The sequence below is a fragment of the Pristis pectinata genome, chromosome 37 (genome assembly GCF_009764475.1).
Source record: "Pristis pectinata isolate sPriPec2 chromosome 37, sPriPec2.1.pri, whole genome shotgun sequence".
NCBI classification, from domain to species: domain Eukaryota; kingdom Metazoa; phylum Chordata; class Chondrichthyes; order Rhinopristiformes; family Pristidae; genus Pristis; species Pristis pectinata.
This window is the reverse complement of record NC_067440.1, coordinates 956,507-1,028,595: the sequence shown is the minus strand read 5'-3', so window position 1 is coordinate 1,028,595 and position 72,089 is coordinate 956,507.

Here is a 72,089-nt window from a genome sequence, read left to right as displayed (position 1 = left end):
CCATCTGCCATTTTCTGGACTATTTTTCCATTTGGTCCACATCCCTATGCAAACTTTGAAAGCGCTCCTCGCTGTCCACTACTCCTTCAATCTTAGTGTCATCCGCAAATTTACAAATCCATTTTACCACATTATCGTCTAGATCATTGATATATACAACAGACAACAATGGCCCCAACACAGATCCCTGAGGCACACCACTAGTCACAGGACTCCTATCTGAGAAACAACCATCCACAACCACTCTCTGTATTCTCCCACTCAGCCAATTTCGTATCCAGTTTACAACCTTACCATGGATACCATTGACTGAACATTCTAAACGAATCCTCCATGTGGGACCTTGTCGAAGGCCTTACTAAAGTCTATGTAGACAACATCCACAGCCTTACCTTCATATGCTTTCTCAGTGACCTCCTCATAGAACTCCACAAGATTCGTTAAACACGATCTACCACGTACAAAGCCATGTTGACTATCCTTAATAAACGCTTGGCTGTCCAAATGTCGTATCTCTCAGAACACCTTCCAATAATTTACCCACTATTGATGTCAGGCTCACTGGCCTGTAATTACCTGGTTTACTCTTCGAGCCTTTCTTAAACAATGGAACAACCAGAGCTATCCTCCCGTCCTCTGTCACCGCACCCGTGGCTAAAGACATTATACATATATCTGCCAAGGCCTATGAAATTTCTACACTCGTCTCTCTCAAGGTCAAAGGAAATATCTTGTCAGGCCCTGGGGATTTATCTACCTTTATTCGCTGTAAAGAATCTCCGCCTTTTTAATCTCTATATGTTCCATGACACTAGTGTTTGTTTCCCTTCCTTCCATATCCACGATGCCACGTTCCTGAGTAAATACTGATGCAAAAAAAACTGTTTAAGACCTCCCCCATCTCCTGAGGCTCCACACATATACGACCACTCTGATCTTCTAGGGGACCAATTCTGTCTCTTACTATCCTTTTGCTCTTAATATACATGTAGAATCCCTTTGGGTTTACCTCACATTATCTGCCAAAGCAGCCTCATGTCTTCTTCTTGCCTTCACGATTTCCTTTTATAGTATTTTCTTACATTTCCTATACTCTTCAAGTACCTCATTTGTTCCTAGTTGCCTATACCCGCTATACACCTCTCATTTTCGGAACCAGCTCACCAATATCCCTTGAAAACCGAAGTTCCCTATACTTGTTACCTCTGCCTTTAAGTGTGAAGTGGTTCATTTTGGAAGGTCAAATATGTTGGCGGAATATAGTATTAATGGTAAGACTCTTGTCAGTGTTGATGATCAAATGGCACTTCGGGTCCGAGTCCATAGGACGCTCAAAGCGTCTGCGCAGGTTGACTCTGTGGTAAAGAAGGCATATGCTGTATTGTCCTTCATCAATCGGAGATTTGAATTTAGGAGCCGTGAAGTATTATTGCAGCTATATCTGTCACTGGTCAGACCCCACTTGGAGTATTGTGCTCAGTTCTGGTCGCCTAACTACAGGAAAGATGTGGAATCCATAGAGAGTGTGCAGAGGAGATTTACAAGGATTCTGCCTGGAATGCGTAGCATGCCTTATGAAAGCAGGTTCAGGGAATTTCGGCCTTTTCTCCTTGGAGAGACGTAGGATGGGGGGGACCTGACAGAGGTGTAGAAGATGATGAGAGTTTTTGATAGGGTAGATAGTCGGAGACGTTTCCCCTGGGCTGATTTCGTGGTCACAAGAGGACATAGGTTTAAGGTGCTGGGGAGCAGATATAGAGGAGATGTCAAGGGTAAGTTTTTTACTCAGAGAGTGGTGAGCGTGTGGAATGGGCTGTCGGAAACGGTGGTGGAGGCTGATACGGTAGGGTCTTTCAAGAGACTGTTAGATGGGTATATGGAGCTGAGTAAAATAGACGGATATGGGTCAGCCTAGTAATTTCTAGGGTAGGGTCAAGTTCGGCACATCTTTGTGGGCCGAAGGGCCTGAATTGTGCTGTAATTATTCTATGTTCTATGTTCTCTGGACATCCCCATTGAAAAACGTGATCTGTATCTGGGCTGGTGTGAGGTTTACGGGAGGATGTTCTCCAACACCCACTGCCCATTAAAGTTCCAATGAGCAGACCCCACTCCCAATCATGCCACATGTCAAGGCTTGAGGAGATTCCAAGGAAACTAAGTTTTAAGTGTCCACCCCCGATCTTGAGACTATGTTGCCAACTTTGAGGTTCTCCCACTTTTTCAAAGAATATAAATCTAATTACCTGGAATTTCTCACAGTGAATAATAAACTGAATATCTTCTCTGCCTCCTGGAATGCTGGTTTATCCTTTCTTAAGAATGGGACCAAAACTGTACAGTGTACTTCAGGTATGTCACCACCAACCAATCTGCACAGTTGCAATAACAATTAATATTTTTAAATTTACTCCGTCATGCAACAAATGCCAGTGTGCCATTTTTCTTCTGAACCACCTTTTGCCCTATCATGCTGTCTGAACCCCATCAGCAAGTTTGAACCCCTGTGTTTCTGATCCTCCCATTCCTGTAATGAAAATTCAATAAAACTGTCTCGAACATCCTTGTCCAGTCCAGTTAACATGCAAACAGTTTACTGCTGAAACTGGCACAGTACTGACAGGACAGGGGTTATCTTGTGACTTCTCCCCTTAATACATTTCTTGTCCATTATAGTTGAGGTACAAAAAACCCAATGGACAACACCGGCTGATTGCGAACCAGGTAACAGTTTATCCTACAGCTGTTCCGCCATCCCCTCCTCTCTATTATATTCCTGGATACACAACTCAGTGACCAAGACTATCACAGTGCTGGTGTGGAGGGAGTTGTCCTGTGGATGATCCCTCGCTGTCCATTATTTTCTATATGCAGCACTCGTTCGCCCTCTCTTTCAATTATATTTTCACCTCAACATGGTGCCGATTAGGGCAATAGGTATGACTTGACTGGTTGGGAAAGGAACCGTCAGTCTTCCCATGATGTTGGTCTGAATTGTCACTTGCAATGTTGTAAATTCTGAATTTTTCTAACTACATTTTGTTGATATTCTAATGGCCTGACTCCTCTGAACAATTCTGGGCCCATTGTTGAGGACGTTTGTTGGAAGCATCTCAAACACAAAGAATAAATGAGTTCTTATATTTGGGACACAAGTAACAGACTGTAGATGTCTGTTGGACAATTTCAGTAAACACAAATATACAGTATTTGGGTGGTGAAGGATTGTGTTAAAATGCGTTCTTGAGAAAAGTGAGAGAAAAAGGAAAAATCCTTGTCACCCTGAGGGAACAGACATGAAGTTATATGTTTTTAAATTCCATCCATGCTTTCATCCCTCCCCATCTCTACCGTCCACTCTGATCCATTCAGTGTCTGATTCTCTGACCTCCTCTAATTGTTTCTGTGCAGGATCTGAATAATTCACTCTGGCTTCTCCAAACATTGCAGTTCCAAGAATCGTCCTCCATGGGTTAATGCTGCCTTGTCCGGATGCTCTGCTTGGAACAGGAATCACACAGAATGAGAACACAGGATTTGCATCACTGTGACTCACGTAACGTTTCTTGAAATTTCAAAGACGCAAATTGAGCAACAGATTGAAACAGGAGAGGTGTCTGTGGAAGGGGGTGGGGACAGAAACAGGAGAGATGTCTGTGGACTAGGGATGGGGCGGTGGTGGGGAAAGAAATAGGGGAGGTGTTTGTGGACTGGGGTGGGGACAGAAACAGGAGATATGTTTGTGGTCTGGAGGTGGGGAGGGGGTGGGGAGGGAGCGGGGACAGAAACAGGGGTGTTTGTGGACTGGGGAGGGGAGGTGATGGAAACAGAAAAGGGAGAGGTGTCTGTGGACTGGGGGCGGGTAGGTTGTGGGGTTAGAATCAGGAGAGCTCTTTGTGAACTGGGTGTGGGGAGGTGGTGGGTACAGAAGGAGGAGAGGTGTTTGTGGACTGGGGGTGGCGACAGAAACAGTAGAGGTGTTTGTGGACTGGGGTGCGAGGTGGTTGGAACGGAAACCGCGAGAGCAACCATGGCAGTTTGAGCTGTTGAGCTGATTGACCTACTTCTGTGGACTCATTTCTGAACAACTCTCTGGCCTTTAAAGAACAACCAGAGACACTCCGCTGGCCAATTCTGCCCCTTTCCAATGCCACACTTGTAACAGGACCGAACAGGGAGGACAAGATACCTTCCAACTCCAGGGGTGGACGTGAAAGTTCACGGATGAAAAGTGACTAATAGCTGATGCAAACAAGAGGGATTGGTGTAGATGGGATGGGGGGAGGTTTGGGAGAGAGAGAGAGACATTGTTACAAAGTGCTGGTACATGCACTTTGGCCTGCAGAATCCATGCCAATCAATCACCCATTTACAGTCAGAGGAAACAGGTTATATAGCACGGAAACAGACGTTCAGCCCAACTCATCCACGCTGACTAAGGTGACGAGCTCAACTCGTCGCTTCTGTATTTGTCCCACATCCCATTAATCAGATTCAATGCATGCACTGTACCCATCCAAATGCCTTTTAAATGTTGTAATTGTTCAGCCTCTCCCACCACCTCTGGCAGCTCGTTCCATCTACTCAGCTCCCTCTGTGGAAAGACTTGCCTGTTTGGCCATCTTTAAATCTTTCCTTTCTCGTCTTAAATTTATGCCCTCTAGTTTTAGACTCCTCTAACCTGTGGAAAAACGACTGTTACCATTCAATTTATCGATACCACTCATGATTTTGAATACCTAATTAAGGTCATCCGTCAGTCTCCTCCGCTCCAGGAAAAAGGGACAGCCTATCCAGTTTGCTCCTAGAACTCAAGCCCTCCAGTCCTGCTAACATCCTTGTGGATCTCCATACATCCTCTTAAGATTAGTCACAACCTTCCTGTATCACTGCTACCAGAACTGTACACAATACTCCTATTGCAGTCAGACCAATGTCTTGTACGGCTATAGCATGATGTCCCAACTCTTGTATTCTGCTGCTGTACTAATCACATGTTATTATCTCCTCATCACATCAGTTTCCCCCAGATTCTACCACCTGTCTACATACAAGGGACAATTTACAGTGGCCAGTTTAAACACTCACCTGCTAGAGGATATATATTTAGGGTAAAATGTTGGATATTTAGAGGGGATCTGAGGGGAACCAAGTGGTGAATACCTGTAATACACTGTCAGAGAGACATTCAGAGAGACAATGGTGGAAGCAGAGTCGCTGTGCGGATTTAAGAAGCATCTGGATGAGCACTTGAATCGAAGTGCTCATCCAGATGCATGTCAAGTTCTGGAAGATAGGATTGATATGGATGGGTGCACAGGGGTCGGCGTGGATGTGATGGGCTAAGTGGCCTGTTTCTATTTAATTTGACTCTGACTTATTGGGATCTGGGAGAAACCAGAGCATCTGGGAGAAATCACCCGGTCACAAGGAGAAGATGCGAACTCTGCACAGATAACAGTGGAGGACAGAATGTAACCTGGGTCGCTGGAAGTTGTGAGGCAGCAGCACTACCGCTGTCTCATTGTGGTGCCCAGTAGATACAGAGCGAGTATCTGTGACGGTTTGTTGTATCAGACATAATTCTACATATTCCAAATTGCCCCAACTCTCTTTCATCCATCACCTCTGTGCTGATCTTGGTCACAGAATTCTCAACCTGGTTTACGATCCCTTCCCTGGTCTTGCTGGTCCCTGACCATTATAGGTTCCTGAATCACAGCCTGGTGTCAAGCAGTAAAATCGGGCTGGTGAGGGAGATTTATCCTGTGTACAACTGCTGTCTCATCCTCTGCAAATGTTGCAGTTTTTTTATGCCCACCTCGTTGTCCAAACCATACGCGGTGATGATTAGGTCAGGAGAAGTGAGTGGAGAAGGGACCTATGGTCTGAGCGTGAATTTGACCTGCATTGTGTATTTCCGTGTTGAAAATTCTGAACCTTCCTTACTCTTTTACAGTGAAGTTCCAATAGACTTATTCTTCTGATCATTCCTTACCTCTGGCTGAGAACATGTTTGTTGGAGGCAGCTCACGTACACAGAACATTGGGCTTTCCTTCAGAGGCACCAATAGCAGACAGGAGAAGTGGTCTTGAGAAGCATAAAGGTAAAATAATACACAAGATTATAGGGGAGAGATGTGGGAAGAGGTGTTGTGGGAGAAAAATAGAAAAATCCATGCCAGTCAGAAAGTTTCTGCTTTTAAATTCCTTCCCCATAGCTGCAATCCTCTCAAAACCTTTGAGTGTTTGACTGTATGTGATCCTCTAATGCTGGCCTCTCCATTTTCCACAAATAAAGTGGCTTCACAACTGGCAGCTGTGCCCACAACTGCCAAGGTCCCGTGTGCTGTCTTCCCAGTTATTGTTTCAGAGCACAGTCTGGGCATAGGGAACAAATTATCCTGTGGAAGTTACTTTCTAATTGTCAATGAATTACACTTCCTTTATACGCAGCCCACTCTCACGGTGCTGGTGTGGGGAATTTATCATGTGGATGGTCCGTCTCTCACCCTCTCTGTCCATTATATTCCTGTATACACAGCCCCGTATCCGAAACTGACACAGTGCTGGTGTGGAGGGATTTATATTGTGTATGGTCACTCTCTCACCTGCTCTGTCTACCATATTCCTGCATACATAACCCACTGTCCAACATTGATGTAGTGCTGATCTGGGAGGCAGTTACACTGTGTGCATAATTTAGCATACAGAGGAAGGCTGCATTAATACACATGCCGTCTGGAAATTGTGGTGAATGTGATGGGGTCGGTTGCAAAGCAGTGGAGCAGTTGGTGTATATCTCATACACAGGCCGCGTATTGTTGCTTTAAATTGGCTGCACTTCTGCAGCTAGTTTAATTTAATTCATTATAAATCCCTTGCCGATTAAAATTGCATTTGGCACACCTCATTGCCAAAGGTGATGTCTTTCTGGTTTAGTGTGGAGTTTGTCCTGTGGATGTTCTCCAATGCCCGCTGCCAATTAAAGTTCCAATGGCCGAAGTCCCCTGCTGAATCATGCCCCTTACTGATGCTGTGCTTGTTACAGGAAGCTGGCAGACTGAGAAAGATGGACCTTCTGTGTTAGAGGCCGAGACAACATCTGTTGACAAACCACAAAGAAGCATTTACCAACAGTCGATCAAGGCTGAGGTGAGAGAAGGAGCTGGGACTGGGAGAGGGTCTGCATTTCCTCTGACCTTACTGCCCACTCAGATATCTCTGCTGTCTCACCCTTGGCCCATTTATCAACCTGAATTTAAATCCTCCAGCAATGACCACCAAGTCCCCCTGCTCTAAAATTAACTCAAAGGTCACTCCACCGCCTTGCACCAAACCGAAACAAAATAGGAGCAGGAGAAGGTACCTGGTCCCTAAAACCTGTCCCATTATTTAAAACTATCATGGCTGGTCTACCCCTAGTTATGCCACACTGAAACAGGCCTTTTAGCACTAGATCCATGCCGACCATCAAATAGAATCATAGAGTTGCCCAACACAGAAACAAGCCCTTCATCCCAACTCGAGCATGCTGACCAAGCTGCCTCAATGAGCTGGTTCCACTTCTACATGGCTTTTAAATGTTGTAATTGTCCCTACCTTTACTACTTCCTCTTTACTACTTCCTATACCCACCACAATCTTCGTGAAAATGTAGCCCCTCGGAGCCCTTTGAAATCTTTCCCCTCTCAACTTAAATCTATCCCCTCTGGTTTTAGACACACCTACCCCAGGAAAAAGACTGTGGTCATTCACCTTATTTATGCCCCTCATGATGTTATACACCTCAAGAAGGTCACTGCTCAGCTTCCATACTCCACATTAAAAAAAATCACCAAGTCCAGTCCCAGGAACATCTATGTGAATCCTTTCTTCATTCTTTGTATCTTAATTCACCCTTGCTATTGTATGGCAAGCCGAACACAATATTCAAGGTTTGGTCTCAGCAAAGTCTTGTACAGCTCTAATATGACGTCCTAACTCTTGTACTCAGTGCCATGACTGATAGAGGTGTTTCATGGCGCCGGAGCGTGGCGACTCGTTGCAAGCTGCTCTCTGCAAATCTACTCATTACCCTTAAACGAATCGTTCTACTCTTTAAATTTAAACTCTACGTCATTAACTATTACCAATAATGTTCTGTTACTGCTATTGTTTTACCAGTACTACATCAGTGCACTCTGTACTAACCCAATGCAACTGCACTGTGCAATGAATTAACCTGTACGATCAGTATGCAAGGCACGTTTTTCACTGTACCTCGGTACAAGTGACAATAATCTACTAATACCAATAGCAATATTCCTCCTTCACCACCTTGTCTACCTGTGCAACCACTTACCAGGAACTAGATACTTGCATTCCTAGGTCTCTCTGTTCTCCATTTATCCAGAGAGTCCTACCATTTGCTGTGCAAGTCCTGCTCTGGTTTATCTTACCGAATGCAACATCTCACATTTGTCTGAGTTAAATTACATCTGCCGTTTTTTGGCCCACTTCCCTTGTTGATCTAGTTCCTGTTGTAATCTTAGATAAAGGATCCACAAGAGATACAGCTGTTTGAATCTGGAGCTGCTGGAGGAACGCAGCGAGTCAGGAAGCATCTGTGGAAGGAAATGGACAGTCGACGTTTTGGGTTGAGGTACTTTATCTGGACTGACAGGTGAGGGGGAGGGGTTGGGCAAGAGCTGGAAGATGAAGGGTGGGTCCAGATGAAGAGGGGGAATATGCAGATGGAGTCGGGTGGGAGAAGAATGGGTGGAAACAACGACAGTGACTGAGACGTCGAAGGTGGAGGCAACTAAGGGCTGAAGATGATGGCATCTGATAGGAAAGGAAGGTGAAGCATGGAACCAAATCAGGGAGGTGGAGAGGACATGTGGGAACAGTGGGGGTGTCCAGTGGGAAAGAGCGTGGGGGTGGGCAGATGGAGAAGGTAGGAGAGGGCAAAGAAACTGGCTGATAGAGTGCTGGGGAAATCTTGGAAAGAATCCCAGATAACCCTCTTCACTGTCTATTACACCACCAATTCTGGTGTCATCCACAAACTTACTAATCATGCCAACCGCATTCTCATCCAAATTGCTGATATAAATGACAAACAGTGAAACCCGGCACCAATTCCTGCAGCACACCACCGGTGACAGGGCTCTAATCTGGAAACAAACCTCCACTGCCTCCTATATACATTCATCCCATTTACCCTTACTTGGTCCATACTCTTCTATCCCTTGGTGTTTCAAGTGCTGTTGCAGATACTACTTAAGTGTCAGAGATTCTACCCCCAGCAATTCTCTTTGGCTGTGCGTTCCAATCTGCAACCACACACTGGGGAAAATATTATTCATGATAATCCGCTTTGAACCTCCTGCTACGTAAATACACTGAAAAGAGACCTGGTCTCATAGACATCTTGGATAAGTCCAAAGGAAGTTTATACTTGCATTAAGAAAAAGACCATAATTGAAGAGAGCGTAAGTTCACTCAAGGATAAAGGAATGAAATTGTGCATGAAGCTGAGGTGCTAAATGAGGACTTTGCATTTACTGAGGAGAAGGATTTGGAGGATAACGAAGGCTTTAGTGAAAGCTGATGGACTGGGACATACTGAGATTAAGAAGGAGGAAGTTGTGGTTCTTGTGAAAAGCATTGAGGTGGATAAGTCCCCAAGACCTGATGGCATAAATCCCAGAATATTGTTGGAAGCATGTGAGGAGATTACCGGAGCTTTGACAAAATCTTTGTGTCCTCACTCATAACAGGTGATGTCCCAGAGGACTGGAGAGTAGCAAATGGTGTGCCTTTGTTCAAGAAGGGAAATAGCGATAGTGCAGGTAATTCTTGGCCAGTGAGACTCACGTCAGTGGAAGATAAGCTCTTGGAGCATGGCCTGCTTAAGGACAGTCAGCATGGCTATGTGCAGGGCAGGTAATACCTTACAAACTTGATTGAGTTTTATGAGGAGGTGACAAAGGTGTTTGTTGAGGATGAGACAGTGGACATTATCTGCATGAACTTCAGGAAGGCATTTGATCAGGTCCTTCATGGTCGGTTGATTCAGAAGGGAAAGATGGATGGGATGCAGTGTGGATTGCAAGTTTGTATTTGGAACTGGCTTACCCATAGCGACAGAGTAGAAGTGCAAGTCTGTTATTCTGGTCGGAGGTCTGTGACCAGTGGTGTTCTGCAAGGAACAGTGCTGGGACGTTTGTTGTTGCTGACATGTATGAATGATTTGGATGATGCAGATTGGTGGATCAGCAAGTTTGCGGATGCCAAGACAGGCGGAGTTGTGGACAGTGTGAAGGACTAGTAAAGAATACAGTGAGATATAGATCAGTTATACATGGGGCAAAGAAGTGGCAGATGGAGTTTCATCCTCGGTAAAGTGTTGCACTTCCGGATGTCAAATGAAAGAAGAAAGTGTACAGTTAATAATAAGCCCGTTAATGGCATTGAAGTACAGAAGGATCTTAGGGTCCAAGTCCATAGTTAACTGAAAGTGGCTATACAAGTGGTTAAGGTGGTAAAGAAGGCGTATGGTATGTGTGCCTTCATTGGTAGAATTGTTGTGTGTAAGAGGAAGGAAACCATGACAGAGCTATCTAAAACGTGGTTTGGAACATCGTGTGCAGTTCTGGACGGCCCATTATAGGAAGGATGTAGGCAGTGGAGAGAATGAAGAAGTTTACCAGTATGCTGCATGGATTAGAGGATATGAGCTATGAGGAAAGTTTGGACAAACGTTGGTTGTTGTCCATCGAGTGTCAGACACTGAGGGGAGATCTTATAGAGGGTTTTAAACTTGAGAGGCATGGATAGGGTGCACATTCAGAATATTTTCTGCAGGGTGGAAATATCAAACATTGGAGGACATGCAAGGTTAGAGGGGAAAGTTTAAAGGCAATGTGAGGGACAAGTTATTTTATGCATTGAGTGGTTGGTGCCTGGATGTGTAGTAGTGGAAGCAGGCAGTCTGTGGAGTTTAAGAAGCTTTTAGATAGACACATGAATATGAAGGTAATGGAAGGATATGGATGACACACAGGAAGAGGATATTTAGTGTACATTGCTCTCAAGCTCGGCACAACGTTATGGGCCAAATGGCCTGTCCAATGCTGTATTGTTCTATGTTCTATGTTTTTTGAGTCAACATGCCGTTGTTCATGGGAAATCTTCTGAGGTGACACACAAATTGGTGGTGTTCTGGACAGTGAAGGCGATTGCCTGAGTCGACAGCATGATATTGAAATCCTGTCTCATTAATTTGATCAATTTTTGTTTGCAGATGATACAAAGTATATTGATGAGTGTAAAGCAGTGCATGTTGTCCATTTGAGCTTTTGTAAAGCTTTGACAAGGTCACGCATGATAGGCTGCTCCATGAAGTTTGATAACATGGGATCAGTGACAAGCTGTCAAGGTGAAACCCAAATCGGCTTGGTGATAGGAGGAAGAGTGTTGTGATGCAGAGTTTTTTTTTCTGATTGGAAGTGGTGCACCATAAGGATAAGTGCTGGGACCCATTGATGTGTGTGTGTAGATAAACATGTTGGATGTTACGGTAGGAGGTACAGTAGGAAGCCTTCAGATGACAGGGGCATTGATGGTGGTGTCGATAGTGATGGGGATTGAGGGATATGAGAGAGTAGTTGGCATTGTTCATCGGTTTGCTGATGACACCAACATTGTTGGTGTAAACGACAGTGAAGACGTTTGTCTAAGGTTACAACAGAATCTGGATCAACTGGGAAAGATGGTCAAGGAATGGCAGATAGAATTTAACTTGGACCAGTGCAGTGCTGCATTTTTGGTAACTTAAACCAGGACAGAACACACAGTAAATGGTAGTGCCCTGGAGAGCGTAACTGAACAGAAAGCCTTGGGTAGATTGGTAAATTGATTAGTGAATTGGTTTATTATTGTCACACATACTGAACAACAGGGGGACACGTTGTTTTTCATGCCGTCCATACAGATAATGTCATCACATCGGTGCATTGAGGTATTATAAGGGAAACCAACAAGAGAATGCAGAATAAAGTGTTACAGTTACAGAGAAAGTGCAGTGCAGGCAGACAATAAAATGCAAGACGGTCACAAGGTAGATTGTGAAGTCAAGTGTCTATTTTATCGGATTAGGGGACTGTTCAATAGTCTTATAATTGTCGAATTGAAGCTGCCCTTGAGGGCGGTGGTACATGCTTTCAGGATTTGGTATTTCTGTCCGATGTGAGTAGGGAGAACAGAGAATGTTTGCGGTGTGTGGGGTCTTTTATTATGTTGGCTGCTTTATCAAGGCAGAGAGAAGTGTGGCCAGAATCCACGGAGGGAGTCTGATTTCCGTGATGTGCTGAATCACGTCAACAGCTCTCTGGAGTTTTGTGGGGACTTGGGGTACAAGTACAGTGTTCCCTGAAAGTGTTGACACAGCTAAACGGGGGAGTGAAAAATGTGTTTGACACAGTTGCCTTCATCATTCAGGGCATTGAGTACAAGAGTTGCGGCATCGAACTACAGCTACAAGATGTTGGAGAGACCACACTTAGAAAACTCTGTGCAGTTCTGGTCACCTCATAAAGGAAGGATGTCATTAAGCTGGAAAGGATGTTACACGTGACTGGATGGCTTCAGTTTTAAGGAGTGTGTGAATCAGCTAGGCCTGTATTACCTCACGTAGGACTCTCAGGGTGAATTATAGATGTTTATAAAATCAAGAGTGGCCTAGATATGATGTACGGTCACATTTTTCCCAGGATATGGGAGTCTTCAGTTATCGGGCATAAATTTAAACTGAGGGAAAAGACTGAAACTAGACCTGTGGGGCAATTTTATCACATAGACGGTAGTGGGAGGAGGTAGTGGCAGGCACCATTACAATATTTAAAAGAGATTTTAACAGGTACATTGAAAGGAAAAGGGATAACAACCAAATGCAGGCAAATGGGACCAGCTCAGCTTGGCACCTTGGTCGGTATGGACGAGTTGGTCCAAAGGGCCTGTTACTGTGCTATGCAGCTCTGAACCTATCCTGTCTCACCAAGAAACATCCTGGTGACCCTCCTCTGCACATTCTCCAAAGCATTCACATCCTTTCTGTACTGTGGTGACCAAAACTGCACACGTTCCAAATGAGGCCTGGCTGATATTTGTTAAAACTGCACCATAATTTTCCGCTCGCAGATTCTCGGTGTTGAAGGATCGCATCCAACATGCCTTTTTTGACACCGCATCTATCAGTTGCTACTGCCTTCAAAGATGTTTGGACGGATGTCATTATGATGTTGATTAATACGTCCTGGGGTCTTACATTGAATATCTCCTGCTTGACTTTCGGAAAAGCATCGTGTTCCGCTTGTCAGGATTAAATTCCATCTGCCATTGCTCTGCGCAAATTATACCCATCTATTTCTGAGGCCTGGTTGTATCAGAATCACAATTCATGGCCCCAGCATTTTTTGTTCATTTGTAAACTCACTGATCATGCCTCCTAAATTAACATCGAAGTTATTAATATGCGTGAGAAATAGTAAGGTCCCAGTACCAATCCTGGTCACAGGATTCCAAGGATAAACGCATCTCTCCACCATCATCCTCTGTCTCCAATTACCAATCCAATTTAGGGTATAACCTATTGCGTTCATATTCCTTGCCTTTTTCTGTTCCAGCTCAATATAGCTCTCAGTTCCCCAGTCTTTCAGTAATTGCTCTCCTTGATCTTGGAAAACGTCTACTGACCTTCCCTCCACAACACTTCTGAGTTCGGATTCAGATTATTTAATTCTTATAGACACCATGTATGTTCAATGATTCAGGAGGGTGCATATTCCCGACATTGACCGTGCTCTGTGAAAAGAAATTCTTGGGATACTTCGGTTTAAATGACCGCCCCCTTATCTTCTCCTGATGGTCCATCTCGGTCGGTTACATTCCAGTATACACAATACAGTGTCCAACACAGACACGGTACTGGTGTGCGTGGATTGTCCTCCTTTCACCCTTGATTTTCATATTCCTGTATCAGTGATCAGTCAAATATTCATTACACTCATGGTTGATTTGCCCAAATCTTAACTCCTCTTCGATACCATCTCCACTATATCCCTCTGGGACAGGGCATTTTTTGTCCTCCATTTGAAGTGACTGCTCCACTTAGTAAATTCCGTCGATCAAGAATCACCCTTGAGTGGAAACACCTGAACATCAACCCTGACATGCTCCCATAGGATGTTACATGTTTTAGTAAGACCATCCCTCATTCTCCTATTTCTGAACAAACCGAACATTTCAAGCAAGATTACATTTTTTTTCATTTCCATTTTTTACAGTTTCAAAATAACAAAAAAGGACAAGGGCCGAAGCAAAGATTTGGGCACCCTGCACTGTCAGTCCTTAGTAACACCCCCTTTGGAAAGTATCACAGCTTATAACTGCTTTCTGTAGGCAGCTAAGAGTCTTTCAATTCTTGTTTGGGGGAGTTTCGCCCATTCGTCCTTGCAAAAGGCTTCTAGTTCCGTGCGATTCTTGGGCCGTCTTGCAAGCACTGCTCTTTTGAGGTCTATACACAGATTTTCAATGATTTTTAGGTCGGGGGACTGTGAGGGCCATCTCGAAACCTTCAGCTTGTGCCTCTTGAGGTAGTCCATTGTGGATGTTAAGGTGTGTTTAGTATCGTTATCCTGTTGTAGCAGCCATCCTCTTTTCAGCTTCAGCTTGTTTACAGACGGTGTGATGTTTGCTTCCAGTATTTGCTTGTACTTAATTGAATTCATTCTTCCCTCTACCAGTGAAATGTTCCTCGTCCCACTGGCTGCAACACAAGCCCAAAACATGATCGATCCACCCCGGTGCTTAACAGTTGGAGAGGTGTTCTTTTCATGAAATTCTGCAGCCTTTTTTCTCCAAACATAGCTTTGCTCCTTGTGGCCAAAAAGTTCTATTTTAACTTCATCAGTCCACAGGACTTGTTTCCACAATGCATCAGACTGGTTTACACGTTCCTTTGCAAACTTCTGACACTGAATTTTGTAGTGAGGACGCAGGAAAGTTTGGAGAAAAAATGGGTGGTTGGAGAGGTAATTAGAGTGAGGTAGCCGAGTGGAGCACTGTCTGTATTTCCATATGATCTTGAAGGAGGCTCTTTTGCCCACTGATTCTATGCTTGCTCACAGAAAAATCCCACTTCTGACTTATTTTCATGGTAACCTCTTCTAACATATTCAACACATTCATCACCGACCCCACCCCCCTACACACACACACACACACACAAACATACCCCAGGGACCGAGACATTCCCTCCTTCCCATGATATCTCCCAATGACCATCGAGATTCCCTCACTATCAACGGTCAGTGTTCCCCGACCACTGATGCACCTGTGAAATTTCCCACTGAGCATCAGAGAGCCACAACATCTGCAGTCAGTGTTTCCTGGGTACTGAAATACCCTGTGATACCTCCCACTGACTGTCGAGAGACCCTGTCTCAGTTTACCCCGCCTTTGGATTGTCATGATTTAGTGTTCATTGTTTTCTTTCTGGTAAGAAAATATCTCAGAGCAAGAAAGCCTCTTCTTGTTGCTACACCACCTGCGACATCCTCGAACATGTGTCCTGCACCCTTGTTGTCATTGCTTCCATCCTCGGGTGCATTTACCGAACTGTACACAGACTTCCACCTGCACCTAAGCCTATTGTTTATACAGGTCCAGTGAAAATCTCCCGGTTCTTTTATCCTGTTAATGGCCAACAAAATCAGTTATCCCGTGGATCTTCTTGACCACGTTATCTATCCCTGCTGCTACCTTAACTCATCTATTGACATGCATTCCAAGTTCTCTCTGTCTGATTTATTATCTAATCATTTTTCCTGTATTCCCTTTCCTGGATTGCTTCCCAAAAGTTGGCTCTTCAGCTCTCACTAAATCAAATGCCATTAAATGCGCTTGTAATATCAATCCCACCTTTTGTTGTCTTCCTGTAACCTGGAATTTTATTCCTTAACGTGACCTATGTTGTACCTCACTAAACCTTTCATTTGCAATTTCTACATTGAAGTGCAGATCAATTGTATAAATTCTGAAAGCCCCGGGGTCTGATACTCAGGGCTGTAGAACGCTATCTAAGTAACTTAACACATTTTCTGCACCAACAGCATTTTCTCTTGGCTTTCTCCCAGGTGCGATTTGTAGGACATTGTGAAGCCCATCGCCTAAATCCATGTTTGCATCATAATATGCAATGCATCATCAACTTCCTCATTGCTTCCTTAAGAACTTCAATCATCAGATGTAACCTTCCATTCAGATATCCACACTGACTACCATTTATGTGCAAACATGGTTCCTGTCAATAATTACAGCTGCTTTCTCACAACTGATGTCCGGTGGCCAGCCTCCAGTTCTCTCGTCTGAACTATTTGGGTGGCACAGTGGTACAGATTGTAGAACTGCTGCCTAACAGCACCAGAGACCCAGGTTCATTCTGAACGCAGGTGCTGCCTTTCTGTAACTTGTATGTTCTCCCTGTGACCGTGCAGGTTTCCTCCGTCTGTTCTGGTTTCTTCCCATGTCTGAACGATGTGCGCTGGGAGGTCAATTGGCCATTGTAGGTTGCCCCCCGAGTGTAAAGTTTGAGGGCTTGGGTAAGTATGGGGGACTATGATATTGTGGCTATTACTGAGACGTGGCTGACGTCAGGGCAGGAGTGGATATTGAATATTCCTGGTTTTCGGTGTTTTAAGAGGGATAGGGAAGGGGGGAGAAGAGGAGTAGGGGTGGCGATACTGGTCATGGACACTGTTACGGCTGTGGAAAGGATGGATGTTGTAGAAGGATCATCTCTAGAGTCCGTATTGGTGGAAGTAAGGAAAAATAAAGGAGAATTTACTGGACTAGGAGTATTCTACAGGCCCCCCGGTAGCAGTAGAAATATAGCGGAACAGATTGGCAGGCAGTGTTTGGAGAGAAGCAAAAATAACAGGGTTGTTATAATGGGAGACTTCAACTTCCCAAATATAGACTGGAAACTGCTTAGTGCCAAAGGTTTAGATGGAACGGAATTTGTTAAATGTGTCCAGGAGGGATTCCTGACGCAGTATGTCGACGGGCCGACTAGAGGGAATGCCATGTTAGATCTAGTTTTAGGAAATGAACCGAGACAGGTGAAGGATCTATTGGTGGGTGAGCATTTGGGGGACAGTGATCATTGCTACATAACCTTTAAAATTGTCATGGACAGGGACAGGTGCAGAGAGGACAAGAAGATATTTAATTGGGGAAGGGCGAACTATGAGGCTATAAGGAGAGAACTTGGGATGGTAAAGTGGGATGTCCTTTTTCAAGGGACATGTACCATGGAGATGTGGTCAATGTTCAGGGATATTATGCAGGATGTTAGGGATAAATATGTCCAGGATAGGCAGAGAAGGAATGGCAGGATAAAAGAGCCGTGGGTAACGAGAGAGGTGGAACGACTAGTTAGAGAGAAAAAGGTAGCCAACATAAGGTATAAGCATCAAAGTTCAGACAGGTCCCGTGAGGAATATAGAGTAGCAAGGAAGAAACTTAAGAAAGGACAGAGGAGAGCTAGAAAGGGACATGAAAAGGTGTTGGCTAGTAAGGTTAAGGAAAATCCCAAGGTTTTTTCACCAACGTGAATGGTAGGAGGATGGCTAGGGTAAAGGTAGGTCCGTTTAAAGACAAAGGTGGGAGAATGTGCGTGGAGGCGGCGGAAGTGGGAGAAGTTCTCAATGAATACTTCTCTTCGGTATTCACCAGGGAGAGGGGTCTTGATGACGCGGAAGGGAGTGCTGGTAAGGGTAATGTTCTCGAGGTTGTAGATATCAAGAGAGAGGATGTGTTGAAGTTAAATAATATCAAGACGGATAAATCTCCGGGGCCTGACGGTATTTTCCCCAGGCTGCTTCGAGAGGCGAGGGAGGAGATTGCTGAACCGCTGGTAAGGATCTTTGAGTCCTCGATGTCCACGGGGATGCTGCCGGAGGATTTAAGGGTGGCGAATGTTGTCCCCTTCTTCAAAAAAGGTAGTAGGGATAGTCCAGGGAATTACAGACCGGTGAGCCTTACGTCTGTGGTGGGTAAGCTGTTAGAAAGGATTCTAAGGGATAGGATCTATGAACACCTGGAGAATAATGGACTGATTAGGGACAACCAGCATGGATTTGTGAAGGGAAGATCTTGCCTCACAAGCCTGATTTTTTTTAGGAGGTGACGAGGAAGATTGATGAGGGGAGTGCGGTGGATATGGTCTATATGGATTTTAGTAAGGCGTTTGATAAGGTACCTCATGGTAGGCTTCTTCAGAAGGTCAGAGGCCAAGGGATCCAGGGAACCTTGGCTGTGTGGATTAGGAATTGGCTTGCATGTAGAAAGCAGAGAGTTGTGTGGAAGGAGTGCCCTTGGATTGGAAGGCAGTGACTAGTGGTGTCCCGCAGGGATCGGTTCTGGGACCTCTACTTTTTGTGATACTTATAGATGACTTAGATGAGGGGGTGGAAGGCTGGGTTAGTAAGTTTGCGGACGACACTAAGATCGGCGTTGTTGAAGATAGTGTGGAGGGCTGTCGGAACTTACAGAGGGATATTGATAGGATGCAGAGCTGGGCTGACAAGTTGCAGATGGAGTTCAATCTGGAGAAGTGTGAGGTGGTACACTTTGGAAGGACAAACTCCAGGGCAGAATACAGGGTAAATGGCAAGGTACTTGGCAGTGTGGAGGAGCAGAGTGATCTGGGGGTTCATATTCACAGTTCACTGAAAGTTGCCTCACAGGTGGATAGAGCAGTTAAGAAGGCCTATGGGATGTTAACTTTCATAAAGCATGGGATTGAGTTTAAGAGCCGCGAAGTGATGATGCAGCTTTACAAAACTCTAGTCAGACCACACTTAAAGTACTGTGTTCAGTTCTGGTCGCCGCATTATAGGAAGGATGTGGAGGCGTTGGAGAGGGTGCAGAGGAGATTTACCAGGATGCTGCCTGGATTAGAGCGTATGGAATATGAGGAGAGGCTTAAGGTGCTAGGGCTTTATTCACTGGAAAGGAGGAGGATGAGAGGAGACATGATGAGAGGAGTTATATAAAATATTGAGAGGAATAGATAGAGTAGACAGCCAGCGCCTGTTCTACGGGGCACCAATGCTCAAGCCGAGAGGGCATGGCTTTAAGGTTATGGGTGGCAGGTTCATGGGAGATGTCAGGGGAAGGTTTTTCACCCAGAGAGTGGTTGGTGTATGGAATGCACTACCTGGGGTGGTGGTGGAGGCAGATACATTGGACAGGTTCAAGAGTTTGTTGGATAGGCACACGGAGGAATGTGAGATAGAGGGATATACGGGAGGAAAGGGTTAGATAGTGTGAGGGTGGTTTGACGGACGGCACAACATGTTGGGCCGAAGGTCCTGTTTTGTGCTGCATGGTTCTATGGTTGGGCAGATATGACGAAGATGTTGGGAAAATAAAAAAAAAGACTAATACAGTATACGATTAGTGTAAATGGGTTGTTGATGGTGCGGACTCAGTGTGTCAAAGCTCCTACTTCTGTTATGTATCTCTGACTATGACTCTGCTCTGGCCTTTAAATAATTGTACCACATTAGTGATCTCCCAGTCTCTGGAGACCAAAATTGTTGAAAATAAAACTTACCCTAATTTTCCACAAGGAGACTGTGAAGTTTCTCCTTGTGATTTATCCCACACTTTATTCATCTACCCTGAGAGGGGTTGAAATTTGGATTTGGCCAGACACTTAAACAACAGATGGGTGAAATTCTCGACATGGACATGGTGGGCTGAAGGGCTCATATATTAGTGCAACATAGCACAGCAAAGTACAGCACAGGAGCAGGCCCTTTGGCCCATGATGTTTTGCTGAACTTATTCAATTAGTCATAAAAAATCCCAACTAATCTAATGCGTTCTGCCTACAGAATGTCCATATCCTACCATTTCCTGCACATTCATGTACCTAAGAAACTCTTTATACCTATATCATATTTGCCTCCACAACCAACACTGGCAGCGCATTCCAGGCACCCACCACTCTCTGTGCAAAAATAACACGTCCCGCACGTCTTCTTTGAACTTACCCCCTCTCAGCTGAAATGTATTAGATATTTGAACCCTGGGAAAAAAAGATAGGGACTACCTATTCTATTTATGTCTCACATCATCTTATACGCGTGAAGTAGATTTCCCCGAAGCCTCTGATGCTCCAGTTAAACAACCCAAGTTTGTACGACCTCTCCTTACAGCACCTGCCCTCTAATTTAGGCAGCGTCCTGCTCAACCTCTTCTGTACCATCGCCAAAGCCCCCACATCCTTCCTGTAATGGGGTGACTAGATTGAATGCCATACCCCAGATACAACCGAACCATATTTTTGTAAAACTGCCAACATAGCTTTCAACTCTTGAACTCAGTTCCTCAAATAATAAAGGTAAGCATGTCATACACATTTTTGAACCACCCCGTCAACCTGCGGAGCCACTTTTAGGGAGCTATGGACTTGGACCCCACGATCCCCCTAAACATTAACACTGTTAGAGGTTTTGCCATTAACTGTGTCCTGTCCCTTCACATTTGATCTCCCAAAGCGCAGAACCTCTCTTTCCGTCATTTTCCACCCATATCTAAAACTGATCTGTATCCCACTGTATTTTTGACATTCTTCCACGCGAGCCAGAACACCACAATCTTTTGTTGTCTGCAAACTGACTAACCCAACCATCAATATTTTCATCCATATCAATTTATCACAAACAGCAGAACTCACAGCATGGATCGCTGCGGAACACCACTAGTCACAGACTTCCAGACTGAATAAGTCTCATCGATCTCTACCCTTCTCTGCGCAAGCCAATTCTGAATCCAAACGGCCATTTCACTGTGGGTCCCATGCATATTAATCTTCTGGATGAGCCTCCAATGAGGGACCGTGACAAACACCTTATTAAAATTCACGTAGACAATATCCACAACTCTAACTTCATTAATCGCCTTCGTCACTTCCTCAAAAAACTCAATTGTATTCGTAAGACATAACTTGCCCTGCACACAGCCATGATGACTGCCCCTAATTAGGTCATGGCTTTCCAAATGGTCATAAATCCTGTTTCTCAGAATCCTCTCTGGTAATTTACCTAACACTAACATGCGACTCACTGTTCTATAATTCCCAGTATTATCACTAATTCCTTTCTTGAATAATGGAAAAACATGAGCTAATCGCCATTCTTCTGGGACATATCCTGAGGCTGGAGAGGGCACAAAGATATTGGTTAAGACGCAAGCAATCTCAACTCTTGCCTCTCTAAATAACCTGGTATGTTATCCCATCAGGCCCCGGGACTTACCCACCTTAATGATTTATAATAGACACGACACTACCTCTTTTATCTCGAAATGTTCTGCATGTTAGGACAATCCACACTGTTCTCCGCGTCCATCTCTTTGGTAAATACTGACGTAAAGTATTCCTTCAGGCTTTCACCCACATCCTCTGCCTCCAAGCACATAGCACATAGAATATTATAACAGAGTACAGGCCCTTCGGTGCACGATGTTTTGCCGACATTTTATCCTGCTCTAATATCTATTTAACCCTAATCTCCCACAGAGCCTTCCACTTTTCAGTCATTCATGTGCCTATCTAAGAGTCTCTTCAATGTCCTTAACGTATCTGGCTTCACCACCTCTGTCGGCAGTTTGTTCCATGCACCCATCATTTTCTGACATCCCCCCATACCTTCAACCAATTACCTTAAATTATGCCCCTCGTGTTAACCATTTTCGCTCTGGGAAGAAGTTTCTTTCTGTCCACTCAATCTGTGTTTCTTTTCATCTTCTAATCCTCTATCAAGACACCCCTTATCCTCCTTCACTCCAAAGAAAAAAATCATCATTCCTCCTTTATCCTGAGTGGTCCTACCTTCTCCTTGTGATCCTCTTGTTCTTATTGTATGCGCAGAATGCATGGGATTTCCGTAAATGCTACATGCTAAGGACTTTTATGGCCCATCCTGACTCTCCAATTCCATTCGTTAGTTCTTTTATGGATTCCTTATAATCCTCAGGAACTCTGTTTGATTTAGCTTTCTAAACCTTACATGCACTTTGTTTTTCTTCTAGACTAAATTCACCACCTCTCACAACATCCAAGGTTGCCTTCCCTTGCGATCCTTGCCCTCCCTTCTTACCGGACCATACCTATACCGTATTCAGTGCAGTTGGTCGTCAAACACCCTCTAAATGTCAGATGTGGACTTTCCCAAATTAACTCTCCCTTGTTCCGGATTCCTTGCAATTTTCCCAGTTCCAATTTAATAGTTTTCTACAAGGTCCATATATCCTTATCCAGAGCAAAGATAAAACTTAGGAAGTGACAGTCACTGTTCCCAGCTGATCTCCCACTGAAAGACCTGGCCAGGCTCATTATTCAGCACCAGGACAAATATGGTACCCCCTCTTATTGGACGATCTACATCTGCATTTAAGAAACCGTCCTGGATGCAGCTAACAAATTCTGCCCCATCTAAATCTCTTGCACGAAGGAGGACCCCGCTATATCAGGAGAGTTAAAGTCACTCACTGCAACAACCTTGTTTTCTTACACATTGCCGTAATCTGCCTGCATATGTGTTCCTCAGCGTTCCAGTGGCTATTGATGGGTCTGTAATTTTGTCCCATCAGAGTGATTACACCTTTCACATTTTTGAGTCTTTCCATAACGACTCGTGAGCCCTCCATTATATCCCCCTTCAGTGCAGCTGTGTTATGGTCCCTGATTCTGAGTGCAACTCACACTCACGCCCCCTCCCCTTATCTCCTCTTCGATATTTTCGAAAACAGCAAAACCCTGGAACGTTAAACATCTATTTCCATCCCTCTCTCAATCAAGTCTGTCTCTGTTATGGCCACAACATCATAGTTCCATGTACTCCCTGTGTTTCTGTGTTGTCCAACTCCATGACGTCGATGGTGCTGACATTTGGAGCCCCATTGCTTCAATTGGCAAGACATTTGTCCACACTCTTAAGGTATCCCATTCAAATGGCTTCCACTGCTCAGAATCGCTATGGTTGATATTTCCAATCTATTTTTGATAATATCTGCCAGTAAGTTTTGCTTTCGTCCAGACGGTTAATTCCTGTACAGTACTGTTCCAGTGTGATCCTGTGTTCCCAATTGTTCCACTCTCCCACGTTTATCCACTCAGACTAAGTCCAGAATCATTCCCTCACCTGTTGGCATTCCTGTGCCTTGATGAAAGAATGTCCTCTTCCGTACATTACAGGAATTCTGCTCCTCCACCGCCCCCTTTGGTACTGTAAACAATCTTTTGGGGGGACTCAGAGGGTGAAGCATCATCTGTGGGAGGAAAGGAAGTATTGACGTTTCATGTCCCAACGCAGGGTTTCGACCCAAACTCTCGGACAATTCCTTCCCTCCCCCACCCCCCCCCCCCCCCCCCCCCCCCCCCCACAGATGTTACTCAAGCCGCTGAGTTCCTCGGCAGGTAATTTCTTGCTCCAGATTCCCGCATCTGCGATCTCTTGTGTTCTGCTTTGGTACTGCTCAGTTTGTGAAAAGGATGCATCAAATCCACAAACATCAGCAAGATTATTTTTGAACATATCAGAAATGTGTCAATATATTTGTTCTTCTGTCTCCGTCCAGTTTTGGTGACCTGCAGAGCAGTTCCGTCTTTGCCAATTTTGTTTTCTTCATTTCAACAGCGCATGGCCTCAGACATAGAGACAGATAAGTCAGAATCATACAGAACAGAAGCAGGCTCTTCGACCCAACATGTCCATACTGGCCATCGCATCCCTCAATTTACCAGTCTCATTTGCCAGCACTGATTCCATGGTCTCCTGTGCTTTTGCGATTCAAGTGCTTTTACAGATGCTGCTTATAGTATATTGAAGGAGGAAATGCCTCCACCACATTGTTCAGCAGTGTGTTCCAGATAGTGCCCAATTGTGGGTGAAAATAAATCGTCCTCTCATTCATCGCCTTAATCCTCTCCCATCTGGCCTTAGACACATCTGACAGAGATTCATCGAGTAATACAGCATGGAAGCAGGTCCCTCATCTCCCCTCCTTGCTGAGCAAGTCTCATTTGCTTGCATTTGGCCCATATCCCTCTTTACTTTTCGCATCTATGTACATGAGCAAATGTTTCTTAAATATAATTATCTTCACTTCTACTGCTTCCTCTGGCAGCTTGTTCAACATAACCACCATCCTCTGTGTGGTAAAACTTGCTCCTCAAGTCCTCTTTAAATCTTTCACCTCTCACCTTAACCCAGTGCGCTCTTGTTTTAGACTCCCAGACCCTGGGAAAAAGACGGTGGCAATAGCTTGATGATTTTATAAGGTTACCCCTCAGTCCAGTCTATCCAGTCTCTCCTTCTAACTAAAGCCCTTCAATCATGGCGACATCCTTGTGAATCTTTTCTGCATGTTCGCCAGTTTAATCATATACTCCCAATGGTATGGTAACGAGAATTGTGCACGCTAATGCAGTTACAGTCTCACCAACGTCTTCTCAAGCTGTAACACGTTATCTCAATTCTTGTACTCAATGCTCGATCTGATGAAGGCAAGTGTGCATTACGCCGCCTCCACCACCTTGTCTACCTACGTTACCACTTTTATAGAACTGTGTACCTCTTCCCCTTGGTCTCTGTTCACCAACATTCCCCAGGACCTTGCCATTCACTATGTCCTGGTCCAGTTTAACTTCCCCAAATACATCACTTCCTACTTATCTGAGTTCAATGCCATCTGTCCATTCTTGGCTCATTTACCCAGTTGATCTAGACTCCGATGTAACCTTAAACGACCTTCTTCAGCGCCCACCACACGAGTAATTTTGGTGTCAGCTGAAAAGGTTCTTATCATGCCATCTACATTCTCGTCCAAATCGTCAATGGATATTGGCGGTGTTGAGTTTAAGAGCCGCGAAGTGATGATGCAGCTTTACAAAACTCTAGTTAGATCACACTTAAAGTACTGTGTTCAGTTCTGGTCGCCGCATTATAGGAAGGATGTGGAGGCGTTGGAGGAGATTTACCAGGATGCTGCCTGGATTAGACTGTATGGAATATGACAAGAGGCTAAAGGTGCTAGGGCTTTATTCGCTGGAAAGGAGGAGGATGAAAGGAGACATGATAGAGGTATATAAAATATTGAGAGGAATAGATAGAGTAGACAGTCAGCGCCTCCTCCAGGGCACCAATGCTCAAGCCAAGAGGGCATGGCTTTAAGCTTATGGCTGGTAGGTTCAGGGGAGATGTCAGGGGGAGGTTTTTCACCCAGAGTGTGGTTGGTGCATGGAATGCACTACCTGGGGTGGTGGTGGAGGCAGATACATTAGACAGGTTCAAGAGTTTGTTGGATAGGCATATGGACGAATGTGAGATAGAGAGAGATGCTGGAGGAAAGGGTTAGATAGTGTGAGCGTGGTTTGATGGACGGCACAACATGGTTCTATGGATATGGTAGACACTAGTGAACACAGATCCCTACTGCAAACCTCCGGGCACAGGCCTCCAATCTAAGCAAACAACCTCCACTGCCACCCTTAAAATTGATTTTGAATCCGATTGGCCAGCTCACCCTGTGATTAATATACGGACCAGCCGACTACGTAGGACCTTGTCAAAAGCCTTATTGAAGTTCATGTAGACAAACTAGCTTCTCAGGGTGAGGGGGACCAGAATAGTGAGGAGGAAAATGATCGTGTGAGGTCCACAGGTATGGACAGAAATCAAAGGTTTGTACATGATAGTAATGTTCTCAGGTGCATCTACTTCAATGCAAGGAATACTGTAGGTAAGGTGATGAGCTTAGGGCGTGGATTGGCACGTGGGATAACATGTTCTTGCTATTAGTGAGACATGGTTGAAGGAGGGGCAGGACTGGCAGTTTAATGTTCCGGGCTTCCGTTGTTTCAGACGTGATAGAGGGGGAGGGATGAATGGGGGAGGAATGTCATTACTGGGTGGGGAACGGATCACGGCTGTGCGTAGACAGGACAACACGGAGGGCTCGTCTACAGAGGCCATATGGGTGGAGCTGAGGAACAGGAAAGGTGTGGCCACACTAATAGGGTTGTATTATAGACCGCCCAATAGTCAGAGAGAATTGGAGGAACAAATCTGTAGGGAGATAGCAGACCGATGTAAGAAACAGAAAGTTGTGATAGTTGGGGATTTTAACTTTCCACATATTGACTAGGACTCCCATTCTGAGAAAGGGTTGGATATATTGGAATTTGTCAAACGTGTTCAGGGAAGTTTTCTAAATCAATATATAGAGGTACCAACGAGAGAGAATGCAATACTTTATCTCCTATTAGGGAACCAGGCAGGTCAGGTGACAGAAGTATGTGTAGGTGAGCATTTTGGGTCTAGTGACCATAATGCAATTAGTTTCAAGATAATTATGAATAAGGAGAGGTCTGGTCCTCGAGTGGAGGTTCTAAATTGCAGAAAGGCTAATTTTGTGAACATGATCTAGGTAGGGTGGATTGGGATAAGCTATTTTCCAGCAAGGGTGTGCTCAGTAAATGGAAAGCCTTCAAAGACGAAATTTTGAGAGTGCAGAGTTTGTATGTCCCTGTCAGGATTAAAGGCAAGGGTAACAAGCATAGGCAACCTTGGTTTTCAAGGGATATTGGTGAACTGGTTAAGAAAAAGAGAGAGGTGTATAGCAGGTATAGGTAATTAGGAACGGATGAGGTACTCTAAGCGTATAGGAAATATAAGAAAATGCTAAAAAAGGAAATTGGGAAGGCAAAAGAAGACATGAGGCTGCTTTGGCAGATAATGTGAAGGTAAACTCAAAGGGTTTCTGCAGGTATATTAAGAGCAAAAGGATCGTAAGAGACAGAATTGGTCCCCTAGAAGATCAGAGTGGTCGTATATGTGTGGAGCATCAGGAGATGGGGGAGGACTTAAACAGTTTTTTTGCATCAGTATTTACTCAGGAAACTGGCAGCGTGGATATGGAAGGAAGGGAAATAAGCACTAGTGTCATGGACCATATAGAGATGCAAAAGGAGGAGGTACTTGATGCTTTACAGCGAATAAAAGTAGATAAATCCTCAGGGCCTGACAAGATATTTCCTCCGACCTTGAGAGAGACTAGTGTAGAAATTGCAGGGGCCTTGGCAGATATATTTAAAATGTCCTTAGCCACGGCTGCGGTGACAGAGGACTGGAGGATAGCTCTGGTTGTTCCATTGTTTAAGAAAGGCTCGAAGAGTAATCAAGGTAATTACAGGCCAGTGAGCCTGACATAAGTAGCGGGTAAATTATTGGAAGGTGTTCTGAGAGATAGGACATACAAGTATTTGGACAGCCAAGAGTTGACTGAGGATAGTTAGCACGGCTTTGTGCGTGGTAGATCGTATTTAACGAGTCTTGTGGAGTTTTGTGAGGAGGTCACGAAGAAAGTAGATGAAGGTAAGGCTGTGGATGTTGTCTACATGTATTTTAGTAAGGCCTTTGACAAGGTCCCACATGGGAGATTAGTTCAGAAGGTTCAGTCAATGGGTATCCATGGAAAGGTTGTAAACTGGATTCGAAATTTGCTGAGTGGGAGATGACAGAGTGTGGTTGTGGATGGTTGTTTCTGAGATAGGAGTCCTGAACTTGTGGTTTGCCTCAAGGTTCTGTGTTGGGGCCATTGTTGTTTGTTGTATATATCAATATTCTAGAAGATAATGTGGTAAATTGGATTAGTAAATTTGCGGATGAAACTAAGATTGGAGGTGCAGTGGACAATGAGAAAGGCTTTCTAAGCTTGCAGGGGGATGTGGCCCAAATGGAAAAGTGGTCCAGAAAATGGCAGATGGAATTTAATGCAGAATAGTGTGAGGTGTTGCATTTTGGAAAGACAAATCAAGCGAGGACACACTGTAAATGGTAGTGCACTCAGGAGTGCGGAGGAACAAAGGGATCTGGGAGTTCAGATACATAATTCCATGAAAGTAGAGTCACAGGTGGACAGGGTTGTAAAAAAGGCTTTTGGCATCCTGCAATTTATAAATCAAAGTATTGAGAATAGGTGTTGGAATGTTTTAGTGAGGTTGTATAAGTCATTGGTGAGACCAAATTTAGAATATTGTGTGCAGTTCTGGTCGCCGAACTACAGGAAGGATGTCAGTAAGATTGAAATATTGCAGAAGAGATTTACAAGAATGTTGCCTGGTCTTCAGGAGTTGAGTTACAGGGAAAGATTGAGCATGTTAGGACTTTATTCCTTGGAGCGGAGAAGAATGAGGGGAGATATGATAGAGGTTTACAAAATGATTAGGGGTATAGACAGAGTTAATGCAAGCAGGCTCTTTCCACCTAGATTAGGAGAGATAATAACGAGAGGACATGGCTTTATGGTGAAAGGGGAAAGGTTTAGGGGGAGTATTCGAGGGAACTTCTTCACTCAAAGAGTGATGGGAGTGTGGAATGGTCAGCCACCTGATGTGTTAAATGCGGGCTCGCTCTTAACTTTTAAGAGTAAATTGGAGAGATACATGGACGAGAGAGGTCTGGAGGGGTATGGGCTGGAGACAGGTAGATGGGACTAGCAGAATAATGTTTAGGCACAGACTAGAAGGGCCGAATGGCCTGTTTTCTGTGCTGCAGTTTTCTATGGTTCTATGGTTCTAACATCTACCAAATTGAAGTCATCAATCCTCTTTTGCCTCTTCAGAAAAACTCAGTCTAATTCAGGAGACATACAGAAGGCCCATGCGGACCATTGCTAATGCAGATAGATCCTGAACTTAGAAACACTTCCAGTAACACTCCCACCACCAATATTACACTGTTAACCTGCAGTTCCGTGGCATGTCCTAGCAACCCTTCTTAAGTAAAAACAAATATTAGCCACCCTCCACTCTTCTGGCTCCTTATCTGTATATAAGGAAGATACACAAACCTCTGCCAGGGCCCGCACAGCATCTTCGCTTGCTTCCTTCAACATCCGAGAACAAACTGGTCATGACCCGGGGATCTGTCCAACTTTATGCACCTCAAGACCACAAATGCCTCCTCTTTCATCACATAAGTAGATCTCATGGGGCAAAACTTCTTATTATCAATTCTATCGATGGTCCGCCATCGGTTCCTTTTCAGCCTTACAAAGTCGTACAGCACAGAAATGGGCCATTTGGCCCATCGTGTTCATGATGACCTTTTTGCATTTGGACCTGCTATTGCCTTTATCTGTCTAATTCTCTCTTAAACACAGTGATTGCATCTGATTATTTCAACTCCTCTGGCATCACGTTCGAAGATTTCATCCACTCTCTGTGTGAAATATATACCCATCAGATTGCCTTTAACTATCGTTCCTCTGACAAACCTCTTTACTCTTATTTTTGATAGACTTAACATGCGAAAAAAGAGTTTTACTATCTACTCCATCTATGCCTCCCATAATCCTGTATACTTCTGTCAGGTAACCCCTCAGCCCACCAAGGAGGACAAACCCAGACTCTCCAGTCTCTCATCAAAACTGAATCATTTAATTTCAGGCAACATCCGGGTGATGCTCCTCTGCACCCTCTCATGTTGTTCTCATGATCCTCTGCATCCTGTTATTCATGTCGCGTGTTAATCAGAACTGTACTCAGTAGTCTGGCTGCAGCTGAAGCAACGTTGCACAAAGTTGATCCATAACCTCCCTTCTCCTTCACCCTATACCTTGCCGAATGAAGAAAAGTATCCATAATAGCTTCTTCGCCACCCATTCGACCTGTGCTACCATCTGGAGGGTTGTACACCAATGTATGTTTCTCCGTGTGCACTTCCAAGGGAACGACCAATCATTGTCTGTCTCCAGCCCTCAGTTAACAAACCACCCCCTCAGAATGTATCACAATAAAATTCCATCTGCCATTAAACTCCCCAACTTCCTCGCTGATCAATTTGACTGAGGACCTCCCTCCTCACCATCAACTGTGACTCTAAGTTTTAATTCATCCACAAACTTATGAATCATATCTACGACATTGGCATCTAAGTCATTATTGTATATTTCGACTCGTTTACTGTGATTCTATTGTGAATCTGCTGTTGAATGTGGAGAGATTGAATGCGTGCGTGAAAACATGGAAAATGGAGTTTAATGTGGGGAAAGTTTGAGGTCAACTACTTCAGCAAGAGTAATCAAACAGCTGATCGTTATCCAACTGAACAGAGACTGCAAGTGGCTGATGTACAGTGGGGTCTTGGTGTCTTGTTCATGAATGACATAACTTTTACGGACAGGTGCAATGTACATAAGAATAGAAATGGCATATTGGCCGATTGATCAGTGTCTGAAACTTTAATATTCTTACACCAGGGGATCGTCCTTTGTGATCTTGCCCAGGTAATATCATGAGAGCACATTATCATTTGGCATCACATTCCTGTTTGTGGGAACTGGCTCTGCAGAAATAATTCCCTATGTAACCTGAGATGCTGCACCATCCACATTTCTGTTGTAGCTCATTGAAGTGCTCCAGAATTCCTGGAGGGATTTAATTAATTTTTATGCATGAAGGATCTTTGACCTGAAGTTTTAATGTGCCTCTCTCCACAAATGTTGCCCAAGTGGCTGAATATTTCCAGCATTCAGGTTTTATTTTCTTTTAGCCCTGAAACATTTGCTCAGTTTATTTCCCAAGACGTCCCACCTCATCTGAGTAGTTCAGCTTATCTGTCTTTCTCCACAGACACTGACTGGCTTGCTGAGTTTTTCCAGCATTTTTTGTCATTATTTCCTGAGTTTGGTTTTCAATACGAACACAATTTTCTCAGTAATATGTCAATTTTTCTGCGCACAATGAATTGGCCGGGGATAGTGCTGATGCCTTCCACATCAGCAACCAGGTGCCGTCTATATGAAATGTGCACACCCTCCTAATGACTGCGTAACATTCACCCCGGGTGCTTCCTTTTCCTCCAACATTCCAAAGACATTTTGCTTGTTTAATCGGCTGTTGTAGATTACTCTTAGGTAAAGGAATAAAGCGGAACTTATGGGCATTCGCAAAAGAGTATAAATTGCAGGACCACGGGGATTCACGATTTTCCCATTTTAAATACAAACTGGGGGTTAAGTACAAGCTGCTCTGAAGGAGTTTGCATGTTATCTCTGTAACTGCTCCAGTTTCATCCCACATCAGCAAAGACACACTGGTAAGTTACTGCGCTACAGTTAAATACCCTTTAGCTGAGGTAATTGGGGTAAGAATCAACAGGAAAATTGATAGGCCTGTGAGAGAGAGCAAGCTGCAGACCTACATCGTAAAATGGACTGGAGAAAGTGGGGCTGATTGGATGGTATCCCTGGGAGCCAGAATGGAGCTAATGGACAGAATGGTCCACTTCATTGTCAGAAGAAATAAGTGAATGAGCACAAAGTGTGTTGGAATGGGAAGTGTGGAGAATGGAAAAAAAACTCAGATGATCGGACAAAGAGTAAAAACATGAAATGGAAAAACCCCACAATCTCTGGGGAGGAAAGCGGGAATTCCCCTGGAACGTTGAAGCAGAAAAGAGATATCCTGCACTGTGGATATATTGAACAGGAACAGGGTGTGAATACAATGGGGCTGAACTCCCAGTTTCTATCGCAGTCATTAAATGTCCTTACTTTAGGGGCTGACTTTTTATTTCAGTTCCAGCGGATTGAAGATTCCTGATATGGCGGTCCCAGAGGGTCGCTGCTCGGCATGGAGACTGGGTTGGTTAAACAGTAAGGTCAGAGTTTAATAATAATGATAATGATCTTTATTAGTCACATGTACATTGAAACACACAGTGAAATGCACCTTTTGCGGAGAGTATACTGGGGGAAGCCCGCAAGTGTCGCCACGTTTCCGGCGCCAACATAACATGACCACAACTTCCTAACCTGTACGTCTTTGGAAGGTGGGAGGAAACCGGAGCACCCGGAGGAGACCCACGCAGACCTCATCAGTACCCCTCTCACATGGGAACAAACACCCAACCTCCCCGAGAGGAGAGCCGTGTAGTCGCTCAGACTCCAATGCCTCTTCATGGGATCGCCATGGGATTCCGACAGCAGAGTGTGAACTCCCGGGATTTCCAGCAGTTACATTAAGGATAAGCTTACCGACCCCACTCCAGACTAGTACCGTCGCAGTTTCACCAGTTTCGTTCATTTCAGAGGAGGACCGGCTCCCAGGGTGCTGGATATGTCCCAGGACACCAACAGTTCATCAATTATACATTTAAAAGATAAATTAAACACTCCAGTGTGCGCTGTTGTGTTTAACTTTAAAGCCGTTCTGCAATGTTTATACAACTCTATCATGTGTATTTATATTACGATTCAGTTGATGTCTTGGGGAGTATAAAGGTAAATGGATCCCAACTAATTGTATTCCAGGGCGCTGTATGCGGCAAGGGAGGAGATTGCTGGGTTCCTAACCGAGATCCTTAAATCTTTTATGCCTACAGATGACTGGAGAACGGCTATACAGGTCTTTTATTGGAGGTAGCAAGAGGAAGACAGGTAACTACAGGCCATCGAGTCTAATGTCAATCGTTGTAAAGTCATTGAGGAAAAAAATCAGAGGGACGAAATGAATCTCAGTTTGGAAAGGGATAATCAGCACGGCTTTATTGAAGGAAGATCCTGACTGACTAATTTGATTCAGTTTTTAAAGTAAAAAGGAACATTTGAATGAGGGCAGAGTGATTGACATAGTCGACATGAACACAAGTGTGATCTTTGACAAGCTCCCACATGGAAGGCTGTTCAAAAAGGATGGAGGCGGTGGGATCCAAGGAAAGTTAGCAAATTAGATGCCAGGTTGGCTTGGTCAAGAGGCAGAAGAACATGGTGAAGGTTGCTGCTGTGATTGGAAGCCTGTGGCCAGTGATGGATCACAGGGCGAAACCCTTAGTGCCTGTTATATATATATTAATTTTTGAGACTTTAATTCAGGAAGTATGATTAATATTATCAATCATCTGGTAAATAGCACGGAACAATATAATATCGATTTTAATCATGATAACTGGGATGGCATACATTTTGGAAGATCTAATATGGCTCGGTTTGACACTATGTACGATATTACCTGAAGGAGTATTGAGGAACAGAGGAGAATTTGTGTTTGTCCTTTGTTTACGAAAGATGACAGCACAGGTAGATATTCTGGGGAAGGAGGCAGGTGGGATGCTGGCCGTCATTAGCTGGGACACATACACGGTCGCTGAGAACTGCAGAACGGCCGATATTTTTCACTTGTTCAAAAATGGCAATAGGGATATTCCAGCAAATTATAGACCAGTGAGCCTGATATCATTCGTTGACAATTTATTGGAGAAGATTGTCACCGAGAGGTATAGGATTTCCTCATATTTGGAAAAGAATGGGCTTGTCAGGGATGGATGGCATATACTTGTGCAGGGAGGGTCATGTCGTACAAAGTTGTTTGAGTTTTTGAGGAGTTGAAATTAATGACTGATTAGGGTTGGGCAGTGCATGTTGTCTGCACGGTGTTCGGTGAAGCATTTGACAAGGTCCCTCATGGTAGGCTGATCATTGACAACGATTAAGGCACATGGGATCTACAGCTACCTGGTAGATGGGATTCTAAATTGGCTTGGTCATAGAAGGCACATAGTAGTGGTGGAAGGGTGTTGTTCTGACTGGAAGTCTGTGACATGTGGTGCACCTCTGGCTGAAGTCCTGGGACCTCAGTTGTTGACATATAGATGAATCACTTGGATGAAAAGGTCAGTGTGCTGATGAGCAACTTCGCAGATGACATAAATGTTGGCAGGAATGTGGCAGGTTGTCAATGGATACAGCAAGATGCAGATAATTTGGAAATATGGGTGGAAAATGGCAGGTTGAGTTCACTCCGGACAAGTGTGAGATGTTGTACTTTGGGAGTACAAATGCAAGAGAAGAGAATTCGGTGAATGACCTGATCCTTGGGAACATTGATGTATAGAGGGATCCTGAATTTCAAATCCATAGCTACGTTGTAGTGGCAAAAGCGTAGATATGGTGTTAAAAAGGCATGAATGTGGGAAGCCATTTTGCAGCAGTATAAAACTTCAGTCCGGCTGTATTTGGAGTGTTGTGTGCACTTCTGGTGACCACATCACAGGATGGATGTACAGGCTTTGGAAACAGTACAGAAGCCCTTCACTAGCATGTTGCCTAGATCAGAGAGTATTAGCAATAAGGAGAGGCTGGGAAACTTGAATTGTTTTCTCTGCAGCATCGGGGGCTGGTGGGCGACCTGACAGAAGGATGTTAAAATTATGGGAGGTATAGATAGGGCAGATAGTCTTTTCCCCAGGGTGGAAAGGTCAAATACCAGAGGATATAATGATATATGAGAGGGGCAAAGTTGAAAGGACATTTACGGGTATTTTATTACACGGTAAGTGGTAGGGGGTTGGAATGCAGTGCACTGTGGGGGAGGTGGTGAGAGGCATTCAGAAAGACACATGAAAATACAGGGAGTAGAGGGATGTAGATCCCTCCACCTTCTTGGATTGTTTTAGCCTGAATTATCACGGGCTGACTGACGACCTGATTGAAGTATATAAACTTATAAAGGCAGAGATTTGGCAGATACTTTTTCGCAGGGTGGAATTGTTAAATACTGGGGAGAATTAGTTTAGTACAACGGACAGAAGGTTTAAGGAGACTTAAGAGGAAAGTTTCTTTTTACACAGAGAGTGCAGGATGCCTGGCAAAGCTACAGGGAGGTGTGTAAGCAGATGCGAGAACAACATTTAAGAGATATTTATACAGTAACATGATCAGGAAAAGAATTGAGGGATGCAGACCATGTGCAAGCAGGGATGGGGGAGTCGTTAAAGTTGACTTTGTGGTTGGCACAGACATTGTATTCTGAAGGGCTCTTTCTGTGCTGTACTGTTCTATATGTTATAAAAGATATCTGTATTAGTCACCTGTACATGGAAACAAACAATGAAATGCATCTTTTGTGTAGAGTGTTCTGGGGACAAACCAGAAGTGTCGTCACTCTTCCGGCACCAATATTGCATGCCCACAACTTCCTATCCTGTACGTCTTTGGAATGTGGGAAGAAACTGGAGCATCTGAGGAAACGTCAAAACTCCTTTCAGACAGTCGCTGGAATTAGACCCTGGTCTCTGGCGCTGCAATAGAGTTACGCTAACCGCTATACCACCGTGTCTGCAGGTAGGTACAACTTCATAAAACTTGGATTAGACTACAGCTGGAGGACTGAATGCAGTTCCGGCAACATACTACAGGAAGGACATGATTGCAGTGGAGATAGTGCAGAGGAGGTTCAGTCGGATGTTGCCTGTGATGGAATGGTTCAGTTATGAAAGGAGACTGGATTTGTTTTCCTCGGAGTGGAGTACGCTGAGGCAAAATCTGATTGAGATGTAAAAAGTTATAAGGGGAACTGTAAGAAAGCTTTCCCCATGACAGGTCACGAAGGACAGAAAGTATGGGTTTCAGGAGAGGCTACAAGGTTTTGAGGGGGTCTAAGGAATCCTTTCACCCAGGGGGTGTTTTCAATATGGAACACGCTGCCCTGAGAAGGGGGCGGAGCTAGGTACTCTCCAAATATTTATAGAGTCCGTGGATGAGCACGTGAAATGCCAAAGACAGAGAAAGCTGCAAACCCGGTTCTGATAAATGGGATGAGTATAGCTGGTACTTGATGGTGGGCGTGGAGCTGGGGCTGAACGACCTGTCTATGTGCTGTACGACTGTGTAAATACCACGAGCCCACGAGACCTCATGGAAAATGTGCTGCTGAGGTAGTGTGGGGTGGGAAAGGTGAGGACAGCAGCTCAGTTCTGAAGGAGGCCAGGCCGGACTGTCAAATGTGAACCACTGCTTCAAACCCGTGCCCTGTTCTCAACCCTGCTGCACTGTGGGACTAGATACATTCTACAATGTTTATGAACTTACTTCCATGTTCGGTTCCAAGCGTGGTAGAGAAGGAGGTGAGCAGAACTGACTTTTTCACCTGGGAAGGGAACACCTGTAACAAGCAGTGGGAGATCAAAATGAAAATCTGCACCAGTTACTTAGTGGATCGGCTGAAGCCGACATCACACCACCTCGTTGTGTATAGTACAGGTATACCTCTGTTCCTCATCGACAGACAGACGTAGGCCTGGGGTGGGTGGGGGGACTGTGGGGAAACTTCGAGAAAGCACAAGTCATCAACACTCTGTTTGACGGAAGTTCCCAGTCTTCTGCTCATGTCAGTGATTGCCTCAGTCACCTATAGCACCACCATAATGTTGGCTCCCCGTCATGGTCTGACCTCCGACCCCCGCCCCTTTGCCCATTTCCTAACTCGTAAACCCTCCATGCTGTCGGGATATTGGGTTGTCGGCTTCTCAAGTGCAATAGCAGGTGTTCTTCTTCTCGTTTGTGTTCGGCCTCACCTTGTCAGTGGTCACGTCACTTTTGGAGAACAGACGCTTTACCTGGCTTTAGATTCCTTCCATGGTATCACCCATTCCCCCATCCATCTCCTTCCAATGCCTGACTATCAAATTCCAGCCTCTCCTTTACCCACAAAGTTAATGGCTTCGCAACTGGCTGTTTTGCCAGCACCTGCGAAGACCCCGGTGTCCAACACTGACACGGTTCTGGGGTGGGGGGATTTATTGGATGGTCCTTCTCTCAACCTCTCTGTTCATTGTATTCCTGTATACACAGCTCAGTGTCAAACACTGACACAGTGCTCGTGTGGGTGAATCTATCCTGTTGACGGTCCCTCTCTCACCCTCGATGTCTATTGTATTCCTATATTCACAGATCAGTGTCCAACACAGACACAAAGCTGGTATGGGGGAGATTTATCCTGTGGACACTCTCTCTCTTCATTACAGTCATGGATGATTTGCCAAGATTTCAAATCCTCTTTGCTGCTATCTCCACCGAGAAATCAATTTCCCAATCGTTCATAAATCTGTCTTTCCCCTTGAAATTCCTCTGGTGTTCAATTCCTCCAAACCCACCGGGGTAGAGATATCCTTTTTAATTAACTACTCACGTAGCATGTCTCCTTGTTCGAAACTCTTCCACAAATGAAAACACCTTAACATTGACCCTGACATGCCCGCTCAGGATGTTATCCCTTTCACAAATATCATACCTTATTCTCCTAATTCTGAACAAATCTTACGTTTTTATTGTCTCCTGATAGGACAACCTCGCATTCCAGAAATTAGCGGAGTGATTGTATTTTTTTCGGACTGCTTTTAATCCCAGTATATATCCTTTCGCAAATTTGGGGATAAAAACTGTAAATAGTATCCAGGCGCCTTCTCACTAACAGTTGGAACACTACTTCTCTATTTCTACACTCCACCCCTTGAAATAAATACCAAGATGCCATTGTCCTTGCGACTCACTTCCTGCTGCCTGAGCGGAGTTGATAAATACCTGGCGTGGACCAGGAGGGCTGAACATCCTGCCTTTGTGCTGTAATATCTATAAAATTCACTCCAATCCCTACTGTACAATCCAGTCCCCATACACAGCCCAGTGATCAATACTGTCCTATTACAGAGCAGTCAGGGGTTATGCAGGGCCTGCTGCCTCTGTAATCCCCACTGTCTACTGCAGCTCCCATACACAGCCCAGTGACTAATACTGTCGCATTACTGAACAGACAGGAGTTTATACTGGTTATGCTCCCTGCCTGTTCCCATTCCTGTTCACAATAGCACAAGAAAAAGGAGCAGAATTCGGTCATTCGGCCCATCGAGTCTGCTCCATTAACTAAGGAAAAGAAGAAAATGAAAAAGAGAAAAGAAAGGGAAAAAGAAAAAGAAAACAAATGGGAAAGACAACTATTCCCTTCCAGCCCCAATTTCCGGCCTTATCCCTATATCCCTTGATACCTCGACTAATTAGATAACTATCTGCTTCCTCCTTAAACGCCTCCAATGATCGGGCCTTCACTGCTGTACGTGGCAAAGAATTCCATAATTTCACTACCCTCTGGTTAAATAAATTTCTCCTCAAACCTGTACCTTCTAATTCTAAGGTTTTGCCCTCTGGTCCTGGACTCACCCACCAAGAGAAATAGCTTGACCACATCTACTCTATCCATTCTAAATCTTTCTAAATGTTCCACTACACACGCTCCCATGTTGAATTTTCACTCACCACATGCCGTGCTCGTTGGCACAAATTTACCGACCTGCAACAATGGACTCTTCATTCCAAAGTCGATGCTGATTTGCGTAATTTGTATGTTTACAATAAGTCCAGAAGCTGTGCAACCACCCAGCCCTGACGTCACTCCCCCAAGAAGCCAATCCAGTTGGTGAGTTGATAGCAAGCCTGACACCCCACACAGCAGATTGTCTCTGAAACTGAGGAGGTTGCAGGTGGGCACATCTCCCTCCACCTCATACATCACGACGCCTCGGTAGACTCGGGTGAGCAGACATTTCCGAAAGTTCATGAAATTCAAAATGTTGTATCTTGTTATTAAATAACTTGGACTCCGTGTGTTCATGAGAAGAGAGAGAGACAGACATAAAGAGAGGGGAGAGTGTTATGTGTGAGAGAGGTGAGAAAGAATGAGTGAGCGAGAGTGCATATTTTGTGAAAGAGAGATTGAGCGAGATAGAAAATGTGTGGGAGAGCAGGGCATTGAGAGACAGAATGGCTGTGAGAGAGTGTATGTGTGTGCAAGAAAGAGCGAGCGGGTGTGTGCAAGAAAGAGCTCCTGTGTGTGAGCAAGTGACATTGAGAGTATGTGTGGTGGAGAGTGTGAGGTATATCTGTTTGTGAGTGTGAGCGAGTGGAAGTGCCTGTGACAGAGAGTGAATGAGCATGAATGTGTATATTGGAAAGCGTGTGTGAGTGAGAGAAAGCATCTTTGTGCGAGAGAGAGTGAGCGAGAGAGGCAGAGTCCAAGGAAGTGTGTGTGTGTGACAGTATGTGTTTGTTCTCAAAGTGTGCGGAGGAGGGGGTGAAGTAATGGAGTGATCTTTTGGAATCAAATGAAAGGATATGGAGCTTCACCTGTATACTCTGCTGTTAGAGGGACCCCAAAGAAACAGAGGGAGATTTCACCTCTATATGTGGTGTCCTGGTGAAAGAGAGAAGGAGGTCTCACTTCTTGTTGGGTCCAAATGGGTGAGAGAATGCGATTTCAACTTTGTGGTGTCCAAGTGAAGGAGTGATGTACTCCACCATCAGTGGATGTGCATAAATTTTATCTTCCGTTCGTGCCCCAGTTTAAAACTTGATCTGAGTCCTCAGTATCTCATTTCTCTCTTACTTTAATTCCAGGATGACAACCGGTGAAATGAGATTTCTGCTACTGATCCTGGGTTGGCCGAGTGAGTAATTTCAGTTCGGGGTAAATTACACACTTTAAACAGTACAGGGAAGTAGTTTTTTATTGTCTGTATAGAAGAGCCATGGTAATATGTCTGTTCAGAGCATTTCATTTTTCGTAAAAGTGTACAAAGTGCCACAGAATCATTATTAATCAAAACGATATTAGAACAGGGTATTAAAACCTTTGCCAGTCACCAGGGAGGACAAGGAGATGAGGACATTGCGGCAGAGAATCTATCCCTTAATGCCAAAGGAGCAGAGCGCACTTTGGGTGACGGAATGACTACATACTGGTAGGCTGTAAGATGCACTGAGGCAGGGGCCGAGTCAGGTCATGCTGCAGAGGGAATGTCACAATGAGGCAGAGGTGTGGTTTGAAGCAAATCATTGACAGCGCCAGACCTGCCAAGGGCTGGTTCAGCCTGAGATAGGAGCCGGGGAAGGCTAAGGGTGGTGTCAGTGCTCATGTACACAGATTGAGGAGGGACTAGTCAAACTGAAAGTCAAGTTTATTGTCATATGGACGTCCAGGTATGCACAGGTGCAATGAAGCAGCATCACAGGCATATGGCATTCACAAGGAAAACAGAAACACAACTCATACAAGAATGAACACAATTAGAACAAACAAAAACAAAGTACATTTAGTGCAAAGTAATCAAGTGATCACTATACTGCTAAAATGCGGTATTTAGAGTTGGTTGGTTCGTGAACTAACTGAGTGCTGCTGACCGGCTGGAGCCCGATTGCTGCTACTGATGCTTAGCTCTTGTATTTCATCTCTTCACTATCTAGTGTATGTAGTTTGAGTTGTCAGTCACATTTAAAGTGTGTGATTTGCAGTGCACACATTTCCATGTTTTGTTTTCACCTTGAGAGTTTTCTTTCTTCGGTATGCATTAGTCTTAGTTTATAAGATATATCCGATGTCACATTAATACAGACCTTACGGCCTGCATGGATCAAATGATGGAGGTGCAGGTAATGCTGTTTCACAGTTCCAGAAATCCGGGATAGATTCTGATCTCAGTTGCGCTCAGTTGGATCTCATCTGGGAACGAGAGCAGTGGAAGGGGAAAAGCAGATATCTAAAGGGAAGGAAGTACAATAAAACTCTGATAATTCAATATCCGACAATTTGAAAATCTTGATACTTTGGCATCAGGCTCAAGAGATGCTGATTCTCGTGGCTTAGATGAGAGGAAGGAGTTCGATGCCATGGGACGGGAGACGCACGGGAGGAGTTGGAGGATGAGGGAGATCTGGAGGGGAAGCGAGTGGGCGGAGTGCGAGGGTGAGGGGGCGGGGTTAGACAGGGGCGGAGCAGGTGACGGGGACTGAGAATGCAGAAGGTGAGAGAGGATGCAGAGGGCGATGGTGAGGGACAGATAGGGTATAAGGGGTGTGGGGTTAGAGGGGGTGGAGCGGAAGGAACAAATAGAGCCGACGAAGTGGGGCGGTGAAAAGGGGTGTAGGGTGGAAGAGAAAGGATGGAAGTTGAGGAAGAGCAAGGGAAACTGAAGGGTAAGAGAAGGGTTAAAGAGGAGGAAGGGGTCTGAGAGCAATGGGGCTGGAAAGGCAACAAAGAGTCCGGAAGAAAATGGAGCGTGCGGAGAGATTGCTGCAGGGGTAAGGAGTGTTGAAAGGATGAGAACGAGGTTGGTGAGAAGGGATGGAGGGGGAGGGTTGGATGAATGGTGATGATGGAATCAAGTCAGAGGAAGTGGTGTTGGATTGATTGGACGGAGTGCGAGGGAGGTGCTGGAGGGGAGGCAGGGGCGAAGGTTTCTTAGTGAGTGGAGGGAGGAAGTTGGCGGGTATGGGGATTCCGAACGAGGTCCTGGAAGGTTAGTGGTCATTGGAGGGTGAGGGGGTCCATAGACTGGAGTATGGATCATGGGGATCCAAGTCCTCAGTCTCTTTAATGTGGTTGCACATGTTGATAGGCTGGTGAAGAGGGAGAATGAACTTTTTTGTCGATGTTCTGATTTCAACAGTCAAAAAGTTATCTTTCAGCTTTATAAACCTCTAGTTAGGCCGCATCTAGAGTTCTGCATTCGGCTCTGGTCTCCACATCATAGAAAGGATGTGGAGGCATTGCAAATGGTGCAGAAGAGATTTACCAGGTTGCTGCCTGGATTCGAAGGCATGCGCCATGAGGAGATGTTGGGCAAGGTGGGAATATTTTCTCTGGAGTGGTGGAGGCTAAGGGGAGACCTGATAGAAATTTACAAGATTATGAGAGGCAGCTGGTGGAGGCATAGATAGAGAGGCAGAGATAGAATAGACAGCTGGTTTATTTTCCCAGAGTCGAAATGTATAATAGCAGAGGGCATGTATTTGCTGTAAGAGAGAGTAAATTCCAAGGAGATGTATGGGGCATGTTTGTTACACAGAGCATGGTGGGTGGCTGGAATGTGCTGACAGTGATGGCAGTGGAGTCAATACAACAGAGGCGTTGAGGAAGCTCTCAGACACCCGTATGTGCAGAGGATGGAGTGATATGGATATTGCGTGGCAGAAGAGTTCGGTTCAGTTCGACATTTACTGACCAGTTTAATTATTTCGGCACAACTTCGTGCAAGAAACGACCTGTTCCTGTGCAGTATGTGTTCCATGTACATTCTGAGAGGCTGAGATCTGGAGGATGGGATATGTCAGTGGCCGTAGAAGACGGTTTGCAGTGGGCAGCTGAGGGAGCTTTGTTTCCCATATTTATCTGGCTTAACCTCAGTTGTTGCTGGCAGGGAAATCGATACAGTGGAGAATGATCACATCCGTCTGACAGGATGGACAGTATATCCTCTAATCCAAAACCCTGCACATTCAACATTACCGCCATTTCTCGGTGATGCACAGTGGATTCAGTGCAGAATTTTGTTTCTGGGTGTCTGAAGTCACCTCAAAATGCATGTTATTAATGAGCCACTACTGACAATGAAAACGGGCAACAGACAGACGTCACTGATAGAACTGTTGCAGCACAGATTCAGCGACCTGGTTCTGACAGGGCATCAGCTGACAATCGGGACTGGGTAAAGTACCTGAGTGGTGTAGGTTGGAGTGTGTTAGTGGGGTGAGACGGCGTGTGTGAATGTAGTGGGACAGGGTGTCTGAGTGACGTGGGACGGGGTGTCTGAGTGGTGTGGGAATAAGTGTCTGAGTCAATCTTCAGGGAGCTGATTTAACATGATTTGTGTGCTTGAAATCAGTGCTGATCTAATTTATACATCTGTACTCAAGCAACTCAGTGTCCATGTTTAATTTTCCTGTGTTTTTTCTAAAATCCTCCCCGCTATGATAGCAAAATTAATCGCTGTGTTGCTGCCTGATATATTCTGCTCTCTTAGCTTGATAATTTGTTATTGGGGATTACATCAGGGGAGCAATATCTGAGGAACACTGATTAGACATGCAATAACTTGGCATCACTTTGGCACCCAACACAGGCTTCACATTCACAGACCCGTGTGTACACCACACAGTGCTGGAGCAGCCCTGGAGGAGCACAGACTGTGGGCTGAATCACTGCTCTTCCCAAGTGATGAGTGATGAAACTCTTGTGTCTGGATGGTACAGATTTAACAGGTAACATGCATGAAAATATACAGAAAAAACTGTTGATAAGGGAGGAGTAAAAGAGGTCGACGTGTGTGCGGTGTGTCGGGATATGAACAGCTGAGAGATGGGAATCGCGAGTATCAACAGGGGGTAAGGAGAGGAAAAGGAAAGAAGAGCGGGCGGACTCGATGAAAAACAGAGAAACAGGAATTAAAGCGATCAGGAAGAAAATGGAACAGAGTCGGGGAGATTTTCAAGAAAGAAAGGAACCAGACTGGATCAAAAAGCAGGGGAATGTTGCTGTGACACAAGGAAATATAAAACGGGACAGAGAACAAGGAGACAGTCAAGAGCCAGAGGCAAATATTGAATGAGGTCGCGACCACATCTCCAGGGAGAGACAGGAATGTAGATTCGGGGCAGAGGGAAGGTGCATCCCAAGGATAAAGAGAAATGCCGATTGTTCTCTGATTACCGTTTCAGTTCTGGCGGCTGGAAGATCCCGGAGACAAGTGTCCCAGAGAAACATTGCTCGACACACAGCCCCGGCTGGTTGGAAGGTCAGGCCTTATTTTTTCCATTTTTTTTTTTACAATTATGTCAACATCGTGAACATTATCCTTCACTGTGTGCGATCCTTATTTCAGGTTCTCATCCCGCTGTGGGAGAAGGAGAGGTAACGAGGAGAGTTTGCTTTCCGTGGAATGGTGATCCATGTAGTGGGAAACGGAATATCAAGGTCAAAAACTGCATCGGTTACTTCGTATATTATCTGATACAAACCATCAGCAAGGATATCAAGTTTGTGTATTGCACAGGTAGAGTGGATATTCTCAATGCAAAGCATTGAAAAATGCCATAAGCAGCTTCACTGGAAATTGTATGGGACACTGAGGAACAATATTTCTGTACTTCAATAAACTTTGCACTGCTTTTCCGATGGAGGAATACTGCCACCCAGTCGGGGACGTCAGCCATGGAGCACTCCGACTTCGATAGAGCGATGGTGGCTGAGGGGACAGGGTGTTGTGTAATGAAGGAGAGAGGGAATGATGCAGCTGTAGATGGCATGGAAATGATTGAAACGGAAGGAACTGAGAGACGATGGAGAGGTTTGAAGTGACTGCAGAGGGGACAGATGAGGGTGTGATACAATCAATGGCATGGAGTGAGTGAGTAGAGGGGCTATTGTGGTGAGAAATGTTGATGGAGAGCGGTATGGAGTCCCTGAAGGGAAGGAGGAGGAGAGACATATGAGAGAGGGATGGTGACTGGAGAAACTGGAGCTAGTGGAAAGTGGAGAAGAATGACAGGAGAGAGTGACATAGGATAACAGGGTAAAATGAGTAGAATGTTATTGGTGAGGGATGGAGAAAATGATGAGAGAGGGATGCACCGCTTCAGGACAGAGGATTACCGTAACTGAGTATTGGGACAGTTTATGAGAAGGACAGCGGCTGCACTGAATGAGAAGCCTGTTGAAATGACAAGGAGAGGGGGGATTTGTGGAAACGGAATTCTGTTACTCATGGGAAAAGTATAAACTTACGGAGTGATGGCTGCACACAATAAGGAGAGGGTAGCGGGCCGACTGCGGAGAAGGGTAGGGCCTGGCTTTGAACAGAGTGTGACGTACGGGTGACCAATATGAAATCAGTTGATCGTGGATGTTATCAGACACAGGGTCCTCCAGTTCTTCACGGTTACGTTTAACTTCAGGAAGCCATTCCAACACTTTTTCATCAACAAATATCCTCCCCACGCTCCATCTTTCTCTTTTTTCTCCAGATCCTAAATCGGTCACAGGTCAGGAAGTCGAGGGCGGAACGAATGGACAACATGGTCTGGGTTCTACCACAAGCTCAGCATTGTTTCCAGGCTCAGGTACTAGTGGTGGGGATGACTGATAGAGGGATACTTTCCATGTTCAGTCCCTAAAATTCATCCCCACTCGTACGAGGAATGCTTGGAGTGAGAGAGGGCGCAGTCTGTGGAGGGAGGATTGTCGGGTCTGATGGAAATAGGTGGACATCAAGGAAGAGTAATTGTGCCTGAATTGAGATTGATGGACTGTAGGAGGGGATAGAGATGGAGGGTCTGGGGGGGGGGGGGGCGTTAGGTGGTTTACGTGAACAAATGAATGGAGTGTCTGAAGAGGCAGGGCTGGATGATTTGAAGTATACCGCCTGAGGGAAGCATGATGTGTCTATGAAGGGAGAGTGATGGAGGATCTCAGGGAAGAGAGCTGAGTAACAGCAGTGGAGAATGGTGGGAAGTCGAAGACAAGATGTCACAGTAACAAGGGCACGTTGTGGCAGTGGCGTGGGAAAGAGTTCGAGAGTGGCAAGGGAAGAGTATGGGGCAGGCGTCGGGTTGGATGGGCGAGTGGCGGGGGGCAGGGTGTGGGAGTGGTGAGGGTTGGAAGAACCCGGATTGATGCCTCTAGTTCTCTGCAACCGTGTTCCATCCTGGACGGCCCGGGTTCTCTTTTCACAGATCCACATTCCGGCACAGCTCAGGAGCCCAAGGGAGCAATGACCGGAGAACCTGGTGACTCAGGTATCTGTGGTGGGGTTCATTGAAGGGAATGCTGCTCCCCATGCTCAATCACTACCATTAATCCTGGACTGTGGCTGAGAAGTGACGTTGTGGGACAGATTTTGGAAGAAGAGCCGGAGGATGGGGTTTCTCTTGCATCTTCCACAGGCCTAGTCCACAATTCTTCGAACTTCTGTCTCAGCCTCAGGATATGACAATCTCTTTTCAATCTTCCACTTTCCCATGTCTCTGTAAATTTATTCCAGGCATGGAAACCTCCACAAGCGAACAGCCTGAAGAATCGGCAACTGGAAATCCTTTCCAGCAGAGTCCTTCTGTGCCGGAGGAAGATAAATTCCCAGGTATCAATGCTTGCGTATCTCAGGGTAATCTAATCTCTCTCACACTGTGGCAGAGAATGGTGTTCGCTCCATTTCCTCTGCAGGATGTACACTGCGACATGACGTGGGTGAAGGTGTCCAATTGATAATTTCTGCAGCTTCGCAAACCTCTGGAGAGTGTGGTATACATTTCTGTAATGCAGGGTGATCCTCCTTTGAGTGACGCAGTTTCATGGGCTGTAATGAGTTGAGTTGGATAGAGACAGACATGGTATTTGGTGATTGAGGAACTGTCAGTGTCCAGTCAGGTGTTGAAGCAGTTCAGGAAATATCTGGATCCCGGTGAAGGTGTGGGGTAGGGTCTTCATTAGGGATGCCAACCAAGGATGTGGGATGGACTAATTGAAGAGATTGTGAATGACTGACTATCATTACACTCACTGACAGAGCATTAACTTCTGCGGCCAGAGGGCTGCACTGTGCATCTGATGACGTTGATCATCAGTGTGATGGAGAATTGTTGGTTAAATCAGAGATGCAGCTCACATATTCTCTGCAAACTAATTCCATCACAAGGAGCTCATCGATTGTTTCCTTTCTTGCATTCACAACGAGTCCTTTCTTATTACAGATACAATGTCCACACCAACTCAGCGACGAAAGGATATAACACCCGATCGCAGGGACAATTTCTCCAAAATGCTGGCACCAGCTGCAACTTCAGGTATCAGCTGAAGTGAACTTTGCATCTGAAAATTCAGGAGCAAATTAAGGGATGCCAAACAGAGGGGAGGAGCAAGCTTTTGTGAACTCAAAATCATGAGTCATTGCAACTGCGATGACATGAAGTTCTAATTTCCAACCGTCTTAATCAGAGTAATTGAGGGAGACAGAAGGTGTGACGGAGTCAGAGGGTGCAGTGACTGAAGAGCATGGGAGGTGTAACCATGGGGCAATGGTTGTGGTGACGTGAGGGCGAGAGATGAGGCAGCGGAGGCACGTGGTGAGACAGGGTAGAGAGACAGGGTGACTGGGCTGAGAGGGACGTATTAATCGAGGTGAGAGGGATGGAGGGATTGAGGTGAGGGGGCGGAGTGACCAAGGGGAGAGATATAGTGATTGAGGTGTCAGGGAGCTGGTGACCCACGTGAATGGAATGGACTGACCGAGATAGAGAGACGGTGTGCAGGTGGCGAGAGGGAGGAATGCGGAGGGAGAGTACAGGTGTGGCAGAGGTGACAGAGGAGGAGTGCAGCGCACAGGAGATATGGATGGGAGACTGCAGCAGTGACTGAGGTTAAGGGACGGAGTGATTGTAGAGAGGAATGGAGCCACTGAGGGAAATGTTGAGCGAGGTGACGGGAGGAGTGACCGAGAACAGATTGGAGGAGTGAGGGAAGTGTGGGTGATGGACAGTATCGGGACTGAAGGGATCGGGAGGAGCGACTTTGGGTAGAGGAACGAGTGATCGGTTATGGAGTGTCCGGGTGGTGAGACCGAAGGGCAGCAGGGACCGAGGGACTGACAGAGCGTGGGGGTGGGGGGGGGGTCAGAGTGAATGCATGGAGTGCGGCCAAGTGATTTGGTTGATCATTCCGAGGGATTATGCAAATAGGGCCGGTGTGAGATGGGTGCTAGAGGGAGTCGAAGACAGCGTGTCAGAGTGAAGAGGGATGGAGTGTGTGTATGATGTGGGTGTATTGTGGCGCGGGGTGTAGGAGTGGCGTGGCCGGGGTTTAGGAGTGTAGTGGGAGGGCGTTTGGGACTGGTTTGGGTTGCAAGAATCCCTGGTTGATGCCCATCGTTCTCTGCAGCCATGCTCCATCCTACAGAAACATTTTATTGTTTTTTTTATAATCTGCACCCTTCCGTAATCACCCGTTTTCTCTTCTGACAGACACACACGAGAATAGTTTAGGAACCCAAGGGTCAGAGACCGATAAACCTGTTGAAACCGATGGGTACTCCCGCTGACAGTCCCTCGGTGTGGGTTTTACTGGAAGGAATTCGGTTCCCCATGAATCATGACTGTAATTAATGCTGGACTGTGGCTGAGAAGTGACCTGGTTGGACTGACAATGTAAGAAGAGCAGTGGAATGTGTTTTTTCTTGCATTTTCCACAGGCCAGGTCCTCGATTCCTCGACCTGCTGTGACAATCTCAGGATCTGACATCTGACAATATTCCACTTTCCCATGTGTCTGTTACTTTATTCCAGGCATGGAGACCTCCTCAAGCGAAGACCCTGAAGAATCGGCAACAGGAAACCCTTTCCAGGACAGGCCTTCTATGCCTGATAAGGATACATCCGCAGGTATCACTTCTTATGTATTTCAGAGTCGTGCAAGCTTTCTCACGCTGTGGCAGAGAATCCTGTGCGCTCTATTTCTTACTGCAGGATGAGTACTGCGACTTGACGTGAGTGACGGTGTCCCATTGATAATTTCATAGCTTCGCACCCTCTGGAGACTGTGGTGTACATTTCTGTAATGCAGAGTAATCCTCCTTTGAGTGAAGCTGTTTTTGGGGCTGTGATAACTTGAGTTGGATGGGGACAGACATGGGATTGAGGAAATTTCGGTGTCCAGTGAAGTGTTGAAGCAGTTCAGTAAATATATGGATCTCGATGAATGTGTGGGGCAGGGTCTTCATTGACGATGCCAACCAAAGATGTGGTATAGATTCACTGAGGGGAGTGTGAAAGACTGACTGTCAGACCGCTGTAATTCCTGCGGCGAGAGGGGGCACTGTGGGTCTGATGACATGTTGACATCAGTGTAATGGAAAATTGTTGGTGAAATTAGAGAACCGACTCACTCATTCTCGGAAAAATAATTCCATCACAAGGAGCTCGTCAGTTTTTCCTATCCTGCATTCACCGCGTATCCTTCCTTGTTACAGATCTACTGTCCGCTCCAACTCAGGGACGCAAGGATACACCACCCGATCTCAGGGTGATTTTCTACAAAATGCAGGCACCAGCTTCAAGTTCAGGTATCAGTTGTAGGGAACTTTGTAACGGACATATCAGGAGCAATTGAAGGGATGACTGAGAGTGGGGAGGAGCAAACTTTAGGGAACACAAAAGCATGAGTCATATTGCAGCTGTGATGACATGAAGTTCTACATTCCAACAGTCTTGAGCAGAGTAATTGAGGGAGAGAATATGTGTGACCGTGTTGAGAGAGTGCCAGTGACTGAAGGGCATTGGAGGAGTTACAGAGGAGAAACGGTTGGGGTGAAGTGAGGATGAGAGATGAGGTGGCTTGGAAACGGGGTGACGCAGGGCAGAGAGACAATGTGACTCAGCTGAGAAGGACGGAGTTACCGAGATGAGAAGGACGGATTGACTGAAATGAGAGCGACAGTGACTGAGGTGTCAGTGAGCTAGTGAATCACGGGAAAGAGATGGACTGAGGGAGATAGAGAGAAGGTGTGACGCAGGGGAGAGGATGGAGTTTGAGGGTGACTGGAGGATTGACAAAGTTTGCAGAGGAGGAGTAACTGTGGGTGAGAGACAAAATGATTGAGTGCAGCGCGCAGAAGATATGGATGGGAGACTGACGAAGTGACTGAGAGGAAGGGACGGAATTACTGGACAGAGGGAAGGAGCCACTGAGGGGACTGTTGACCGAGGTTACGGGAATAGTGACGGAGAACTGATTGGAGGTGTGAGGGAAGGGATGGTGATGGAGAGGATCGGGACAAAAACGATAGGGATGTGCGACAGCGGTAAGGGACCGGGTGATCGGTGATGGAGTGAAGCCTGCGACTGAAGGGCATCGGAGTGGTTACCGAGGGACAAGAGTTAGGGTGAAGTGAGGGCGAGAGTTGAGGTGGCGGAGGAACAGGGTGACACAAGTCAGAGAGACAGCGTGACTGGGCTGAGAGGGACAGAGTGGTCGAGGTGAGAAGGACGGATTGTTCGAGGTGAGAGGGATGTAGGGATTGAGGTGAGAGGGGCGGTGTGACCGAGGGGAGAAAGACAGTTACTGAAGTGTGAGGGAATTAGTGACCCATGGGAAAGGGATGGACTGATGCAGATAGAGAGAGAGTGTGACGTAAGGGAGAGGGAGGAATGCGGAAGGTGAGTGGAGGAGTGACTGAGGTGACAAAGGAGGAGAGACTGTGGAGTGGGAGTCAAAATGGTTGAGTGCAGCGCACAGGGGAGATGGATGAGAGACTGCAGCAGTGACTTAAGGGAAGGGACGGAGTGAATTTAGAGAGGAATGGAGCCACTGAAGGTAGTGTTGAGCGAGGTGACGGGAGGAGTGAACGATAACAGATTGGAGGAGTAAGGGAAGTGAGGGTGATGGAGAGGATAAGGATTGAAGGGATCAGGAGGGACAACTTAGAGTAGAGGGACCAAGTGATCGGTGGTGGATTGTCCGGGTGATGAGACCGAAGAAGAGCAGGGACGGAGAGACTGGTAGATCAGAGGAGGTCGGAGTGAAATGATGGAATGCGGCAAAGGGATTTGGTGGATCTTTCCGAGGGATAATGCAAATAGGGCCGGTGTGGTGTGGGTCCTGTGGAAGTCTAAGTCTGTCAGAGTGACGTGGGATGGAGTGTGTGAGGGGTGTTGGAGTGAGGGAGAGAATGCTGCTTCCCATGTTCAATCAGTGTAAATAATTAGGGACTGTGGCTGAGAGGTGACCTGCTGGGACAGACTGTGAAGAAGAGGAGAGGAATGTGGTTTTTCTTGCATTTTCCACAGACCTAGTCCTGCATTCTTCGAACTGCTGTCCCAGTCTAAGGATCTGGCATGATATGTTCAATTTCCGACTTTGCCATGTGTATGTTACTTCATTCCAGGCATGGAGACCTCCACAAGCGAGCAGCCTGAAGAATCGGCAACTGGAAATCCTTTCCAGGAAAGTGCTTCAGTGCCGGAGAGACATACATCTCCAGGTATCAATGCTTGTGCATCTCAGGGTCGTCTAATCTCTCTCACTCTGTGGCAGAGAATCCCGTGCGCTCCATTTCTTCTGCAGGATGTGTACTGCGACATGACGTGGGTGATGGTTTCCCATTGATAATTTCAGCAGCTTCGCAAACCTCTGGAGAGTGTGGTCTACATTTCTGTAATGAACGGTGATCCTCCTTTGAGTGACGCAGTTTTATGGGCCGTGGTGAGTTGAGTTGGATGGAGACAGACATGGGATTTGGTGATTGAGGAAATGTCAGTGTCCAGTGAAGTGTTGAAGCAGTTCAGGAAATGTCTGGATCTGGTTGAAGGTGTGGGGCAGAGTCTTCATTGGGGATTCCAACCAGGGATGTGGGATGGACTAATTGAAGAAATGGTGAATCACTGACTGTCATTACACTCACTGACAGAGCGTTAACTTCTGCGGCGAGAGGGCTGCACTGTGCATCTGTTGACAAATTGATCATCAGTGTGATGGAGAATTGTTGGTTAAATCAGAGACGCAACTCACGCATTCTCTGCAAACTAATTCCATCATAAGGAGCTCATCGGTTTTTTTCCTTTCTTGCATTCACAACCAGTCCTTTCTTATTACAGAAACATTGTTCACTCGAACTCAGGGACGAAAGGATATAACACCCGATCGCAGGGACAATTTCTCCAAAATGTTGGCACCAGTTGCAACTTCAGGTATCAGTTGAATGGAACTTTGTATCTGAAAATTCAGAGGCAAATTAAGGGATGCCTGACAGAGGGGAGGAGCAAGCTTTTGTTAACACAAAAGCATGAGTCATATTGCAACTGCGATGAAATGAAGTTCTAATTTCCAACCGTCTTAATCAGAGTAATTGAGGGAGATAGAAGGTGTGACGGAGTCAGAGGGTGCAGTGACTGAAGAGCATGGGAGGTGTAACCAAGGGGAAAGGGTTGTGTTGACGTGAGGGCGATAGATGAGGTGGCGGAGGTACGTGGTGACGCAGGGTAGAGAGACAGGGTGACTGGGCTGAGAGGGTATTAATCGAGGAGAGAGGGATGGAGGGATTGAGGTGAGAGGGGCGGAGTAACCAAGGGGAGAGATATAGTGATTGAGGTGTCAAAGAGCTAGTGACCCACGGGAAAGGAATGGACTGACGGAGATAGAGAGACGGTGTGAAGGTGGGGAGAGGGAGGAGTGCGGAGGGAGAGTACAGGTGTGGCAGAGGTGACAGAGGAGGAGTGACTGTGGGGTGCGAGACAAAATGTTTGAGTGCAGCGCACAGGAGATATGGATGGGAGACTGCAGCGGTGACTGAGGTTAAGGTACGGAATGACTGTAGAGAGAAATGGAGCCACTGAGGGGAGTGTTGAGCGAGGTGATGGAAGGAGTGACCAAGAACAGATTGGAAGAGTGAGGGAAGTGAGGGTAATGGACAGGATCGGACTGAAGGGATTGGGAGGGCCAACATAGAGCAGAGGGACCAAGTGATCGGTGATGGATTGTAGGGGTCAAGTGAAGCAGGGACAGAGAGTCTGGAAGATCAGAGGGGGTCAGAGTGAATTGGTGGAGTGCGACCAGGGATTTGGTGGAGTTTTTCTAGGGATTATGCAAATACAGCCGTTGTGGGATGAGTGTTTGAGGAAGTCAAAGACAGGGTGTCAGCGCGACTTGAGATGGAGTGTCTGAGTGTTGTGAACTGGAGTGGGACGGCGAGTGGGAGTGGTGTTGGTTGCAAGAATCACGGTTGATGCCTGTCGTTCTCTGCAGTCATGCTCCATCCGAGACAAATATTTGATAGTTTTTACATCTGTACCCTTCCGTAATGTGCCTCGTGCTCTTCTGACGGATCCACACTCGAATATAGCTCAGGAAGCCAAAGGAAAATTACTAGAGAACCTGCTGGACCCGCAGGGTATCGCGCTGAGAGTTCCTCGTTGTGAGTTTTATGCTGCTGTCCATGATCAATGACTGTAATTAATCCTGGACTGTGGCTGAGATGTGACTTGCTGGGACTGCCTTTTAAGAAGAACAGTGGGATGTGTTTTATCTTGCATTTTCCACAGGCCTCGTTCTCCATTCTTCGAACTCTTGTATCAGTCTCAAGATCTGACATGCTATTTTCAATCTTCCACTTTCCCATGTGTCTGTTATTTTATTCCAGTCATGGAGCCCTCCTCAAGAGAACAGCCTGGAGAATCTTCAAGTGGGAAACCTTTCCAGGAAAGTCCTTCTGTGCCGGAGAGAGATACATCTCCAGGTATAATGCATGTGTATCTCAGAGTCGTGCAATCTTTCACATTCTGTGGCAGAGAATCCCGTGCGCTCCATTTACTCTGCAGGATGTGTACTGAGACATGACGTGGATGAAGGTGTCCCATTGATAATTTCAGCAGATTCGCAACCAATTGGAATGTGTGGTGTATACTTCTGTAATGAAGAGTAATCCTCCTTTGAGTGAAGCTGTTTTGGGGGCTGTGATAAGTTGAATTGGATGGAGACAGACATGGGATTTGATGAGTGAGGAAATTCCAGATCCAGCGAAGTGTTGAAGCAGTTCAGGAAATATCTGGATCTACGTGAAGCTGTGTGACAGGGTCTTCATTGAGGAGGGCAAACAAGGATGTGGGATGGACTCACTGAGGAAAGGGTGAATGACTGAATGTCAAGAGCTGTAATTCCCGGGGCCAGAGGGCTACACTGTGGATCAGATGACAAGTTGATCATCAGTGTGATGGAGAATTGTGGGTGAAATCAGAGGCTGAACTCACTCATTCTCTGCAAATTAATTCCATAACAAGGATCTCGTCACTTGTTTTCTTTCCTGCATTCAAAGCGTGTCCACTTCTATTACAGATCTAGTGTCAGCACCAACTCAGAAACCCAAGGATAGAACACCAGATCGCAGGGAGAATTTCTCCAAAATGCTGGCAAAAGCTGCAAGTTCAGGTATCAGCTGCAGGAATCTTTGTATAGGACAAATCAGGAATAGCTGAAGGTATGCCTGACAGAGGGGAGGAGCAAGCATTCGTGAACACAAAAGCATGAGTTTCCTGCAGCTGGAATGACATTAAGATCAACTTTTCAACAATCTCCAGCAAAGTACTTCAGGGAGTGGCATGGGGTGACCGAATTACAGGGTGCCAGTGACTGAAGGGCATGGAAGTTGTTACCGTGGGGCAAGGATTGGATAGACGTGAGGGGGAGAGATGAGGTGGCGGAAGAACGGAGTGGCGCAGGGCAGAGAGACAGTGTGACTGAGTCGGAGATAAACACAGTGATCGACGTCAGAAGGACGGGTTGATCGGTGAAAGGTATGGAGTGATTGAAGTGAGATGAGCGGTTGTGACAGTGGAGAGATAGACAGTGACTGAGGTGTAACGGAACTAGTGATGCAAGGGCAAGGGATTGACTGACAGAGATGTAGTGATGGTGTGACGGAGGGGAGATGGAGGAGTGCGGAGGCTGAGTAGAGGCGTGACATATGTGACAGAGGAGGAGTGGCTGTGCGGTGAGATACAAATTGTTTGTGTCCACCGCACAGGAATGATGGAAGGGAGACTGACGCAGCGACTATGGGGAAGGGGCAGAGTGACTGGAGAGATTAAACGTGCCAATGAGGAGAGTGTTAACTGAGGTGAGAGGTGGAGTGACTGAGAAGAGATTGGAGGATGATGGAGAGGATAGGGACAGAGGGGATAGGGAGTTGCGACTTAAGGCAGAGGAACCGAAAGATCGTAGATGGAGTGTCGGTGTGCTGAGACCGAAGGGGAGACCGGATGGAGAGTCTGGGAGAGCAGAGGGGGTCAGAGTGAATTGGTGGAGTGTGAACAGGGATTTGGTGGATCTTTCCAAGGGATTATGCAAATAGCGCCGGTGTGGGACAGAGTCCTGAGGAAGTCGAAGACAGGGTGTCAGAGTGACTTGAGATGGAGTGTGTGAGTGGAGTGGAGTGCAGTGGAGTGGGACGGGGTGTGACAGTGGTCTGGGTTGCAATAATCTAGGATGAATGCCTGTCGTTTTCTGCAGCCATGCTCCTTCCAAGACAAACATCTGATAGTTTTTGTCATCTGTACCCTTCCGTAATCACCCGGGTTCTCTTCTGACAGATCCATACTCGAATATAGCTAAGAAACCCAAGGGTCAACGACCAGAGAACCTGGTGATGCCGCAGGTTAACCATGCTGAGAGTTTCTCGGTGGTGGGTTTTATTGGAGGGAATGCTGCTCCCCATGATCAAAGACTGTAATTAATCTTGGTCTGCGTTGAGAAGTGACCTGTGGGGACCGACCTTGTCAGAAGAGCAGTGGAATGTGTTTTTCTTGCATTTTCCACAGGCCCAATCCTCGATTCTTCAAACTGTTGTCGCAGTCTCAGGATCTGACTTGTTCTTTTCAATCTTCCACTTTCCATTATGTCTGTTACATTGTTCCAGGCATGAAGACCTCCACAGACGAACAGGCTGAAGAATACTCAACTGGAAATCATTTCCAGGAAATTCCTTCTGTGCCGGAGAGAAATACATCTCCAGGTATCAAGTCTTGTAAATCTCAGGTAATCAAATCACTCTAACTCTTGTGGCAGAAATCCTGTACTCTGCAATTCTCCTGCAGGATGGGTACTGCGACATGACGTGGATGAAGGTGTCTCATTGATAATTTCAGAAGCTTCCATATCCTGCAGAGTTTGGTATATATTTCTGTAGTGGAGAGTTGTCCTCCTTTGAGTGAAGCTGTTTTAGGGACTGTGATGAGTTGAGTTGCATGGAGACTGACATGGCATTTACTGATTGAGGAAATGTAAGTGGCCCGTGAAGTGTTCAACCAGTTCCGAATCTATTGGTAACTGGGAGAAGGTGTGGGGTAGGGTCTTCATTGGAATTCCAAGCAGGGATGTGTGATGGACTCATTGAGGAGAGTGTGAATGACTGACTGTCATGGAGCTGTAATTTCTGGGGCTCGAGTGCTTCTCTGTGGATGTGATGACAAGTTGATCATCAGTGTGAGGGAGAATTGTTGGGATATCAGAAACAGAACTCACTCATTCTCTGCAATCTAATTGCATCAGATGGAGTTCCTCGGTCGTTTCCTTTCCTGCATTCACTGCATATCCTTTATTATTGCAGATCCAGTGTCCGCACCAACTCAGGACACCAGGGAAAGAACACCCGATCGCAGGGAGAATTTCTCCAAAATGCTGGCACCAGCTGCAAGTTCAGGTATCAGCTGCAGGGAATTTTGTAATGGACATTTCAGGAGCAACTGAATGGATGCATGACCGACGGGAGGAGAAAGCCTTTGTGAACACAAGTGCATGAATTATCTTGCAGCTGTGATGACATGAAGTTCTACTTTTCAACAGTCTGGAGCAGAGTACTTGAGGGAGAGGGAAGGGGTGACCGAGTTGAGAGGGTGCCAGTGACTGAAAGTCATGCGATTTGCTACCGAGGGGCAAGGGTTGGGTAGTAGATGTGAGTGCGAGAGATGAGGTGGAGCCACATCTGCGTGACGCAGGAGAGAGAGACAGAGTGAGGCGGAGTGATCGACGTGAGAAGGACGGATTGATCTGTGAAAGGTATGGAGTGATTGAGGTGAGAGGGACGGAATGACCGTGGAGATAGTGACTGAAGTGTGAGGGAACTAGTAATCCAAGTGTAAGGGATTGACTGACGGAGATAGTGAGATGGTGTGAGGGAGGGGAGAGGGAGGAGTTCGGAGGCTGAATGGAGGTGTGACATATGTGACAGAAGAGTGGCTGAGCGGTGAGATAAATATTGCTTGCGTCCATCGCACAGGAGTGATGGATGGGAGACTGACGCAATGACTGTGGAGAAGGGACGGAAGGGTGGAAATGAGCTAATGAGGGTAGTGTTGAGAGAGGTGAGAGGAGGAGTGACCGAGAACAGATTGGAGTATCATGGAGAGGATAGGAACAGAAGGGAGAGAGAGCAGCGACATAAGGGAAGAGGGACCGAATGATGGTTGATGGAGTGTCGGGGTCGTGAGACAGAAGGGGAGCAGGGACGGAGAGTCTTGGAGAGCAGAGAAGGTCATAATGAATTGTTCGAGTGCGGACAGGGATTTTGTCGATCTTTCTGATGGATTATGAAAGTAGGGACGGGTTGAATGTGTCCTTGTGGAAGTCGAAGACAGGGTGAAAATGCGACTTGAGATGGAGTGTGTGAGTGTTGTGGAGTGGTTCGGGACGGGGTGTGGCAGTGGCGTGGGCTGCAAGAATCCCGGATTGTTGCCTGACCTTCTCTGCACCATGCTCCATCCGAGACAAATATTTGATTGTTTTTACCATTTGTACCATTCCGTTATGATTCAGGTGATCTTCTGACGGATCCACACTGGAATATAGCACAGGAACCCAAAGGAAAATTACCAGAGGACCTGATGAAGCCGCAGCGTATCCGCTCTGAGAGTCCCTCGATGTGGGTTTTATTGGAGGGAATGCTACTGTCCATGATCAAAGACTGTAATTAATTCTGGACTGTGGCTGAGATGTGACGTGGTGGGACTGACTTTTAAGAGGAGCAGTGGAATGTGTTTTATCTTGCATTTTCCATAGGCCTCGTTCTCCATTATTCGAACTGCTGTGGCAGTCTCAGTATCTGACATGCTCTTTTCATTCTTCCACTTTCCCATGTGTCTCTTAATTTATTCCAGGCATGGAGACATCCACAAGCGATCAAGCTGAAAAATCTTCAACCGGAGAACCTTTCCATGAAGGTCCTTCAGTGCCGGAGAGAGATACGTCTCCAGGTATCAATTCTTGTGTATCTGAGGTCATTAAATTACTCTCACTCTGTGCCAGAGAATCCTGTGCGCTCCAATTCACCTGCAGGATGGTTACTGGGATATGAGGTGGATGGAGATGTCCCATCGATGATTTCAGCAGCTTCCAATGCCATGGGGGGGGGGGGGTGTAGAGGTTTGGTCGTCTCCATTTCTGTAATGGAAAGTAATTCTCCTTTGAGTGAAGCTGGCTTAGGGGCTATAATGATCTGAGTTGCATGGAGATCTGCACTGTGGATCTGATGACATGCTGACATCAATGTGAGGGAGAATTTTGTATACAATCAGATAGTGAACTCTCGCATACTCTGCAAACTAATTACTCCCCAAGGAGCTCATCGGTTGTTTCCTTTCCTGAATTCACCGTGCGTCCTTTCTTGTTACAGGGCCAGCATCCGCACCAACTCAGAGACCCAATGATACAACACCTTATCGCATCGAGAATTTCTCTAAAATGCTGGCACCAACTGCAAGTACAGGTATCAGTTGCTGGGAACTTTGTGTCTGACATTTCAGGAGCAAATGAAGGGATGCCTGGAAGAGGGGAGGAGGAAACCTCAGTGAACATAAAAGCATGAGTCATACTGCAACAGTGATAACATGTACTTCCACTTTGAACATACTTGTTTAGAGTAACTGAAGGATAGGGAAGGTGTGACGGAGTCACAGAGTGCAGTGATTGAAGAGCATCGGAGGTTATATCAAGGGACAAGGGTTGAGGTGTCGTGAGATCGAGAGATGAGGTGGCGGAGAAACGTTGTTACGCGGGGGAGAGAGACAGGGTGACTGGGCTGAGAGGGACGGAGTGATCTAGGTGAGAAGGACGGACTGATCGAGGTGAGAAAGATGGAGTGATTGAGGCGAGAGGGTCGGAGTAAGCAAGGGGAGAGAGAAAGTCACTGAAGTGTGAGGGAATTAGTGACCCACGGGAAAGGGATGGACTGACGGAGATAGAGAGAGACTGTGACGGAGGGGAGACAGAGGAATGGGAAGGTGAGTTGAGGGTGATAGACTGTGACTGGAGGGACAAAATGCTTGAGTGCAACGCACAGTAGTGATGGATGGGAGACTGATGCAGTGACTGAGGGGAAGGGACGGAGTGACTGGTGAGAGGATTGGAGCCACTGAGTGTAGTCTTCAGCGAGGTAATGAGAGGAGTGACCGAGAACAGATTGGAGCAGTGAGGGAAGGGAGGGTGATAAAGAGGATAGGGACTGAAGAGATCGGGTGGGGAGACTTTGGCTAGTGATCGGTGATGGAGTGTCGGGCTGGTGAGACCGAACGGCAGCAAGGACGGATGGACTTTCAGAGCAGAGGAGTTCAGAGTTAATGTATGGAGTTCGGCCAAGGGATTTGGGCAATCTTTCCGCGGGTTGGTGCAAATATGGCCGGAGTGGGATGGGTGCTCTGGGAAGTCTAAGACAGTGTTTCAGAGTGACGAGGGCTGGAGTGTGTGAATTTTGTGGGAGTATTGTGGTGCGGAGTGTGGAAATGGCGTGGCCGGGGTTTGGAAGTGGAGTGGGACGGGGTGTGGGAGTGGTGTGGGTTGCAAGAATCCTGGATTGAGGCCTGTTGTTCGCTGAAGCCGCGACAAACATTTGATTGTTTTAATAATCTGGAGTTTTCCGTAATCAGCCGGATTCTTTCTGACAGATCCACACTCTGCAAATTAATTTCATCACAAGGAACTCGTCGGATGCTTCCTTTCCCGCATTCATCATGTGTCCTTTCTTATTATAGATCCAGTGTCCGCAGCAACTCAGGAACCCAAGGATTCAACCCCCGAACGCAGGGAGAATTTCTCCAAAATGATGGCACCAGCTGCAAGTTCAGGTATCAGCGGCAATAAACTTTTTAATGGACATTTCAGGAAGAGCTGAAGGGATGCCTGACAGAGGGGAGGAGGAAGCTTTTGTGAACACAAATGCATGAGTCATTTTGCAGCTGTGATGACATGAAGTTCTGCTTTTAAACAGTCTTGAAGGAGTGGGGAGGGGTGACCGAGTTGAGAGGGTTCCAGTGACTGAAGGGCATGGGAGTTTTTACCGTGGGGCAAGGGTTGGTGTGACGTGAGAGAGAGCCTTGTGGTTGCGGAGGAACTGGGTGACGCAGGGAAGAGAGACGGGGTTACTGTATCTGAGAGAGACGGAGTGATTGACCTGAGAAGGACGTATGGATCGGTGAAAGGTATGGAGTGAATGAGGTGAGAGGGGTGGACTGACCGTGGGGAAAGAGAAAGTGACTGAGGTGTGAGGAACGTAATGCAAGTGTAAGGAATTGAATGACGGAGATAGAGAGATGGTGTGAGGGTGGGGCGAGTAAGAGTGCGGAGGGTGAGTGGAGGCGTGACTTATGTGACAGAGGAGGAGTGGCTGTCCGGTGAGATACAAATTGCTGGCGTCCATCGCATAGGAGTGATGGAAGGGAGGCTGAGGCAGTGATTGTGGTAAAGGGACGGAGTTACTGGAAAGAGGAACTGTGCCAATGAGGGGAGTGTTGGGCGAGGTGACATGAGGAGTGACCGAGAACAGATTGCAGGATGATGTCGAGGACAGGGACAGAATAGATCGGGAGAGGTGACTTAGGGAAGAGGGACCGAGTGATCGTTGATGGTGTGTCGGTGTCGTAAGACAGAAGGGGAGCCAGAACGGAGAGTCTGGGAGAGCTGAGGGGGTCAGAGTGAATTGTTCGTGTGCGGCCAAGAATTTGGTCGAGCTTTCCGACGGATTATGAAAATAGGGCCGGTGTGGGATGGCTGCCTTAGGACGTCGGAGTGTCAGAGCGACTTGGGATGGAGTGTGTGAGTGGAGTGGAGTGGGACCGGGTGTGGGAGTGGTTTGGGTTGCAAGAATCCCGGATTGATTCCTGTCGTCCTCTGCGGCCATGCTCGATCCTGGACAAACATTTGATTGTTTTTATCATCTGTACCCTTCCCTAATCACCCAGTTTGTCTTATGACTATCCACACTCGAATATAGCTTAGGAATCCTGGGGTCAACGACCGGAGAACCTAGTGAAACCGCATGGTATCCCTGCTGAGAGTCGCTCGGCCGTATGTTTTATTGGAGGGAATGCTGCTCCCCATGATCAATGACTGTAATTAATCCTGGACTGTGGCTGAGAAGTGACCTGTTGGGACTGACTTTGTAAGAAGAGCAGTGGAATGCGTTTTGTCTTGCACTTTCCACAGGCATAGCCCTCGATTCCTCGAACTGTTGTCGCAGTCTCAGGATCTGACATGCTCTTTTCAATCTTACACTTTTCCATGTGTCTATTTATTCCAGGCATGGAGACCTCCACAAGCGAACAGGATGAGAAATCTTCAACTGGAAAACCGTTCCAGCAAAGTCCTTCAGTGACGGAGAGTGATACATCTCCAGGTATCAATTCTTGTGTATCTGAGATCATTAAATCTCACTCACTCTGTGGCAGAGAAGCTTGTGCGATCCAATTCACCTGCAGAATGGGTACTAGGACATGACGTGGATGAAGGTGTCCCGTCGATAATTCCAGCCGCATCCAAACCCCCGGTCGGGGGCGGAGGAGCTCTACACTTCAATAATGGAGAGTAATCCTCATTTGTGAAGCTGTTTAAGAGGCTGTGATGAGCTGAGTTGCATGGAGATCTGCACTGTGGATCTGATGACATGTTGATATCAGTGTGAGGGAGAATTGTGGATACAGTCAGATACTGAACTCACTCATTCTCTGCAAACTAATTACACCACAAGGAGCTCGTAGCTTGTTTCCTTTCCAGTATTCACCTGGCGTCCTTTCTTGTTACAGGCCCAGCGTCCGCACCAACTCAGAGAACCAAGGATTCAACACCCGATCGCAGGCAGAATTTCTCCAAAATGCTGGCATCAGCTGCAAGTTCCGGTATCAGTTGTAGGGAACTTTGTGTCTGACATTTCAGGAGCAAATGAAGGGATGCCTGGCAGAGGGGAGGAGGAAATTTCAGTGAACACAAAACCATGAGTCATATTGCAACAATGATGACATGAAGTTCTACTTTGAACAGTCTTGATCATATTAACTGAGGGACAGGGAAGGTGTGACGGAGTCAGTGGGTGCAGAGAGAGACAGTTACTGAAGTGTGAGGGAATTAGTGACCCACGGGAAAGGGATGGACTGACGGAGATAGAGAGAGGGTGTGACGGAGGGGAGAGGGAGCATTGTGGAGGGTGAGTAGAGGAGGAGAGACTGTGGGGTGAGGGATAAAATGTTTGAGTGCAGCGCGCAGGAGTGATGGATGGGAGACTGACTCAGTGACTGAGGGGCATAGTCGGAGTGACTTCTGAGAGGAATGGAGCCACTGAGAGAGCGTTGAGCAAGGTGAAGGGAGGAGTGACCGAGAACAGATTGGAGGAGTGAGGGAAGGTAGGATAATGGACAGGATTGGAACTGAAGGGATCGGGAGGGCCGACTTTGGCTGGAGGAGCGAGTGATCGGTTATGGAGTGTCCGGGTGGTGAGACCTAAAGGCAGCCGGTACGGAGGGACTGGCAGAGCAGAGGGGGTCGGAGTGAATGTATGGAGTGCGGTAAAGGGATTTGGACGATCTTTCCGCGGGATTGTGCAAATAGGGCTGGTGTGGGATGGGTGCTGGAAGAAATCTGAGACAGTGTTTCAGAGTGAAGAGGGATGGAGTGTGTGAATGGTGTGGGAGTATTGTGGTGCAGGGTGGGGGAATGGCGTGGCAGGAGTTTGGGAGTTGATTGGGACGGGGTGTGGGAGTGGCGTGGGTTGCAGGACCCGGATTGATCCCTGTCGTTCTCTGCAGCCATGCTCCATCCTAGACAAACATTTGATTGTTTTTATCATAAGTACCCTTCCCTTATCACCCGGCTTCTCTTCTGACAGGTCCACACTCGAGTATAGCTTCGTAACCCAAGGGTCAACGACCTATAACCTGGTGAACCCGCAGGGTGCCCTCGGTGAGAGTACCTCGGTGGTTGGTTTTATGCAGGGATTGATGCTTCCCATGATCAAAGACTGTAATTATTCCTGGAAAGTGGCTGAGAGATGACCTGGTGGGACTGACTTTGTCTGAAGAGCAGTGTACTGTGTTTTTTCTTGTATTTTCAACGGGCCTAATCCTCGATTCTTCGAACTGCTGTCACAGTCTCAGGATATGACTTGCTTCAATATTCCACTTTCCCATGTGTCTGTTACTTTGTTTCAGGCATGGAGACCTCCACAAGCGAACAAGCCGAAGAATCCTCTACTGGAAAACCTTTCCAGGAATGTCCTTCTGTGCCGGAGAGAGATACATCTCTAGGTATCAATTCTTGTGCATCCCAGGTCATTAAATCTCTCTCATTCTGTGGCAGTGGGTCCTGTGCGCTCCAATTCTCCTGCAGGATGGGTACTGCGACATGACGTGGATGAAGGTGTCCCATCCATAATTTCCGCTGCTTCCAAATCCCTGGGGTGGGAGTGTGCTGTACGTTTCCGTAATGAAGTGTAATCCTCCTTTGAGTGAAGCTGTGTTAGGGACTATAATGAGTTGAGTTGAATGCTGACAGACATGCGTTTTTCTGAGTGAGGAAATGTAAGTGTCCAGTGAAGTGTTGAAACAGTTCAGAAAATATTTGTGTCTGGGTGAAGGTCTTGGGCAGGGACTTCATGTAGGATGCCAAGCAAGGATGTGGGATGGATTCATTGAGGAGAGTGTGAATGACTGTCATTTATGGGGCGAGAGGGCTGGACTGGGGATCTGATTACATGTTTACATCAGTGTGATGGACAATTGTGGGTGAAATCAGAGACCGAATTCACACATTCTCTGGAAACTAATTCCATCACAAGGAGCTCATCGGTTATATCCTTTCTTGCAATCACCGCGCGTCCTTTCTTGTTGCAGATCCAGCGTCCGCACCAACTCTGGGACCAGAGAATACAAAACCCTATCGCAGGGACAATTTCTCCAAAATGCCGGTACCAGCTGCAAGTTCAGGTATCCGTTGTAGGGAACTTTGTAACAGCCATTTCAGGCGCAAATGAAGGGATATCTTACAGAGGGAGGGGCAAGCTTAGTGAACACCAAAGCAGGAGTCATAACGCAGTTGTGATGACATGCAGTTCTACTTTCCAGAAGTTTTAGCAGTGTAATTGAGGGGGAGGGAAGGGGTGACCGATTTCAGAGGGTGCCAGTGACTGAAGGGCAGGGTAGGGTTTATAGAAGGGCAAGGTCGGCGTGACGTGGGTCGAGAGACCAGGTGATGAAAGAATGGGGTGGCAAGGGAGAAGGGCCTGGTGACAGAATTGAGCAAGACGGAGGAATGGAGTGATATCGGGTTGAGAGGGGCAGTTTGACCGAGGAGAAACGGATGGTGACCAAAGTGTGAGGTGATAGTGACCAACAGGTAAGAGATGGACTGATGGAGAAAGAGACAGGTAATGACCGAGAGGTGACAGTAGGAGTGACAAATGTGGTGAGGGACAAAATGCTTGAGTGTTGTGCACAGGAGTGATGGGTGGGAGAGCGACTGACGGGAACGAATGGAGTGACAGGAAGGAGGAATGGAGCCAGTGAGGGGGGTGGGGAGTGTTGAGCGAGGTGAAGGGTGGGGTGACCGAGAATATACTGTAGGACGGAGAGGGTAGAGATGGAGCGACTGCGAGAGGGGTACCGAGTGACAGGTGATGGAGTGTCCGGGTAGTGAGATCGAAGGGGAGCGGGGACGGAGAGTTTGGGAGAGAGGAGGTGGTCAGAGTGACTTGGGGTGTTGTGTCTGAGCGATTTGGTCGTGCTTTCCTAGGGCTTATGCAAATAGGCTCTCTGTGAGATGGGGAGGACAGGTGCTTGAGGAAGGCATTCAAACTATCGTTTGAACAATTTCGGGTTCGTTTACCTTCTTTGACATTTTAGGTCAGTAACACTTGCAGGGCAGCGAGTCTGGAGTCCATCAGACAACACGGGACCACTGTCTGACCTGGGCACTCTCCCACTGAACACATGCAGCTGTCTGCAGGAGGACAGCAGGTGAATGTTAAGCAGTTTATACTGGTTTATAATTGGTGTCCTGGTGTCAGCAATTAGCATGGGAAGTGCCTAAGTGTAATGACAGTGCAACACAGGAATTCAAAGTATTGAAGAACTGGAGGATGCTGCTGAATCAGCCACATGTTGTTTGCGAGCTGCTCCTCAGTGTGGTTGAGACGTTCTCTGCTGATCCCAACCCCCTCCCCCCCCCCCCCCCCCCCCGTGGATATTGGTTGGAGACGGTGCGAGTGTTGTGGTTGGGGAGGTTGTGGCCTGTAGGGATATTACAGGACAGCTGTTGACATGTGAACCTCTGGACAGATATGGTGCAGATGTCCACCCCCTCCATCATCCCTCAGGATCTGACAGACACTCTCACTGTCTTTGTTTCAGATAGACTATCTGGTACTGCCCAGGGAAGCGAATCTCAGAGTAATTCCCATGAAGGTGAGAAACTTGCATTCTTCCCTCTGTCCAGGGAGATTAAGCACATCCATCAGGGATAGTCTGCCACAAGAACCGCAGTGGCGACTCTGTCATTGTGGTAGCCCAATGGGTCTGTGCAGATATAGCCCGTAGCCCGGGTCTGGATTGTCAACCTCCACCATTGACAGATCAATATTTTGGCTCATCTGTTTTGAGGATGGGTTAAATCAGTTGCTGAACCACAGAACATTGTCCTCTGACAAAGGGTCTTTAACATCTCATATTTATTTTCTTTCCATTGAGGTTTTCTGACCAACTGACTGTCAGAGAGTTGCACAACACAGGAACGTCCATTCCAAATGTTCGCCATTGGCACCAATTCCACTTGTACAAATAAGGGTCATGTCCTTCCATGTCTTACAGATTCAGTGAAATCCTAAAGGCTGAACTGATTGTATCTGATTGCCTCCAGCAGTGCGATTCCGATATCATCTGCATGCTTAATTAAAAGAAATCCCCTCTGATCTACCTTCCTCTCACTTCAAAACTCTGCCGTCATGCCTTTGAAACACCGGCCATGATTTAAAGAAAAGATTCTGACCTTTCACCCTACTCATGCCTCAAGTTTGCACACCTCTAGCTCATAACACCCTAGCCTCCTTTGCTGCAGGGAAGACAACCCCAGCTTTTCCAATATTTCGCCATAATATTTTCTAAAGAAATCACCCTGGTGAATCTCTTCTACACCCTCTCCAGCGGAACCATGATTCTTGCTGTAGTGTGGTGATCAAAACTGCACGCAATTCTCCAACTGTTGTCCAACCCAGTATTTTGTCAAGTTGCAAGGCGACGTCTCAACCTTTATATTGTATGCCCCGAAGGCAAGGGAGCCATTTGCCTTCTTCACCCTCCTGTCCACCTGTATTGTACTTGGAAGGATCGATGGACTTGTACCCCCTGTTGGCTGTGTTAATGAAAATTCCTTGTAGGCATCCATTTACTCTGTATGTCCGACCCCGATTTTTATAAAATCCCACACCTTGCACTCGTGAGGATTAACGTCCATTTTCCATTGCCCCGTCCAGCTTTACAACGGATCGATATCCTTTTGTGGTCTTATACAATCTTGCTCACGATTGACATCACCACCAGGACTTTCAGGATTTTCAGTATTTCTGTTACAACGTTATACTTTATGTCCGCAGGTCAATTGTTCCGCTTTCGGTCGATCTGCATTCGATTAGTTACTATTTCATATGCACTCCCATTCTTTCTCAATCTCAATCACTGTCTCCATCCTATCTCCCAGTCTGTCTGTCACCTTTAAACTGACTGTTGTCCTGTCTCTATCATTGTCTCTCTCTGTTGTCTCTCTCTCTCTCTCTCTCTCTCTCACACACACACACACACACACACACACACACACACACACACACACACACACACAAACAGAGACACACACAAATTGAATTCACTCTCTTACACTCTCTCACGCTGTTTCCTCTTTCACATTCATTAACCACACATTCTCTCCATCCCCTGTGTCTCACTCTTCCCTTCCTTGTCCCTCTCTCTCGGGGATTCAAGTGCTTGTCCAGTATGTCGGAAATGTTGAGAGTATCTCTGCCTTCACCGTTCCCGCAGGCAGTGCATTCTAATATCCAGCTACTCTTCATATGTTCTCCCAATCCCCTCTAAATCTCTGATCCTGAAGCTGTGCCCTCTAGTTTTAGTTACCGCTGCAATGGGGGAAAGTTTTTACTATCTGCTCTATTTATGTCCCTCATAAATTTTTGTACTTCTACTCCCTTCAGCCTCCACTGCACCAAGGAACACAAAAAACCACCCTCTTCAGTCACTCCCCCTGCCATCCCAGGTAACATCGTGGTGAATATCTTCTGCACCCTCTCCAGTGCAATCTCACCTTCATATACTGTGGTGATCAGAGCCGTAAACAGTACACCAGCTCAGGCCTGAACAATGTTTTACAAAGTTCTACGAAGACCTCCTTGTTCTGATATTTTGTGCCCCGACCAATGAAAACAAGTATCCCCTCTTCATTACCAATCTATCTGAGGTGTTACTTTCAGGGATGATTCAATATGAACCTTGAGGTCCCCCTGTGTGTCAATAATCCCAAGGCCCTACCGTCCATTTTACATGTGCTTCCTATATTCGTCCTACCAAAGTGCATCAACTTGCACTATCAATCTCAAATTCCATCTACCACTTCATTGATTATCTTACCAACTGATCAATATCCTTTCGCCGAAGTGATCCACTTCTCGGTTTGCAACCACGCCGATTTCCATGTCATTTGCAAATGTACTCTTCATGCCTGCTATATTGATAGCCAAATCATTCATGTGTTTGACAAACAGTAAGTATCCCAGCACTGGTCCCTGTGGTGCACCACTAGTCACATGCTTCAATTGCACAAACAATTCTTCACTCCCTGTCTCCTTATACAAGCTCATGTTGGATACAGTTTGCGAATTTCCTCAAGATCCATGAGCCCTAACGTTTTGGACCATCTTCCCTAGTGGGAACTGAACTCTCAGCAGAGAATATTAACCATGCTGTCTCGTCAATGCATTTTAGTGCTTTTTGAAAGCTATATTCAACTCGATCAGAGAAGATTTCATGCGGATGCACGGCCAGAACCAATTGTCTGAAATTCGAAGGGATTGGTTCATAATCGTCTCAATAAAGGATTCCTAGAGTGGCTCCTCTGAGTACTAATTCCACTTTCCCTCGCCCTCTATCTGATCATCCATTTCTCCCCCACCACTGTGTATCCCTCTTTGACAGCAAATCTCTCCCTTTCTCACGACTCTGTCAGTCCTCCATGACTCTTTCTCTCTCTTTCACTCCTCAGTATCTTCTTCTGCACTTCCACAGTTTCCCCCTCTCTCTATTCTCTTTCTTTATGTCTCCCTCTGTCTGGTTCTCGTCTTTCCCTCGGTTCTCCCTCTCTGTTCCCTCCCGCCTCTGTCTCTCCTTTTCTCTGTCTATTTATGTCCTTCACCACCTCTCTCTCTCTTTGTTTTTCACTCTCTACCTCTGCCTGCTGTTCTCTATGCTCCTTCCTCTGCCTCTGCCTCTCTCTATGCCCCCTTTCTCGCTCTCTTTTCCATCACTCTTTGCTTCGCTTTCTTTCTCTCTCTTGCTCTCTTGCACTCTCTCCTGTGTGTCACTCTCGTTCGCATGTTCCATGAGTTGGTGAGATTAAATAAAGCAACAGATATACTTTGTGGGGGGGGGGGGGGAGAATGATAGCCTGGAGAGTGGCGGAGTGTCCATTGGAAGGCTGGGGGAGAGCTGGTGCAGACCCAATGAGCAGTTCACAAGCTAACAGTGATGTCTTTGTTGACTCTGGGCTGTTGTGTTCAGGAGAAGTGCACAAGTGGATTGAAGTGAAGGTGACATCGAATGGAGACATGACTGAGGAAGAAATTAAGGAAGCCACTCAGGCGAAGGTGAGAGACTGACCTGTATGGGATGGGCGAGGGAGGGAGGAACACAGGGTCAGAACTCCCTCTCGTTGACTGCCCTCACATATTTGATTACACACCCCTTTCCCTCGGTCTCTCCCTCACGCTGCCCCCTCTACTTCACCCCTCGCCCCACTCCCCTGACACCCTCCCTCACTGCCTCACAAGCCTCCTCTCTCAGCCTCTTCTCCTTGCTCGTCACCCTCTCGTTCTGTCTCGCCCATATTCTCCTAAGGACCCCGTCTGTACTGGCCTTCACTCTTGCAGTAACTTTCCTTTCTTCTTCTCTGTTATGCAGCTCCGGGAGATGTTCGGTGACCCCAACCTGCAGATTGAGTTGGAGCAGTGCTCGGCGGAATCTCCAGAGGACTGACATTGACTGACCTATCAACCATCGCCTGCGATCCCATCCCCTAACTCTCTCAGCCTCGCTGCATATAGCCTCTGCGTGTATATTGCCTCTGCCCTCGCTTAAGCCAACGGCACTGCCCACAAAGAGTTAATCCTGGGTGAGACCAGCGCTGTTTCTGGACTATTGCTGATTCTCTGCTGCATGGAAAAGCTGTGAGCCTGCGTCTTCTGGTGAAGGACCATCCCATCATTGAGCAGTGAGCCCGGGATCATCGAATTATCTCACACATCCGACCTGTTTCAGGTGAAGCAGATCTCCTGCTTGATGATGAGTTTCAATCCCCTGTAAACACTGATAACATTGACTCCGCTCACTACAGGGCTCGGTAAGTGTGAGACATCGCACACCTTTCTCAGTGTACGAATCCCCTGCAAACACTGATAACACCGATACCCATCACCAGCGGATATCTCTGGTGAAGTGTTCGACATCACACACCTTCCTCGGTGTATTGGTCACCCGAAAACGCTGATAATCCGTACACCCCTTACAATGCGACCTCCTTTTGGGAAGTGAGACAGCACACAACTATAGCTGACGGGTCCCCTGTAAGCATTGATAATACCGACAGTTTTCACTACAGGGACCCCACAGGGGAAGTACAGACCCTCATCCTGGGTTTCAATGGAATGGGTTAATGAGACGATTGTGAGCTTTGCAAAATAATCTTATCACTAAAGATTTGATTTCGCTTTTTGGCTGAAATGAAATAATGTGTGGCAGAAGCTATTGCTTGTTGATAAAATTATAGTAAAAAAGGTGTCCGGCTGCGGAGGTTGTAAGGAAATAACGCTGTACTATCACTATTAGATCAGATTAGTGTTTTCTCTGGCTATAGATTTTTTCCACGAACTTTTTCCATCAAATATGCAAACCCAATTGATAGCCAATTACCTTTTAGATTGGTAACTGGCTATTTTATGTATTTAGGTGTTAAAATTACCAAGAGACATAAGGATTTATTTAAAGCTTATCTACTACCTTTAATTGACAATGTTAAACAATTATTTACTAAATGGTCCCCACTGTCTCTATCATTGGAAGGCCGAATTAATGCGGTTAAGATGAATATTTTACCAACATTTTTTTATTTATTTCAAGCGATTCCAACTTTTGTCCCGAAACCTGTTTTTGACACGAGTGATTCTAAAAGTCTTTCATATATTTGGCAGAATAAAAACCGAAGCTTAAGTAAGAAATATTTACGAAAACTAAAAGGGGATGAGGTATGGCCCTGCCTAACTTTAGGATTATTTTATTGGGCAATCAATATTTGATATTTAATTTTTTGGATACAAGATTATGATGCAATTCAACGCCCCAAGTAGGTACACCTTGAGCACCAATCAGTACTTGAATTTTCATTAGTTTCTATTTAAGGAGCTCCACTCCCTTTTGCACTTACCAAATTAATTAAACATATGATTAACCCAATTGTTAAATATACAATACGAACGTGGTTTCAATTCCGTAATTTTTTTTGGATTGAATACATTTAATCTATCAAATCCCATTCAATCTAATTATTTATTTCATCCTTCCAGAGTTGATTCAGCGTTTTCCATTTGGAAAAGGAAGGGAATAGTATGTTTTCGTGATTTATTCATTGATAACTGTTTTTCATCCTTTGAACAATTGTCTAACAAATACAATTTGCCTAGATCACACTTTTTTTGGATATTTGCAGATTAGAATTTTCTTAAAAGCTACTATACCCTCTTTTCCGACACCTTACAAAACTGAAATTACGGGGAAAATATCGGTTTTTATCCTTGTCAGAGAACTTGACAGTAATAATCTATGATCTAATTATGAAAATTCGTTCAGAACCACTGGACAAAATTAAGAATGAATGGGAAAGTGAACTCCAGACAGCTATACCTACAGAGACTTGGAAGAATATTCTTCATTTAGTTAAAAATCTTCAATATGTGCCAGACGTTCTTTGATACAGTTTGAGGTAGTTCATAGAACCCAAATGTCAACAGATAAGCGAGCTCTTTTTTATCAACATATAAATCCTGTATGTGACAGATATAAATGGAATGTGCTTCTTTGACATATACGTTTTGTTCCTGTCCTCTTTTGGGAAAATATTGGAAAGATATTTTTAACATTATTTCAAATGTATTGAAGTTTGATTCACAACCTCATCCTATCCTGCAATTTTTGGATTACCAAGGATAGAGTCTGGCTATCTGTCTGCTCCGCTAACTGTATGATTGCCTTTGTTACATTAATGGTTAAACGATCCATTTTGCTTAAATGGAAGGATTCAATACCCCCTACAACTTTTCAATGGTTCTCTCAAACTATGCCATGTTTAAACTTTGAAAAAATAAGGAGTGGTACTGTTGATCCTTCGCTTAAATTTGAGGAAGTTTGGAGTCCATTTATTCAATATTTTCACATAACATAGATTCCCTTGTAATAACCTTTCAACTCAGAGGAACGGAGTTGAAGACATAATATTGTTCTGTTCCTGATGAGAAATTATAGGCCAGTTTTTTTTGTTTGTTTTTCTTTAATTTTTTTTTAGATTAGTTTGGTTTGATATTTTGTTTATAAATTTCCTTATTGTTTTGGGGACTTTTTCTTTCTTTTATATTTTATAATAAATCTTTTTACTTTCCTTTCTTTTATATTCGATTCATTTACTAAGAGATCGTTGGATAGACAGATCTTTATATCTACTTTATTGTTTTTTATGATTATCCATGCCATGATTGTTCTTCCGATCTCTTTGTATTACATGTACAAGCATTGATTCTGCACATTAATCTGCATTAATTTGGAAATTAATAAAAATATAGAAAAAAGAAAAGGAAGGAACGCTGAGCTCCGGTGGAAGTAAGAATGCCATAGTGACTGAAAGGGTAAGTCGTCAGTGTAACATCCTGAGTCCTGATGAAGAGTCGCGACCCGAAATGTCCACTGCTCATTTCTGTTCATCGGTGCTGCCTAATCTGCTGACTTCCTCCAGAATTTTGAGTATGTTGCTCCAGATTCCAGCATCTACAGGTTCTCTTGTATGTCAAGTGTCACATCCTCCTTCTCAGGCAGAGCTTTAAGCGTCGAGAGGTCGAGACTGGACAGAATGTAGTGGTAGCGAAGGTGACAATATGAGAAGGAAGGAAGCATTCGTTCATGTTCAGGGCAGAATTCTTCCTCTTAGGCAGAACCTTAAGATCGAGGAGGAGTGGGCGAAGAAAGGTGGGTATCCAATGGAT